This window comes from Silene latifolia, chromosome 4 (assembly GCF_048544455.1).
Source record: "Silene latifolia isolate original U9 population chromosome 4, ASM4854445v1, whole genome shotgun sequence".
Taxonomy (NCBI): Eukaryota; Viridiplantae; Streptophyta; class Magnoliopsida; order Caryophyllales; family Caryophyllaceae; genus Silene; species Silene latifolia.
This window is the reverse complement of record NC_133529.1, coordinates 57,394,950-57,467,038: the sequence shown is the minus strand read 5'-3', so window position 1 is coordinate 57,467,038 and position 72,089 is coordinate 57,394,950. Positions and strand designations below refer to the sequence as shown.

At 40.1% G+C, this 72,089-nt stretch overlaps 2 non-coding genes across 2 annotated transcripts; one reads left to right on the top strand and one right to left on the bottom strand.

Moving 5' to 3' along the window:
* The first annotated feature begins 3,945 nt into the window (after nt 1-3,945).
* On the top strand, nt 3,946-4,052 carry LOC141654225 (small nucleolar RNA R71). Its single transcript, XR_012547789.1, has one exon. It is a non-coding gene; the product is annotated as a small nucleolar RNA R71 (small nucleolar RNA).
* A 29,596-nt stretch (nt 4,053-33,648) lies between these two features.
* Nucleotides 33,649-33,755, bottom strand: LOC141654188 (small nucleolar RNA R71). Its single transcript, XR_012547752.1, has one exon. It is a non-coding gene; the product is annotated as a small nucleolar RNA R71 (small nucleolar RNA).
* Between the last annotated feature and the right edge of the window lie 38,334 nt (nt 33,756-72,089).

The window sequence follows — 72,089 nt, the reverse complement described above, 5'->3', positions numbered from 1 at the left end:
TCTATCCACCAAAAGCCTTAGAGAGTTGAAAGGCTTGGTGAATTCCCTTCCAATGTTCAAAGCCGACTCAAGAAGAACAAAATCGAGTTTGGTGAAATGGTTGGTGTCTTTTATTGCAATGATGGTGTTCCCTATGACCTTGTGCCACACTCTAATGCCCGGATGGTGGACTAATAGAGCGCGACTAGCATGATAGTTCTCAAATTTCCTTCCGGAAATCGCCTCGTAAAGAGGGTCCGGGTCATACTTGCCAACATTCTTAAAATAACTCGGTGAATCGCTAAGACCCAAAGCTTTACCCATTTCCTCAAAGGAGATGCGCCTACTCACATTAGCTAGGCGAAACTCGATGCTTTCCATAGTCTCAACCTTGTTACCTTTCAAAGAACTCAAAAATTCTAAGGTAAGGGAGGGGTATGTCAATTCTTTTGTTGTAAACAATTTTTCCAACCCCATGGCTTTAAAGAAGGCTCTAGTTTGCTCAAGGACACCCAACTTATCTAAGGCATATTCACAAATAAACTTGGTGGATAGAAATGATTTTCTAGCAAACTTGGCAAAAGTGTCCTTATGGGATTTGGAAATGAAAATTACCTCCAGATAATTCGAAAGTTGAGCAATTTCCGGAGTAGTAGATGTTGTTGCTTCCATGGGAGGTTATTGTTGTTGCACTTCCAAGTTTGGGCTAGCTACCACCATAGCCAAAGCTTTCTTTGCTTGAAGACTCTTTTGTCTTGATGAGAGTGCCTTTGCCTTTGGTGCCTTTGCCTTTGGTGCTTTTGTTGCTCCCTTTGTCCTTGCCATTGATGAATAAACCAAGAAAAGAGTGAAAATCTTCAATTTTCAAGTACATACCCAAATCGATTTAAAGATGAAAGGCTTTGCCTTTATAAATTCAAAAATTGACTCAAAGGTTGAAGATTTTGTGCTTGGTTTTGATTTTTGTTGAAAGAGGAGTGATTAATTTGTTGTTAAAAGGATGTTTTGATTTGATTTTGGTGAATGTTGTTGAGGAATCTTGTTTTTGTAATGGAGAGGATGAGGGTTTTGGAGTTATGGGGTTTATGGGTAGTGTTATGAATGAAGGAATGAAGAAATGAATGTGGGAGGGGGTTTATAATGAACCCGAAAAATTTGAAATGCAGGGGGAAGACGGGCGGCTTTTCTTCGGGACGCCCGGATTCTGCCTTTTCTGGGTTTCAGAATTCTCGCCTAAAGACGGGCGGATTTGAACAAAGACGGGCGGATTTGAAAATGCGGGACGGGCGTCTTTCAGAGGACACGGGCGAATTCCTTTACAGGGATTTTTCTTGTTTTCCTCAGCTAAAAAGACGGGCGTCTTCTCTTGCAGGACGGGCGTCTTTCTAAAGACGGGCGGATTCTATTGCAGGACGCCCGGATTCGTTAACCGTCACAAAATTTCAAAAATTCAGCTCAGAAGGACGGGCGTCTTCTGCCCAATATGCCCGGATTGCTTGAAGACGAGCGGATTCTCCTGAAACCGCTCGGATTCTACCCCTTTTACCCGGATTCAGTTCCATCCGTGTACTTTGCATATCCCTCGTCATTTACATTATGGGGGCACTACTAAGGTATGGATAGCCTAGGCAATTGCTATCCCCACACTAAGCTAAAGCACTACACATCAATTGAAATCATTAGTCACTCCCTCACTTCTCTCAAACATGATAATTATCTTGATCAAAGCATAAAAATCCAAAAATAACAAGAATGCAATACAAGAATTGAAATGCGAGTTAGGGAGTTAGAAATATTTACAAATGGTGGTTTAGGGAGGACTCCACCAAACTCTCATTCTTGATGAGATGTCAAGGGGGCATGTCCAATGTGTTGTTGATGTTGCTCAACACCTTGAAAAAGTAATCAAAAGCTTGTTCATTATCATGATAGAGGTCTTCGATAGACCTTTGCCCTTGTTTTCGGTCTTGATCGATAGCATTACCAATGTAGGGATTGAAAATCCCTTCAAATTCGTCATCCCAAAGACCACAAACTTCATCCACTTGATCACTAAAGATCTCTTGATTTGATGGAGACAACTCTCCCATTTCCTTCTCTTGGCCAATGAGGCCATCTTCTTCATTGCTTGACTTTGGTGAGCTTTGCAAGCTCTCTTTGTTACAATTCACTTGCTCTTTGAATGGAGCATCTTCAATTTTCTTCTTCCATTGGAGTTCCGACTTCTTCCTATCATCCTTCCGGCTATAATGATCGATCATAAAACATGGTTCATGCAAACAGGGAGCTCTCGTAGTCTTGTCAAGATTAAAAGTTATACTCTCATCTCCCACTTCTAGAGTGAGCGCTCCATGTTTTACATCAATCACCGCACCTGCGGTGTGTAAGAAAGGTCTTCCTAGGATGATTGGAATGTTGGAATCTTCTTCCATATCAACAATGACAAAGTCCATCGGGATGAAAAATTTCCCAATTCTTACGGGAACATCTTCCCATATCCCTAATGGTGTCTTCGTCGATCTATCGGCCATTTGGAGTGTAATATTGGTGCATTTAAGCTCTCCCATCCCCAACCTTTTACTCACCGAGTACGACATAACACTCACACTAGCCCCTAGATCACATAAGGCTTTGTTGATCGTGGTGTCGCCAATGGTACACGGTATTGAGAAGCTTCCCGGATCCTTGAGTTTTGGAGGTGAACAACCTTGAAGTATTGCACTACTTACCTTAGTGAAGGCGATAGTCTCAAGCTTCCGGATCGACTTCTTCTTTGTGAGGATGTATTTCATGTATTTCGCATAGGCCGGTACGTGATTGATTAATTCCGGGAAAGGAATTGAGACTTCCAAATTCTTCACTCTTTTCATAAATTTTCCAAGTTGGTCATCAAATTTGGGCTTGGCTTGACGACTTGGAAAAGGAAGTCTAATCACAATGGGCTCCTTCTCCTTGACCTTGTCTTCATTTTTCTTTGAAATTTCTTCTTTTGATGGTTCTCTATCCTTGGAGTTTTGCACAATTTCTTCCTTATCACTAGCTTCCACAACTTCATCCTCAACTTGCTTCTTCGGTGCTTCATACCTTGTACCACTTCTCAAGTGAATGGCACTAACCGTTTCATGTCTTGGGGGATTACTTTGAGGTGGTAATTGCCCCTGTTGTCTTTGTGAGCTTGAAGATGCTAGTTGAGTCAATTGGGTTTCCAACATTTTGGTGTGAGCTAGAATGTTGTTGATGGTGGTTTCCTTTGCTTGACTATCTTTTCGCATTTGAGTGAAAAATTCTTGTTGATTCTTTTGCATTTGGAGGACCGCTTTTTGAACATCAAAACCTTGGTCATTTTGTTGATTGTATGGATTTTGATTTTGGTAACCTTGGTTTTGGTTGTAAAAGGGTCTTTGATTTTGGTTTCTCATGGGAGGTGGGGTGTATGTTGTTTGAGGGTTTTGAACATTTTGGCTTTTGTATGAGAGATTTGGATGGAATTTGGTGTTTTCATTGTAATAGTTGGAATAAGGGGTACCACTTTTGTATGCTTGGAAAGCATTCACTTGTTCATTTGTTCCCCTACATTCACTTTGGTCATGTCCCAAAGTTCCACAATTCTCACATATCCCACTTGGGATTGATGAAGATGCCGTCATGGCATTAACATGATGTTTTGGTGATTTTGAGGCTTCTTCAAGTCTAGCCATAGCCTTTTCAAACTTCAAATTGATTGTATCAATGTGAGCACTAAGTTGAGCACCCAATTGAGTAACGGAGTCCACTTCATGCTTTCCTCCTCTAGTAGCCTTGCGAGGTCTACTATATTGTGAGTTATGGACCGCCATTTCCTCAATTTTGTTCCAAGTTTGATTGTCATCAACTTCGGTGAACATTCCATTTGATCCCATGTTGAGAATGTTCCTTGAATCTTCATATAGACCGTTCCAAAATTGTTATACCAAGAACCACTCGCTAAGTCCATGATGAGGACATGAGCGACAAATTTCTTTGAACCGCTCCCAAGCTTCATACAAAGATTCTTCATCCCTTTGCATAAAACCCGTAATTTGAGCTCTTAGCATGTTAGTCTTTTCCGGTGGGCAGAATTTTTTGTAGAAAGCTAGAGCCAACTTTTTCCAAGAATAAATTCCGAGAGTGGCCTTATCAAGGCCCTTCAACCATTGTTCCGCGGTGCCAATTAGAGAAAAAGGAAATATGACCCATCGAATTTGATCTTGAGTTACACCGGTTTGAGAAATTGCATCACAATAGTCACAAAAGGTTTCCATATGAGAATGAGGGTCTTCACTAGGCATCCCCCCAAATTGGCTTCTTTCGACTAATTGGATAAATGCGGATTTAGCAATGAAATTTCCGGTCAAATGTTGTGGTGTGGGAGTACTATTGGGTAGGTTCTCCTCGGTGGGTACGGAATGTGATGAAAACTTAGGCATTGTGGGTTGATTTTGTGTTGTATTTTGTGTTGAGTTCTCCTCACTTTCTCTTGCAAAAAGGGTTGATGAACTCAATAGTTGGTTGAATATCTACAACCTCACTAATACCTCTCAAATTTCTCCTAGCAAGTCTTCTATTGGTTGTCAAAGTTCTTTCAATTTCACGATCAAAAGGGAACAAATCACCTTGTGACCACCTAGACATGCAAAATATCAAACAACTCGAAAATAATTAGAACAAACCTTGAGGAGTTTTACTTCCTCAAGACAAAGAAAGACACAACTAATAACAATATAAGAAAATCTAAATCAAGTTAACACCGTCCCCGGCAACGGCGCCATTTTTGGGCGGACTAAATCTTTTCGGTAACTTGTCGTTCGGAGCACCTAGACCAAAACACAATTTATAGCTTCACAAACAACTCTACAATTAGTAAAGAGGCAAGTAAAGGTCGGATCCCAAGGGACGGGAATTGAGATGAGATTTCTATTGAGACTAGTGGTGTCTTAGGGGTGTCACAATTTTGTTTGATGTAGAAGGTCACTAAACTAAATAGCAATGAAAGTAAACAAGCAAGATGAATTAAAAAGGGTTGTAAACAATTGATAAAAAGCACTAGGGTGTCATGGGGTCATAGGGGATTCATGGGAATTGATCATACAAACATGTTCTCAAATTATAAGCAAGCAATTATTGTTATGATGGATTGAGTTGGGTTATATCTTACAATCCTATGAAAGTTTGGGTCCCGGAGCCGAATCGATTAGATTGTACAACACCTACAAGTCGACTTAGTCTTTCCTACTCAACAACATGCATGCTCTAATGAGACTCGAGTTGGTTTATGTCTTACAAGTCTCATTGAAAAGATAGGTGATGGGTAAAAAAATGTAAGGATTCATAGGCTCGCATTTCATCAAACATAACATGTGCATGAGTTGAGATCAAAACAAGCAAGCAAATAAACCATGAAAGCATATTAATTTAAGCATGAATCATTCCCCATGTTGGTTTCCCCTAATTACCCATTAACCCTAGCTAGGTGACTACTCACTCATTATCATGTTGAACATGCTAGCAAGGTTGTCAATCATACCAACAAAGTAAAACATGATGAATAAATGAAAGTAATTAACAATAATTAAAAAGGGATTAAGAGAATTATACCTACTAATGATTCCAATAATAAAGCAAAGAATAAAAGAAGTACTTGATGCTTGATTGAGAGATTGTCAATCTCTCAATAATAACCCAAATAATCTTCAATTACCCAAAATAAAGGATGAACAAGAGGGAGATTAAGGAAATAAAACTTGTATTAAAACTTGATTAATTGTTGATTACAAAACTAAAGAGAGATTTGATTGATATTAACTACTCTAAGAATTGATAAGAAGAACATGCTGTTCCAATTAGACTAATGGGGTATTTATAGTGGAAATTAGGTGGATGCATTAGGGTTAACTAAGGGCTTAAATGACGATTAAGTCCCTACTTAAGGAAACGCCGGTATTTTCTGAAGGATGGACATCTTTCTTGAAGCTTGAAGAAACGAATTTGCGCTGTCTTGGAATCCGTGCGTCTTAGTCACGAGACGGCCGGATTCCTGTGTCTCTGCCCGGGCGTCTTTGGGAGAAGACGGGCGTCTTATGGTGGCTGCTGCCCGGGCGTCTTTGGTAGAAGACGCACGGATTGTCAAGGTGGAGGACGGGCGTCTTCTTGGCAATCCGCACGGATTGCTGCTCAGTCTTGTTTCTTCTTCTTTTCTTCCCTTTTCTTCATAAAATCCTTGGGGATTTCCTTGGGGATGCAAGGATCTTTTCTTATCATTGCCCAACTACTATAGTATGTATAAAGGCCTTCTAATCTTGTCTCTCCTTGATGCTTGGTCATTGAATTAAATCAATTTAGCCTCATTTTGCCATAAAAATGCAAGGTTTGCACTCCTTTCCTACCAAGGACACAAAACCTCAAAGAATATGCAAAACAAAGAACTAAAGACAATAAATGACCCAAATATGCACTAAAAAGCATGGGAACAAGGCTAATTCGGGGACTAAATATGCGCTAATTATGGTCACATCATTCCCGCTACCAACTCTTTCCGGGAAAGTTGAACTATAGATGGATGGGTCCCTATGTGATAACCGAAGTTGGAAAATATGGGGATTTTGAAATCAAGGCGGAAGATGGAAGCAAGTTCAAGGTCAATGGTCCGAGATTGAAGCCATACTATGAGGGGGCATTTATTGGAGAGGTCGAGGTCACCTAACTCGGGCCTCCTCATCCTTGAAAGAATCATGAAAAGGGAGAGTTTGGTGGAGTCCTCCCTAAACCACCACTTGTAAATATACTAACCCTCTAACTTGTATTTATAATTTTGTTGCATTCCTTTAATTATAAACATAAATTCTTTCCATGAGAGTAAGTGAGGGAGGGTCACTAACGAATTTTGAATGAAGGAAGGAACCAATCTTCATGTGTGGGGAAGCATTTATCGAAGTCAAGGAAATCAAAGGAAAATCCGCAGCAAGGAACCCGAGCGTCTTCCCTGGAATCCGCCCGTCCTGCTGGAATCCGAGCGTCTTTGGCAGAATCCGTCCGTCCACTTAAGCTGTAAAATTGAAATTTTGGGACTGTTGAAGAATCCGAGCATCCTGGCAGAGAAGACGCTCGTCCTGAAGAACCCGCTCGTCTTTCCAGAAAGACGCCCGTCTTTTTGCAAGTACATTTCAAGAAAGGTTCCTGTCACAGAATCCGCCCGTCTTTGGGAAAAGACGCCCGTCTCCTTTCAGAAAATCCGAGCGTCTTGGGCTCGAGACGCTCGTCTTGGCTGCGTCAAATTTTTGGAAAATTAACTGTAACAGAATCCGGGAGTCTTCCCTTAAATCCGCTCGTCCCGAAATGCTGGAATCCGAGCGTCTTGTGCTCGAATCCGCTCGTCTTCCTGCGTTAATCAACCCCGATTTTTCCTAATTTTAATACATCCCACCACACAATTTGTGACACATCACCCTTCCTTCCATTTGTATTATAAAAACCCACCTCCTTATGACTCCAAAGCATATCCCAAACACTTTTTTACCCCACAAAATAAAAAAGCCCCAAATTTCTAGGGTTTCAAAGGCAACATTCAATCCACAAGGAGCATCTTTATACTTTAACAAATCAAAAAAATTCCAGCTCAATAATCAAAGAATGGCACCAAAGGGATCTTCCTTTAGGGATAGGAGAAGACCAAGGGTAAGAGGAAGCTCTTCTACCTCCCATATCAACACATTAAGAAGGGAGCATGAAAAAATTGTGGATCTTACAAGACTTGATGATTTCTCAAATGTTGAATTCGTCAATGATGTGCAAAGACTCGTTTTCCACCGGCTTCTTCGTAAGAACATTCTTCCTACTAAGTTTTTATGTCATAGTACTTTAAAGAAACATGTGATCTATCACCAAATGGAAGCTCTTTTTGAAGTATTTGGTCTCTCTACCTTTTTCCACATGCACGAGCAAACTTACCGATCCCTTGTGCTTGAATTTTTGAGCTTCTTGAAAATTACAACCTTGAATAGAACAATATGCATAGAATTTAGGTTGGAAAGTGTTTCAAGAATGATGACTCTAGTGGAATTTGCTCATGTGCTTGGTCTCGATGTCTCGCCTACCCGGACATCAAAACCGAAGAGATATAGTGTTGCACCCCTATGGAGGGCCATGACCGGCCGAGATTTCATGTACATCAAAAAGTGTCTAGCTTTCCACATTCAAAATCCTATTTTGATACTTACTTACCGGTTCCTTTTCGGCACTCTACTTGCTCGCCGAGATCCGGCAATAGTGAACGAACTTGACCTTGTGTTCATGGAGTCTTATCTCAATATCCAAGGAAGGGGTGGGTACCATTTTAATGCGCCTCTTGTGCTACTCAAAAATGGCCAAAGTTTAGGAACGGTGATGATGATGGGATGAAACACATTGTTAATGGAGGGCTCATTATGAAAATTGCAAAGCATTTCAATCCAAAATTCAATGAGAATAATTTGTATGCTCCTCTTTCCGGAAATACAAGGATAAATGAAGACCTTCTTCTTATTCATCATCATTGGATAACCCTTGAAGGGGTTGATAAAAGGATCAAGTGGATAACGAAAGGAAGTGATCCATTCTACCTACCAATGACCGGACTACCAAGAATCTCACCAAGAAGGGGACCTTTATCACCAATGCGATCCTACCTCATCCCTCCAAACCCAACCCAAGCAAGGCAAGCACCACCACCTCCAAATCCCCAACAACAACAATAACAACAAGAGCAACAACCTCAAGATGAGAAAATCAAAGTGCCTTCCTACCCATTTCCTTATCAACCGTACAACCATCCCAACCCCTTTATCCTTCCCCGTGTTGACTTTGTAACGGGAATTCTACAAGATTTTCACTTCCGACAATACGAAGCTACCGTGGACAATTATAATGCACTTTACCCTCAATACCACGATATGATTCAAAGGGGAAAGATTAGTGAGGAGGGAGCATTTCCCTCTTGGGCACAAATGGATTTACTCTTCCCCAATTCGGAGAGGGTAAATGAAGAGGCAAACGGGCGACAAGAGGAAGGGAGCAACAATTCTTGCAGAGGGGACACGGTGGAGCTTGGAAGTGAAGAGGACGAGTTCATGGACCCAAATACAAGTGATGCATCCAAGGAAATATGGGATAGTGATCTAGAGGGAGATGACGGCGATCTCTAGAGGATCTCTTCATAGCTAGATGGAGCGGGTGTGAGGCACCCATCTCAAGCTTAAGTGAAGTTTCCTCATCTCTTCTCTCTATCTTCAATTTTCATGAAAGAAGTTTATGTTTTATTAACTTGTACAATATTTGACTTTGTCTACGGTTGGAGAGTCCTAGAAACATAGAGGACTAACACCTCGGCCCCATTGAGGTGTTCTTATTTCATTGTTCCCACTTTCGAAAATCCAAAAAGGCAATTTAGTTTCATGCATTGCATCTTGTGTGCATGAACTCACCCAACTTTAGGACATTAGAAATAATGTCTATCTCGGTTTGGGGAAGTACATGCATACGCAACGGGAGGTAATCTAAATTACGCTCTCCGTCATAAACAAAAACCCATGCATCATGTAGTGTAGATTAGTATAGCTTGCATTTAGTGTAGAATTCATGCATCATGTTTGCATAATTTCCCATCATTTTGGTCATTGAGGACAATGCTCATATTATTGTGGGGATAGGGAATTCTAACTTAACGTTTATTCAAAAATTCAAAAAAAATCAAAAAAAATTTCGACAAACCATAAAAACTTGAAAATTTGAAAAACCAAAAACAAGTTCATTTCCTTTGTAGTGTAGTCTTGTATATTGTTTTGTATATATTGTGTTTGTTCATCGTTGTTCACATTGATCGACTACGCCACATCCGAGACATGAGGATATTGAAGACCGCATGGTATGATCTTTTCAATCTCCTTTTTCCTCTTTATGTTAATGACTATGTAGCTTTATTTTGATTGATGCGGTATAAACAATGTGAATTTAGAATTGCATTTAGATTATTTGGAATATTAGTTGGTAAAAGCACATGCATTAGGATGTATAAATACTAGTTGCATCATGGCATATAGTTTGCATGTTAGAAAAATTTTGCGAAACCGTCTACTTGGGAAGCTTGACAAGTGTATATAGGCCCTAGTAGATGCTTTTTCTTCTTAAGACATTGCTTGTTAGAATACTTGTAAAACACCCTAGGATGTGTCATGCTAGTATCCTTTGACCCATGGATTAAGGCCTAGTCAAGAGTACCTTGTGGTGTGATAACTCCTTGGCTACCGTTTATTCCAAGGTGACCCTTGAAACCATGCAACCATCATTCATCCATGTTCTACCACATTTTTGTCATCAAAGAGAATGGCCACAAAAAGAAATCAATTTGAGTTCAATGAAATGAAAAGTGAAAGAAAGTTTGCAAAAATGCATCAAAAGAAAAGAGGAGCAAAAAAATAGACTCCTAAAGCTTCAAATACAAGGCACCGTCACTACATATGGGGTGACTTTGAAAATGTTCAAAAAGAAATGCAAAGAAAAGTTGAAAGTTGTCAAGTATTGAATTGCCAAAAATCAAAAGAAATGGCAAGAAAGTGTTCTCAAATGTTATATGCCACAAGAAACTGGGGGGAAAACAAAAACAAAGCAAATTCCCAAATGAAACTCAAATATCCATGGATCCCTTTATCCATCGTATCCATTTTTGTGCATGGTAGAGAGGGGACGACCCTTCTTCTTGTCTAGGCAAGAGGGGGAATTCCGCGATCCTCCAGTGTTTATAACACCCTAAGGCGTCTATTCTTGACAAAAGCATTTAACTATTGAGGACAAAAGTACCCTAGCTTGACACAACTTGGAGGTGATTTATTGGTATCCTTCTAGGCTTAGTAGTTTGAAGAAATTGTATCTATGAAGGAGTGTGTACCCTTGAATTGCTTCCCTTATAGATAATTTCCGCCACTTAGATGAGAAAAATGGCTATTCTTTTGTAGATGCATCCATTACTTGATTTTATGTGCTTAATGTTTGGATGTGTCGCCATTTTGGCAAGACCCACCTTGCCTTGCAAGAAGGCATCCTACCTCATGGTTGTCTTGTTGTGAGTTGAAGGGGCAGAGTGAGACCCGCTAATTGTCTCATATCGGCTATGTTATTAGGTTAGTTTAAATAATGGTCCTAGTCTTTGTCACCTCTTTACTCGGGACGAGCAAAGGTTCGGTTTGGGGATATTTGATGTGACCATAATTAGAGCATATTTAGTCCCCGAATTAGCCTTGTTCCCATGCTTTTTTGTGCATATTTGGGTCATTTATTGTCTCTAGTCCTTTGTTTTGCATATTCTTTGAGGTTTTGTGTCCTTGGTAGGAAAGGAGTGCAAACCTTGTATTTTTATGGCAAAATGAGGCTAAATTGATTGAATTCAATGACCAAGCATCAAGAAGGGACAAGATTAGAAGGCCTTTGTACATACTATAGTAGATGGGCAATGATGAGAAAAGATCCTTGCATCCATGAAGACGCCCGTCCAAGACCCTACAAACCGAGCGTCTTCCTCAGCTGGACGCCCGGGCAAAACCTCCACAAGACGCCCGTCTTCCCCCTCTGGACGCCCGTCCAGAAGCACCCAAATCCGCCCGTCCCGTGCTAAAGACGCCCGGATTCCCAGACAGTTTATTTCGTCTTCTACAAGCTTCAAGGAAGGATGCGCATCTTTTTCTAAGACCGGCGAAAATGAGACCGGAGTCTCCCTAGAGACCGGCGATTCCTCAAGGACTTAATCGTCATTTAAGTCCTTAGTAAACCCTAATTTATGTACCTAATCCCCACTATAAATACCCCATTAGTCTAATTAGAAGATCATGTTCTTCTTAGCAATCTTTAGTGTAGTTAATATCAATCAAATCTCTCTTTAATCTTGTAATCAACATTTAATCAAGTTTTAATACAAGTTTTATTTCCTTAATCTCTCTCTTATTCATCCTTTATTTTGGGTAATTGAAGATTATTTGGGTTATTATTGGGAGATTGACAACCTTCCAATCAAGCATCAAGTACTTATTTTATTCTTTGCTTTATTATTGGAATCATTAGTAGGTATAATTCTCTTAATTCCTTTTTAATTATTGTTAATCACTTTCATTTATTCATCATGTTTCACTTTGTTGGTATGATTGACAATCTTGCTAGCATGTTCAACATGATAATGAGTGAGTAGTTTCCTTAGCTAGGGTTAATGGGCAATTAGGGGAAACCAACATGGGGAATTATTCATGCTTAAATTAATATGCTTTCATAGTTTATTTGCTTGCTTGTTGTGATCTCAACTTATGCACATGTTATGTTTGATGAAATGCGAGCCTATGAATCCTTGCATTTTTTACCCATCACCTATCTTTTCAATGAGACTTGTAAGACATAAACCAACTCGAGTCTCATTAGACCATGCATATAGTTGAGTAGGGAAGATTAAGTCGACTTGTAGGTGTTGTACAATCTAATCGATTCGGCTCCGGGACCCAAACTTTCCTAGGATTGTAAGACATAAACCAACTCGATCCAGCACAACAATAATTGCTTGCTTATAATTTGAGAATATGTTTGTATGATCAATTCCCATGAATCCCTATGACCCCATGACACCCTAGTGCTTTTTACCAATTGTTTACATTCTTTTTAATTCATCTTGCTTTTTTACTTTCATTGCTATTTAGTTTAGTGATCTTCTACTTCAAACCCCAATTGTGACACCCTTAGACACCACTAGTTGCAATAGAAAATCTCATCTCAATTCCCGTCCCTTGGGATCCGACCTTTACTTGCCTCTTTACTAATTGTAGAGTTGTTTGTGAAGTTATAAATTGTGTTTTGGTCTAGGTGCTCCTAACGACAAGTACTTAAAACTAAACCCCTCATAAGGGATCACGACAAAAATGGCGCCGTTGCCGGGGACGGTTGATGCGTGTCAATTATATGATGTTTTACACCCTATTTTGCACGCATTTAAGAGCTCATTTATGTGGTTTAGGGCTACTATTTGCCCCATTTCGTCTACTTTCTTATTTTTATGTAATATTGCAGATTTATGCGGAAATGAGTAGATATTGAGCCAAATCCGTCCCCGAGTATCTTGCATTTCATTTTACGTGAAGTATTTGCTCAAGGAACGAGCTTGGTGCGTATTTCGAGGCCCGAAAGACAAATCCACGAGAAGTTAGAAGTCAAATATCAGCTACTTCAGTCGATCGACCGCTGCCCATAGTCGATCGACCAACCCACGAGTTCCAGTAGCCACTGTTCAGCGAAGAGCAGTCGATCGACTTCCTTGCTTGGTCGATCGACCAAGACGCTCTTTCAGACGTGAATTAAAAGTGAAGAGTCTATTGATCCAAAATACTCAAGAGGGGGGGGGGGGGTGAATTGAGGATTTAAAACTTTTTGAAAGCTTTTTCGATTATGTTAATGTAATTGATTATTTAAATTTTATTGATTAAACTTTAACTAATCAACTAATGAAGATGAACGTAATGAACGAAACAAACGAAAGAAGAAGAGACGCACGGATTTTTGAAGTGGTTCAGTTTCACAAGTCGAAACCTACGTCCACTATTCTCGATTAATAAATTTAGTACCTTTCTACGGATTACAAATTTACTAACCCAACTCGTACAACTAACTCTAGCTGTAACTCAATGAGTACCGTTAAATACTCGAGTGACTAACTTACGCTAGTAAGAAAGCACTAATGATTCTAACAGAGGTTCACGTTAATGAACAAGTTAAGAATTCAACTAAGCACTATTATCTTATAACGATAAATGAAGAACGAGTATGCGAGTTTTATGACACACGACCTTTCAAAATAGCAAATCGGTTTTTCTGTTTAAAACACACTGTTTGCTTTGTAAAAATTAAAATCAATTTTTATGCTTAAGGTCTCTACTTTAGATGTCGTAAATAGCAAAGTATTTATAGGAGCAGAAAGAGTAAGCTACACGGTTTTGTCAAACCCCAATAGCCGAAATATTAAGATATAAAGACAAATTATATCTTCTTATTATCTCTTTCCTAAAAGCTATAAAAGATAATAAAGAATATTCTAAAAGATAGAATATAATCTTTCCAAATATTATCTTTACTATAAATTCTAAGATTATGATAAGATTTCCTAAAACAAGAATATCTTTAATCATAAATAAATATATTATATAAGATATGTAAAGATATTATTATAGAATAAAATCTTTACCTAATATCTCCTAGGCAACACGAGATATCACGGCCCATAAGCTCGTGAATCGTGAAAACCCTAGTCTTAACATATAATTAGAATTTAGGTTTTAAGAGAGGCTATATAGAAACCCTAATTAGTAGTAAAGTCCAACTCATAAGTTGATCCATCACAACTACCAATTAACGTTTACTATAAAACCGGACTCCTCACTAAACCGGGCTTTATTATATAAATACTTTCATTAAAACATTTAAAACAAACTTTAAACAATTATAAAACAATTTTTCGAAACATTTAAGTCGTGTATAAAAACTCAGCATTTCAATGTTATAGTAGAAGAGCTATAACATTGAGCTCTTTTACTAGAAATGTTATAGCTGCAAAGCTATAACTTTACTAAATCAAGAAACTCATTCTTGATTACCATTACGAGATAATCACCTATACTATTCTAATCTTCAAGGAGATCTTCGAGTATAGGCTACGTCATCATCCAAGCTTGATTAATCTTTAGACGAACTTCGTCTTCACATAGTTCTTGAATGAATCTTGAATTGTTTGATCTTGAACGAAGGCTTGAACTTCTCACGCAATTGTCACAATCTTCTTTGTTGCTCGTAATAGGTTAGTTCTAAAATACTTAACAAACGATTACACGCAACAAGTATATAGAATGTAAAACACCTTGACATCATCAAAACATAAATATATAAACTATATGGTTCAACAAATTCCCCCTTTTTGATGATGGCAAGTCTCCTAAATTCGTGACTAAGTGAAAAGTTCCCCCTCAATATAATACCGTTATCTTGATAATAAAGATTAACGCAAGATCAAGACAATTTTTCAAAAACCGAAACTTTAAGGACTTTAAGAGACAATTGGTCTTGACAAGGAGCAAGCTTAGGTAGATGCTTACTATAGACGTTCTTTCCCCCTCTTGACATCATCGAAAAGCTAAGAACAAATAAAAAATTACTAGAATAATATAAGACGAGACTAGAGATAAAACATCATAGGAAATATTAATAACACGCAAAAACTATAAGCATCCAAAAGATAATTAGCATACAAACTAAGAATTAAATATGTTTAAAGCCAAAGTGGGCCGAATGAACACATGTCTAATGAAACACTTGGGCCATAACCACAAGTGCATTGCCAAAATGGGCCGAATAAGAAGTTTGTTTAACACACCAAGAAAAGAAATAAAAAGAAAGCTAATTAAGGTAAGGCTAGATAGGGTAGGACGAGAGGAAATCAAATGTTACGGGTCTTATACGGGTTCACGTAGTCGGGTCTAGTGCGGTGCTCCAAAGCATCCAGACGGTCAAACGAGCTCCGAACCAGCTACGAAAGAGTACCAATGCTCCTTTCAAAATTAAGCACTTTCAAAGAAAGAGCCTTTGTGGCCTCCAACGTGAGAGCTTGATCACCCGCATTGCTTTCCCGTGCATCACCAAAGCTCCACCCTGACTCGTAAGGAAAGTGAGACGATCACCGTGTGGGAAAACTTCCCCACGAATTGTCTTCAACTCCCTCTCAAAACTCGCTAACCTCTTGTCCACTTCCTCCATCCAAGAGTACACCCGAGTAGCATCCAAGCCCGATTCTAAAGACCGAGATGGTCCAACCCGTGACAACACCGTAGCCAAATTATTCGAATGCTCCTCGAATTTCTCCATTAAACCACTCATAAACCCCTCCAACTTTGACTCGACAGCTCCCAAACCCGAATCCACCGGGGCTTTCTCATCATCTTTTGCAAGAAGCAACTCGAGTCCATCAACAACAAGACCCATTAGCTTGATCAACTTGTCACACATACAATCCCGAGCACTAACACCGTAACTGTCAGGCCCCACCACTCGTTTTATTTCCAACAAACGAGATATCCACATACCATATGGCAAATCGATTGTGGTGCTCAACATCTCCTTAGTTACCGTAAGACTCGTCTGAATTATACGGTGCAAAACAACACTACCCAAATTCACCTTCTGACCTTCCAACCAAGAATAAACCATTATAGCTTCATAACTCGACAACTTATCACGGCATCCTCTCCTCGGCACCACTGTGTTCCACAAAAAGTTCAAGAGGAACTTAATTTTTGCCGAGAGAGGACGAACCACGATATTACCTCCCTCCGTCATCTCCTCAAAATACCTCTTGACTAACAACTCCTTTTCACTCACAACATTAGACCACTCAAGACTCGGATTTAATTTGATTCCTTCATCGGGAACCGAAAAAGCAGAGCAAAAATCCGAAACAGAGACCGTCACATCCACGCCATTAACAACCTCATGCAAGACTCCTTTCTTAATTGAGACACTGGCAAAGAATTGAACCACCTCAACTGGGTAAACAGGACCCGAAAACTGACTAATGTGACTCCACCCTTGAAAATCAAGAAAATTAACAAAGAAAGCAAGAGCGGGAACACTAACCAACCAAGATTTCGGATAGTACCTACCACCATGAATGGAATACCTCAAAACTCGATTAACTAGGATGCTTTCATCATGAGTAAGCCGGACACGATTTAACCCTTCCTTGGTCGCGGCTTTTGAAGCATCCCTAAGCAAGGTACGAGCAACACCATTCCGAACTATTACTTCGGGTTCCTCCACAGCTTTACTATCACCAACAACTACTTTATTTTTACCCTTGAAAAGACGACGTCTTTTGCCTTCGGACACCGATTCGTCCCGACTACGAAACAGGGGCGAGTTTTGGTTTGGTTGTGGTGAAGGACAATTAATGGAATGAGGATCATGTGGCGGTAGAGGTGATGTTTGGTTAGGAAAGGGGCGGTTTTGGTGGTGACGGGTTGAGGATCGGGTATTTTTTGCATGAGATGGATTCATGATGATGGTGATTGTTGAAAAAGGAGGTGATGGTGATGGTTTGAGCAAAGGAGATGAATTGTGATGATGGTAAAAATATGTAAGAAAGAAAGGTATGCAAGTGGGGTTTGGGTGGACGGTTAACACGCAAGGGGTAGATATAGGTGTAGGCTAGGGTTAACAAGTGGAGGTCAATTATGAAAAGTGTCTTTAATTAGGAATAGGTATTGTGATAAGTATAGGAATTTATGGTGATAAGACTAGAATTAGGAAATTGATTTTATGTAGGAAGTATGAGCCGTGTATATGAGAGCTATTTGGAAGATTTTTATGATTTGGAAAGATAAAAATATGGTGTGTTTTGTTTATTGTGATAAAGAATAAGTTTGTATATCAATTAAATTCTAAATAGCAAATAGAATCTTATGATAAAAATATTTCTATAAACGAAATTATTCATGCAACGCAATATACGGACACAGTCATACAACTTTAACTTAACTAGTCAGTCATAAGAAGGTTGAACAAATATAGAAGCTTAGGTACCACTAATTAAACCAATTTCCAACCGTAAAGTCTCAAATCGTTCTCTAGCTAATGATTTTGTCAAAATGTCTGCCTATTGTTTTTCAGTACTACAAAATTCAAGTTTTATATTCCCCTTCTCAACATGGTCTCGTATAAAATGGTGTCTTATTTCAATATGTTTGGTGCGTGAATGTTGTGCGGGGTTTTTGGAAATTATTATCGCACTAGTATTATCACATAAAATAAAAATGCATCCTACGTCAACACCATAATCACGTAATTGTTGCTTAAGCCATAAAAGAGGAGTAAATACCAGTCCTGCGGCAATATATTCGGCTTCAGCAGTTGAGAGAGCAACCGAATTTTGTTTCTTCGAACCCCACGTGATGATACACAGTCCGACAAAAGTGGCGACACCCGACGTGCTTTTTCTGTCTAGAGAACATCCTGCGTAGTCGGCATCAGAATAACCGACAAGATCAAAATTGCACTCCATTGTGTACCATAGGTATAAGTTGGCCGTTCCAATCAAGTAACGTAAAATTCGTTTTACGGCCGTCATATGCGATTCTTTGGGAGATGATTGATATCTCCCACAAACGCATACACTAAACATAATATCGGGTCTACTTGGGGTCAAATATAACAGTGACCCAATCATCCCACGGTAAGTAGTTTCATCAACTGATTTACCGTTTTCATCCAATGTCAATTTCTTGTTCTCGACCATTGGAGTAGCCATAGCATGCGAATTTTCCATTCCAAATTTCCGAATCAACTCTTTGATATATTTCTGTTGATAGATCTTAATGCCTTCATCGGTTTGTTGTATTTGCAGTCCTAAAATGAATTTTAATTCTCCCATCATACTCATCTCGAACTCGGAAGTCATCAACTCAGAAAAGTATTTGCACAAGCTTCGGTTGGTCGATCCAAAGATGATATCATCGACGTATATTTGAACAACCAAAAGGTCAGAATCCTTAGTTTTTAGAAATAGGGTTTTGTCGACGGATCCTCTACTGAATCCACTGTCAAGTAGAAACTTAGATAGTCGATCGTACCAAGCCCTAGGTGCTTGTTTTAATCCATATAGGGCTTTATCCAATTTGAACACGTGATCCTCAAATTTGATGTTCTTAAAACCAGGGGGTTGTTCAACGAAGACTTCCTCTTGTAAATAACCATTCAAGAATGCTGTCTTGACATCCATCTGGAAGAGCTTCATTCCCTTGTGTGCGGTGAATGCTATCAGAAGTCTAATAGCTTCAAGACAAGCAACAGGTGCGAAAGTCTCGTCATAATCTATTCCTTCTTGTTGATTATATCCTTGGACCACCAATCTTGCTTTGTTTCTGACAATGACTCCGGCATCATCTAATTTGTTCCTGAAGACCCACCGAGTTCCAATGACTGAACAATCTTTAGGTCTAGGAACTAAATGCCAAACCTTGTTTCTTTCGAACTGTTATAGCTCTTCTTGCATAGCTACAATCCAATCAGATTCAGCAAGAGCTTCATTGATATTCTTTGGTTCGATCACGGATACAAAGGAGTAGAAAGAGCAGAAGTTGTTTAAGGAATGTCTTGTCTGAACACCCTTCTTAATATTCCCAAGAATATTGTCCATGGGGTGTGAGTTCTTGTATTTCCACTTCGTTGAAGTGATTGGTTCTTCATCGTTATTTGAGCTTATCCCGACTTCATTTGGTTCTGAATTAGAGGAAGTTCCCCCTAAATCCAATCCAGGTGTTGTATTTGAGCCGATTATAACCTCGGACTCTACACCTTGATTTGGATTCAATGTTACAGTAACATTATCTATAACATTGGTTTGGGAGTTCTTATCTTGAGTCAATGTTATAGTATCATCAACTATAACTTTGTTTTTCTCCTTTTTATCCTTTGAGGAACGATCAAGTTCATCGTTTATTCCCTCAATCTCATTATCCTCTAATTCCAAATCCGGGGGATCATCTCTTGAGAGACGAAAGTCAGGTTCATCCAAGTCTTCTTCCTCATCCTGTAAGGGCTTATCAAACACGTTATCTTCATCAAAAATAACGTGGATACTATCTTCAATACAAAGAGTTCTTTTATTGAAGACTTTATAAGCCTTGCTATGATCTGAATATCCTATGAAAATCGCCTCATCACTCCTAGGGTCGAATTTACTTATCCGGTTTTTACCGTTGTTGTGTACAAAACATTTACTCCCAAAACAGCGAAGATGGGAGATATTAGGTTTTCGACCTCTGAGGAGTTCGTAGGGGGTTTTCTTGAGAATAGGTCGGATCGTAGCACGATTATGGATGTAGCAAGAAGTACTAATGGCTTCAGCCCAAAAGTTACGAGGTAAACCACTACACAAGAGCATTGTACGTGCCATATCTTCTAAAGTTCTATTCATACGTTCAACGACACCGTTTTGTTGAGGAGTTCTTGGTGCAGAAAAGTTGTGCCCTACACCATTAACTCTACAGAATTCTATAAAGGTTTGATTATCAAATTCGGTGCAATGATCCGTACGAATAGATACTAGATTAGTCTTATATTTATTTTGAACACGTTTCATAAGACAATCAAATTCATCAAACGTTTCGTCTTTTGAATGAAGGAAGATAGGCCATACATACCTTGAGTAGTCGTCTAAAAGAACAAAGACGTACCTGGATCCTCCTCTACTCCTTACCTTCATAGGTCCACATAAATCCATGTGTACCAGTTCCAAGGCTTGATTTGTGCTTACTACTCTTTTAGGTTTGAACGATGATCTTACTTGTTTGCACCTTGCACACGTGTCACACATCTTTTCTTGGTCGAACTTAATCTTAGGTAACCCATCAACCAAGTCCCACTTCTTGAGCTTGTTCAGGGTTAGTGAGCTAATGTGACCAAAACATTAATGCCATAAACAAGGATCATCTAGTGTAACTTTCATGCACGAAAAAGAGTTAGTAGGCACAGCATTTAAATCCACCATATACACGTTCCTTTTTCTGTGGCCTTCAAGAATAACATTGATAGTTCCTTCAATAATGATGCGACAACTATCAGTATGAAAAACTACTTTGTTACCTTTGTCGCATAATTGAGATATGCTTAGCAAGTTGTGTTTTAGGCCATCCACGAGATAAACATCACTTATTGCGTGAGATTTAGAGATTCCGATTTTGCCAACGCCAATGACTTTTCCCTTTTTGTTGTCCCCGAACGTCACTTTTCCTCCGTTGAAAGGCTTGAGTGAAAGAAATAGATTCTTATCTCCGGTCACGTGTCTTGAACATCCACTATCAAGATACTATTGATTGTTTTCTTTCACTACTTCCTGCAAAAAGGATTAGATACAGTTTTTAGGTACCCAAGCTAAGTTGGGTCCCTTATGATTAGTTACTCTAAATACTAAATCCTTTCGAACCCAAACACGTCTAATGACCGTTTTTCTAACTTTATGTTTGTTTGGCTTGGGAGGAGTTCTAGGGTTAGGGTTTTCTCTAGGTCTAGGAGTTTCTCTAGGTCTCTCTTGACTATTTGCCTTGTGGATAGGTTTACTGGGTTGAGATCTACAAGGGCTTTGTGAAGTGCTAGGTTTCTTAGAGTAGTCAAAGGCCATGTCATAGAACCAACGAAATTTATTGTTCCTTTCTTCGTTAGGTTTGTTAGTGGGGGTTTCCTTATCCTCGACAACTGTGTCAACAGTTTTAGCATGTTCGGCATTTTTTCGTATATCATGAGCCTTTTTGACACAATTGATTTGGATGTGACCCGTATGACCACAGTAATTGCAAATCAGGTACTCAGGAAGATCAGCATACTTCCTTTTTCTGAAATCAAAATCCGAAGGTGTTTATTTGCATTTATAGTGATATCTACGGCTGTAGCACTCATGTCCTAACCCTATCTTCATATTATTGTCAGATTGTTCGGTTAGGAAGTTTAGGACTTTTGTGCTACCTTCCCACTTGTCATGGACTTTTCTAGCCTGTAGAAGTAGGTCTTTTAGGGTTTTAATTTCCTCTTGACATTTCGTGTGATCTACATCATTGTCCTTTTTAAAGTTGTCAAGAAAGTCTTGGAATCGTTTGTTAAGAATAAACACAACATCGGTGTGTTGTTTCTTAACATTGATCATATCAGTCTTAGATTCCTTCAATTGCTTTAAAAGAGCATTTACCTCTTTCTTTTGATCTAAGATCACTTCTTCATGAGATGTGACCTTAGTTTCCAAGAGTTCTTTGACTTTTCTAAGTTCTAAGGTTATAGCTTCATTAGCTATAACTTTGGCTTGAAGGTGCTTGATGTTGAGCTTTAGGTCGGAAGTTATAGCTTCATTAGCTATAACTTTGGACTCTAATTCCTTCTTTTCGGCCATATTAGAATCTAATGTTGTAGCTTTCTCAGCTATAACTTTAGATTTCAACTTCTTAGCTTTAGTCTTGAGAGTATGATTCTCTTCCGCGATTTCGAGAATCTGTTCCTTTAGATCTTTCAATTCCAAATCCTGTTCATGACACTTATCAAGAGATTGTTCAAAGAATTCAATTAAAGCACTTTTAGACAATTTCCTAACACGTTTCTTAAGCTCAAGATAACTTAACTCCTCATCGTCGTCTTCGTCTGATTCTCCGAGAAAGAAATAGTTTGAGTGAGAATTTGTGCTTTCATCGTCGCTGTCGGAGATTAGGTCAAGACTAACACTGCTAAGACAAAGGTTTGCTACTTCGTCGTCTTCAGATTCCTCGTCATCTTCTGAGTCAAGGTCTCCCCAACACGAAGCCATCATAACTTGCTTGAATTCTCTCTTTGTCTTCTCACGTTTCGTCTTGTCCTTTATCTTCTCCCATGTTGGACAATCTTTGATCATATGACCAGATTCTCCACACTTGAAGCAACCTATATTTGCGAAAGACGACTTTGAGTCATTAACCTTTTTGTTGAATGACTTGTTGTTATTGTTGTTATAAGATGATTTTGTTTGTTTATTTCGAAAAATCTTATTTTTAAAACGTCGTGCAAACAAGACAGTTTCATCCTCTAGGTCAGAGTCCACTTCTTCGCTCTTTAAGGCCATACTCTTATTGCGACTTGGTTCAGCGTCGTCTTTGTTAAGAGTAATTTCATGGGCCATGAGAGCACCAATGAGTTCTTGATAGGAAAGGGTTTCAAGATCTCGTGATTCCTCCATTGCAGTGACCTTAGCACGCCACTTCTTAGTAAGGCTCCTAAGAACCTTTCTAGCAATGTCCTCGGTACAGAATTTTCTACCTAGGTTTTTTAATTTATTTATTATACTTGAAAACCTTGCTGACATACTATCTAAGGACTCATTAGGCTTCATGATGAATAGCTCATATTTTTGCATAAGCAAATCAATTCGGTGCTTCCTAACAATGGAAGTACCTTCATAAGATAATTCAAGCCCATCCCATATCTCCTTGGCCGTGGAACATGAAGAGAACCGATCAAACTCTGTAGAAGTTATTCCGTTTTGCAGAAGACTTATTGCTCTGGAGTTCTTTTCGGCCTTTTTGTAGTCGGCCTCGACATAGTCCTCTTCTTTCTTCTCATAGGTAGTGCCTTCCTCGGATGCCACAAGAATTTTGTGTGGTCCGTTTTGAATAATCCTCCAGCACTCCCAATCGTGTCCTTTCACATAGAGAGTCATCATGTTTTTCCACAATCCATAATTCTTCCCATCAAAGACGGGACACTTGAGATATTTGGAATCCATTTATCACGCGATAGGCAGCGAAATATAAAACAATACGATAAATGAAAAACAAGATAGATCAGCCTCTTTGCAGTTAGGCAATCAAGAGCACGAGGCTCTGATACCAATTGAAGAGTCTATTGATCCAAAATACTCAAGAGGGGGGGGGTGAATTGAGGATTTAAAACTTTTTGAAAGCTTTTTCGATTATGCTAATGTAATTGATTATTTAAAGTTTATTGATTAAACTTTAACTAATCAACTAATGAAGATGAACGTAATGAACGAAACAAACGAAAGAAGAAGAGACGCACGGATTTTTGAAGTGGTTCAGTTTCACAAGTCGAAACCTACGTCCACTATTCTCGATTAATAAATTTAGTACCTTTCTACGGATTACAAATTTACTAACCCAACTCGTACAACTAACTCTAGCTGTAACTCAATGAGTACCGTTAAATACTCGAGTGACTAACTTACGCTAATAAGAAAGCACTAATGATTCTAACAAAGGTTCACGTTAATGAACAAGTTAAGAATTCAACTAAGCACTATTATCTTATAACGATAAATGAAGAACGAGTATGCGAGTTTTATGACACACGACCTTTCAAAATAGCAAATCGGTTTTTCTTTTTAAAACACACGGTTTGCTTTGTAAAAATTAAAATCAATTTTTATGCTTAAGGTCTCTACTTTAGATGTCGTAAATAGCAAAGTATTTATAGGAGGAGAAAGAGTAAGCTACACGGTTTTGTCAAACCCTAATAGCCGAAATATTAAGATATAAAGACAAATTATATCTTCTTATTATCTCTTTCCTAAAAGCTATAAAAGATAATAAAGAATATTCTAAAAGATAGAATATAATCTTTCCAAATATTATCTTTACTATAAATTCTAAGATTATGATAAGTTTTCCTAAAACAAGAATATCTTTAATCATAAATAAATATATTTTATAAGATATGTAAAGATATTATTATAGAATAAAATCTTTACCTAATATCTCCAAGGCAACACGAGATATCACGGCCCATAAGCTCGTGAATCGTGCAAACCCTAGTCTTAACATATAATTAGAATTTAGGTTTTAAGAGAGGCTATATAGAAACTCTAATTAGTAGTAAAGTCCAACTCATAAGTTGATCCATCACAACTACCAATTAACGTCTACTATAAAACCAGACTCCTCACTAAACCGGGCTTTATTATATAAATACTTTCATTAAAACATATAAATATTTTCATTAAAACATTTAAAACAAACATTTAAGTCGTGTATAAAAACTCAGCATTTCAATGTTATAGTAGAAGAGCTATAACATTGAGCTTTTTTACTAGTAATGTTATAGCTGCAAAGCTATAACTTTACTAAATCAAGAAACTCATTCTTGATTACCATTACGAGATAATCACCTATACTATTCTAATCTTCAAGGAGATCTTCGAGTATAGGCTACGTCATTATCCAAGCTTGATTAATCTTTAGACGAACTTCGTCTTCACATAGTTCTTGAATGAATCTTGAATTGTTTGATCTTGAACGAAGGCTTGAACTTCTCACGCAATTGTCACAATCTTCTTTGTTGCTCGTAATAGGTTAGTTCTAAAATACTTAACAAACGATTACACGCAACAAGTATATAGAATGTAAAACACCTTGACATCATCAAAACATAAACATATAAACTATATGGCTCAACAAAAAGATCGAGAAGTTTGAAGCCCATTGTATTAGGTTTTAGGAAATAAGAACTACGTTGTATTCCGATATAACATAGCTTTAGTTTCAACATAAGGGAGTTGCCTTTTATCGAGTTTTCCTTCTGTTTTATTAAGGTATTAGAATATCAAATAATTAGGGTTTGGAATATTGTTTATTATTCAATACAATTCACTTTCGCGTTCGGCTTTGTTCTTTTCCTTCGCAATTCCACACGGTACTCTCCTGATTTTTTTCAATTGTCTCGCTTTCTCTCATAGATTTAGAATTGCTAGATCAGTTTCCCAAAAGCCGAATTATCATCTTATGTTAATCGTTTATTTAGCCGTTTTAATCATGAATTCAGTAGTTTTATTAGTCAATTTTATTGTTGTTATTATTCCCAGTATGAGTAGCTAAATAGCTTGTGCTAGGATGTAGAGGAACTGTAGATTAGTCGGCATTAGAATAGGGAACCATGAATCGCACCACGGTCGATCGACCGCCTACCTTGGTAGATCGACTGGTCTCGGGAGATATGCTTCATTTTAATTAATTTAAATTTCTATATTTGACGAATCGAGTGCACGCGACTAGTTGAATGTTTAGGATTTGACCGACCCAATAAAGATCGAAAGATAGGGAAGGGAGATAGCCTACCTAATTAAGACGACTAGATTAGCGAGATCGAAAGATATGCTAGTTTAGCCTTTTGAGTCACTTTTCAGGACGAAAGTTAGTATTAGTGATATTAGGAACCTGTAGCGAGATTGAAAGATGCTACTTGTGAGAGTGGACCGAGAGGACCTCTTATTTTCCCGTCTCACGTGTTTGATTTAGACCTACCTAGTATGCTGCCGCCGAAACTATAGTGAACCGACCATCTTAGCACCCTTTTAATTCTTGATTTCATCTACTGTTTAGTTTATTTTACTTTTATTGCCTTAGCTATAGATCACTCAAATCAATCAACCCCCACATACTGTTGCCTTAAGACTAGAAATAGACTGTTTAGTTGTTTTATTTTAGTCTGTTTCTTAGTTTAAGGGACATTCGTTCCTTAAACTATTCTCATATTCTTTTTGTAGTTTCCTCTTATGCGCAGGCCACAGGGTGGTGAATTAGTACCGTTCAATCCTGAGATTGAGAAGACTTTGCGCGAGTTGAGACGATCATCTTGGATATTGCCGATAGAGGAAGAGCTGAGTACTCTGTTTAGTTACTATGAGAACGAGCTGTTCGAAGAAGATCCACCTTCATCTCCTGTTTCCACTTCTTCAGTCGAGACCGTCACTTCTCCAGATTTTCCAGTCATGGCTGAAGAAGCGAGTATAGCAAGTCACTCTGAGCTGACGGCTGCAAATCTATATAAGGGGTTCGAATTACGGAGCGATAGAAAATTCGAACCGAAGCCTTCTTATATCAACTTGGTTGAGAGAAACCAATTCGGGGGTGCTGCAAATGAAGATGCAGCCAAGCATATGGAGATATTTATCGATTATTACTGCTCTATACCCCCACCGACCGGTGTGACCCATGATCAGGTGAAGGAGACAATGTTTATATTCTCACTCCGCGATGCTGCAAGGTAGTGGTACAGAGACCTGGATCGAGCTGCTAATGGGATCACCGATTGGAATTCTTTGGCCTTGGCATTCTACTAGAAATATTTCTCTGCCTCGAAGACGAATGCTATTAGAGCTCAAATCGCGAGCTTTAAACAGGGGCCTGATGAGAACTTTCATGAGGCATGGGTCCGTTTCAAGAAGCTGGTGCGAACCATTCCGCATCATGGGTTTGAGAAGTGGAGCCTATGCAATCAGTTCTACAATGGGCTCTATGACGATCAGAGAGCTATCCTGGATGCGGCAGCCAGTGGCAGATTCCAGGAGAATATGGGAGAGACTAAGGGGTGGAAGATCATTGACGACTTGGCCACCCACAATGCTGAGTATGGGAATTCCCGGGGAAATCAAAGGAGAGCTGCTGAATCTCCTTCTGTAGCTGCACTAGAGGCTCTCACGGCGAGATTTGATAAGTACGAATTGGGAGGAGCTTCAAAAAGAAGGATTTACCATGTAAATGTTGTTTCAGACGGTCCTTTCGTCTGTAAAAGATGTGGAGCTGAGGGACATGTTTCAGACAATTGTCCTAGTTCCTTTGTGTCTTGTGCTGCCTTTCAATATTATAGGCAGACAAACACTTACTATGAGCCGAATGTCCATCCAAACTTGAGGTGGAGCAGCCAAAATGTCTTGAATCCGACTCAACCTCCACAGCAGCAACACCAGCAGCAGAATTATGTGCCCCCTCATAAGCAGCAGCAGTTTCAAAAGCCTCCATATGTGCCGCAGCAGCAACAATCCCAAGGTTCTGATCTTGCCGAGTTGAAGAATTTGTTGTTGAAAGAGTCCCAAGCTAGAGAGGCCGGGATGAAGATGTTGGTAAGCCAAATTGCCCAATTGGCTAGAAAGAATACAACTCGAGCTCCGGGACATTTACCGACTCAGACGGACCAAAAGGAGACCCTTAATGCCATTACTTTGAGGAGTGGGTCTACCCTTGAGGGGCCTGCTATGGTCGAGGATGTCGCTGAAAAAGATGAGGCGGAATCGAGTCAGAAGAAAGCTGGAACGAATAATAACAAGAAAAAGACGATCAGCAGGTATGTCAGTCAATCGACTGACATACCTAGTCGATCGACCGGTCCGCGACAAACAGTAGCCTCTGGTCCTGTAGATTCCAGTCGATCGACTGCACTACTCAGTCGATCGACTAACAGCGTTGCTGAAGGTGATTCTTTTCGTCCTCCAATGCCCGATAACTTGAGGGATCACTTGTTTCGGGGTACGACTGCCCCGAAAATATTGAGGCAAGATCCAAATGCTGATGGGTCAGTTCCGGTTCCGAAGTACGACCCTTTGTCGATTAATGGTTCACATTTGAGACGGTCTGAAGAAGGGTCAAGCTACAACAAGGAGAAGGTTGTGGACTTTCATCCTAAGTCCACCGATGCCGGCATGAGAGATTTAGAAGAGAGGGCTAAGTTACTTCTTACAGCCCCTTATCCAGAGAGATTAGTGCCGACAAAGGAACAGGTATCATTTAATAAATTTGAAAATGTTATCCGTAGCTTAAATGTGCAAGTTCCTTTTCTTGAGTTAGTCAATCAAGTGCCTTCTTATATGAAATTCATGAAACAACTTTTATCTAAAAAGAAGTCACTTGAAACTGTGCATACTGTCTCACTCACTGAGGAGTCATGCTCTTATTTGACCCACACTGCACCCCTTAAGCTAGAAGACCCGGGTAGTTTTTTCAGTCTCATGTAATATTGGCACCTTTCCTATTGAGAAAGCCTTGTGTGACCTAGGAGCCAGTATTAGTGTAATGCCCTTGAGTCTTACTATGAAGCTCAAATTGACTAGGTTTGCAGTGACCAACATGACACTACAGATGGCTGACCGATCTGCGGTCCAGCCAATAGGAGTCTTAGAGGACATTCCCGTGCAAATAGGGAAGTTCTTCTTCCCTGTTGACTTCGTGGTACTAGATATGCCCGAAGATACCCACATTCCTATTATTCTATGTAGACCATTCCTGCACACTGCTGGTGTAGTTATTGATGTTGGTTCAGGTACTTTGACCTTTAAGGTAGGGAAGCACTCCATTGTCTTTGCCCAGACAGCTAGGAAGAAAGACCCCATGTGGCCCGTCACTTGCAATACGGTTTCTGAAAAGAAATCTTATTTTATACTTCCTGATATGCCTATCTCTACCCCTACTCCTGTTGTGACACCTCCGCCCCAGACTGGGAGCAAAGTGGAGGAAGATTCTTCTGTTTTAGATATTGCAGGAGCTGGTTTTGGGAAGGAAAAGCTACATGTTGCTCCAGCTGTGAAGGAGGCAATAGTTCGAAGAGGCGGTCTAGGATACCTTAGCTATGGCACGGATGAGGAGCCCGAAGATGAGCCAGTCAAAGCAACGGAGTCTGATCTGGATTCCGACGAGTCCGAAGAGGTCATTGAGTGGGAAGATGTCCGACATGTTGATCCGTGGAGTTCTGCGGATGCTGGAGCTGAGTAGAGTGCAGCTGAGAAGATGAGCACTATTGAGGCTACCTCTAGTAGCCAGAAGCCGGACAAGTGGGCCATTCCGTGGCCGTTCATGATCAACTATTAGTTGATCAAATGCTCTCTTAAAACATTGTTTTTATTGCTTTTTGTTAGACTTTCTATTTTATTGCTTTTGTGTGCGCGAGACTTCGCTCTTTTAAGTTTGTTTGGGATTTTTAAACACTTTAGACTTTACATTTGAGTTTTGTGTAATTTTGGGCACGTTATTATGTGTGTATGCAGGTTTGTAGACCATATTAGCTCAAGTTAGTGGGATAATTCGAAGAAATCAGAAAGTTACAACAAGTTTTCCAGTCGATCGACTGCCTCCTATGGTCGATCGACTGGGCTGCGAATTTCAGAAGCTCCTGTTACTGTTCACCTTGGTCGATCGACTAGGTGATGTGGTCGATCGACCACCCAGAGCTGCTGTGCCTGTTTTCGACCTTTCCCCTGCTGTGTTTGGTCGTTTTTGCGGAATTGAGGGAGTCTTTCCTCCTCTTTATTTTCCGACATAATTTTGTTTTCTTCAATTTCTTCATCTTATGCACGTAATTACCGCTCCCACATTGCTTTCTCGGTTTTATGCGTGGTATTTGTTGTCTTTTCAGGTACTTATTGGTAGCACTGCTAGCTACTGAAACCTCCTAGCTCACGCTGATTTGGGGAGGTTTCCTTTTGCTGCGCTTAAAGTCTTGTGAGTTCCTGTCTTGTTTACTTAATTTTCTCGCAAATTCCCGTTTTCCTTTACTTCATTACATGATTTTGCACAATGGGGACATTGTGCGATTTGGTTTAGGGAAGGGTTTTGCGTTGCATTTCATATGTTCTTGCATTCACGTTTTCATTTTGTCTTGCATTGTTGTTTAATTTCTCCATATATACACAAAAATTCAAAAAATTGAAAAATTTCAAAAAAATTTCAAATAAATTCACGTTTATTTTAGCATATAGGTCGAGTCGAAACGGTAGTATTTCAATGATGACATTGCATTTGCATCTGTTTTGGCTAAGCCGTGCTAATTTGACATGTTATTAGTAGAATGGCGTATGCATATCTACGAGTTTTCGTTAAATTATTTGCTGAGCTTGGAACTTGACTTAGATTTTTGGCAAGCTACATCATTTTCTGAGGTTTAGAGCCTATAACTGGTGTCATTCATGACCAGTTTATCTAGGATTGTGAGTAGTTCTCCTTATGAGACATGTTACATAAATATGCATAAATATGAATTTGATCTGCTTAATACCTGTGTGCATTCGGTTTGTGGTTTGTTGACACATGAGGTAGAGGTCCCCTTTTTCTCATTTTATCCATAAGCTCCACACTGCCAAAAACAGCCTTTTTGTCCCGTTACTACATCCTACATTTAGCTTGCCCTTGTCAAGCTAGTAGTTTATGTTATTGGGATTGTTACTTCGTTTTTGGTGGCATATGCTCGTCTTGAGACGATGATTGAGAAGATGAAAAAGGAAGGAAGGAAAGAAGGAAAAAGAAATAGAAAAGAAAAAATAAAGTTGAAAGAAAAAAAAAAATGATTCGAAAAAAAAAAGAGAGTGCTGCACTGTTTAATGCAGTCGATCGACTGCTTTACTTGGTCGATCGACCGATGCCCGAGAAGAAAAGAAATCAATTCGCATGTTTCAAGTCTTTATTCACATGGCGATTTTTGCTCCCATGTTTCATTTGTATCTTATGGGGAGTTGATTGATCATTATGGAGATTGTGAGATTTGTGCTTCTAATTAGCACCGGGTTTTATTGTTGATTATGAGTAAGGAAGTGGATGTTGTCAAATGGTTTTGTTGGGTACTAGCTTGATCACCTGTACCTCCACATTCCCATAATTATCTTTGCCTCTTCTTACCCATTACCTCACATATCCATATATACCTCGGCATGTGTCATGGTCATTTGTTTGGTTGGAATGCATATGTACGGTTGTAGAGGTTATTTTCAAATTATATTGCAGGCATGTTCTTATAGGTCGTAGTTAGGTGAGTGTCACTAACAAAATGAATTCTTTCTATCTTTCACATATATTCACCTGTATTTATTGAGTGATTTGAGCGACCCGCGAGAGTCCATATTGATGAGTCACTATAGTTGACGGTTCAGCAGTTTTTGACGACTACATAACTCGTTTGCATGATTCACATTTCTAATTGATTGTTGGTTGCTGCATTAAATCGGTTTAGGCTTTACATGTGCATTTCGCTCTGAGATTGAACTCGTTCCATTAGGTTTTAGGATCGAGTCTAGTTCTTGCTTGGGGACAAGCAAGGGTTTGGTTTGGGGAAGTTTGATGCGTGTCAATTATATGATGTTTTACACCCTATTTTGCACGCATTTCAGAGCTCATTTATGTGGTTTAGGGCTACTATTTGCCCCATTTCGTCTACTTTCGTATTTTTATGTAATATTGCAGATTTATGCGGAAATGAGTAGATATTGAGCCAAATCCGTCCCCGAGTATCTTTCATTTCATTTGACGTGAAGTATTTGCTCAAGGAACGAGCTTGGTGCGCATTTCGAGGCCCGAAAGACAAATCCACGAGAAGTTAGAAGTCAAATATCAGCTACTTCAGTCGATCGACCGCTGCCCATAGTCGATCGACCAACCCACGAGTTCCAGTAGCCACTGTTCAGCGAAGAGCAGTCGATCGACTGCCTTGCTTGGTCGATCGACCAAGACGCTCTTTCAGACGTGAATTAAAAGATCGAGAAGTTTGAAGCCCATTGTATTAGGTTTTAGGAAATAAGAACTACGTTGTATTCCTATATAACGTAGCTTTAGTTTCACCATAAGGGGGTTCCCTTTTATCGAGTTTTTCTTTTGTTTTATTAAGGTATTAGAATATCAAATAATTAGGGTTTGGAATATTGTTTCGTATTCAATACAATTCACTTTCGTGTTCGGCTTTGTTCTTTTCCTTCGCAATTCCACACGGTACTCTCCTGATTTTATTGAATTATCTCGCTTTCATTCATAGATTTAGAATTGCTAGATCAGTTTCCCAAAAGCCGAATTATCATCTTATGTTAATCGTTTATTTAGCCGTTTTAATCATGAATTCAGTAGTTTTATTAGTCAATTTTATTATTGTTATTATTCTCAGTATGAGTAGCTAAATAGCTTGTGCTAGGATGTAGGGGAACTGTAGATTAGGCGGCATTAGAATAGGGAACCCTGAATCGCGCCACGGTCGATCGACCGCCTACCTTGGTCGATCGACTGGTCTTGTGAGATATGTTTCGTTTTAATTAATTTAAATTTATATATTTGATGAATCGAGTGCATGCGACTAGTTGAATGTTTAGGATTTGACCGACCCAATAAAGATCGAAAGATAGGGAAGGGAGATAGCCTACCTAATTAAGACGACTAGATTAGCGAGATCGAAAGATATGCTAGTTTAGCCTTTTGAGTCACTTTTCTGGACGAAAGTTAGTATTAGTGATATTAGGGACCTGTAGCGAGATCGAAAGATGCTACTTGTGAGAGTGGACCGAGAGGACCTCTTATTTTCCCGTCTCACGTGTTTGATTTAGACCTACCTACTGTTACCTTAAGACTAGAACCGACCATCTTAGCACCGTTTTAATTCTTGATTTCATCTACTGTTTAGTTTATTTTACTTTTATTGCCTTAGCTATAGATCACTCAAATCAATCAACCCCCACATACTGTTACCTTAAGACTAGAAATAGACAATTATTAATTACATTCGCCTCGCTGTGTTTCGACCCCGCTACCACTGTCTATAGTTGTAGTTGGATTATAAATTTTATTTTTGGTACTCACAACGACGGGTATCAACGGTGTTAACTTGATTTAGATTTTCTTGTATTGTTATTAGTTGTGTCTTTCTTTGCCTTGGGGAAGTAAAACTCCTCAAGGTTTGTTCTAATTATTTTTGAGTTGTTTGATATTTTGCATGTCTAGAAGGTCACAAGGTGACTTGTTACCCTTTGATCACGAAATGAAAGGACTTTGAAAACCAATAGAAGACTTGCTAGGAGAACTTTGAGAGGTATCGGTGAGGTTGTAGATATTCAACCAAATACTATTGAATTCATCAACCCTTTTGCAAGAGAAGGTGAGGAGAACCCAACACAAAATCCAACACAAAATCAATCCACAATGCCTAAGTTTTCATCACATTCCGTACCCACCGAGAAGATCCTACCCAATGGTACTCCCACACCACAACACTTAACCGGAAATTTTATTTCCAAATCCGCATTTATCCAATTAGTCGAAAGAAGCCAATTCGGGGGGATGCCTAGTGAAGACCCTCATTCTCATATGGAGACTTTTTGTGACTATTGTGATGCGATTTCTGAAACCGGTGTAACTCAAGACCAAATTCGATGGGTCTTATTTCTTTTTTCTCTAATTGGCACCACGAAACAATGGTTTAAAGGCCTTGATAAGGCTACTCTCGGAATTGATTCTTGGAAGAAGTTGACTCTAGCTAGCTTTCTACAAAAAGTTCTATCCTCCGGAAAAGACTAACATGCTAAGAGCTCAAATTACGGGCTTTAAGCAAAGAGATGAAGAATCTTTGTATGAAGCTTGGGAGCGATTCAAGGGAATTTGTCGCTCATGTCCTCATCATGGACTTAGCGAGTGGTTCTTGGTACAACAATTTTGGAACAGTCATTATGAAGATTCAAGGAACATTCTCAACATGGGATCAAATGGAATGTTCACCGAAGTTGATGACAATCAAACTTGGAACAAAATTGAGGAAATGGCGGTCCATAACTCACAATATAGTAGGCCTCGCAAGGTTACTAGAGGAGGAAAGCATGAAGTGGACTCCATTACTCAATTGGGTGCTCAACTTAGTGCTCACATTGATACCATCAATTTGAAGTTTGAAAAAGCTATGGCTAGACTTTAAGAAGCCTCAAAATCACCAAAGCATCATGTTAATGCCATGACGGCATCTTCATCAATCCGAAGTGGGATATGTGAGAATTGTGAAACTTTGGGACATGACCAAAGTGAATGTAGGGGAACAAATGAACAAGTGAATGCTTTTCAAGAATACAAGAGTAGTACCTCTTATTCCAACTATTACATTGAAAACACCAAATTCCATCCAAATCTCTCATACAAAAGCCAAAATGTTCAAAACCCTCAACCAACATACACCCCACCTCCCATGAGAAACCAAAATCAAAGACCCTTTTACAACCAAAACCAAGGCTACCAAAATCAAACTCCATACAATCAACAAAACTACCAAGGTTTTGATGTTCAAAAAACGGTCCTCCAAATGCAAAAGAATCAACAAGAGTTTTTCACTCAAATGCAAAAAGATAGTCAAGCAAAGGAAATCACCATCAACAACATCCTAGCTCACACCAAAATGTTGGAAACCCAATTGACTCAACTAGCATCTTCAAGCTCACAAAGACAAAAAGGGCAATTACCACCTCAAAGTAATCCCCCAAGACATGAAACGGTTAGTGCCATTCACTTGAGAAGTGGTACAAGGTATGAAGCACCGAAGAAGCAAGTTGAGGATGAAGTTGTGGAAGCTAGTGACAAAGAAGAAATTGTGCAAAACTCCAAGGATGGAGAACCATCAAAAGAAGAAATTTCAAAGAAAAATGAAGACAAGGTCAAGGAGAAGGAGCCCATTGTGATTAGACTTCCTTTTCCAAGTCGTCAAGCCAAGCCCAAATTTGATGACCAACTTGGAAAATTTATGGAAATTGTGAAGAATTTAGAAGTCTCAATTCCTTTCGCGGAATTAATCAATCACGTGCCGGCCTATGCAAAATACATGAAAGACATTCTCACAAAGAAGAAGTCAATCCGGAAGCTTGAGACTATTGCCTTCACTAAGGTGAGTAGTGCAATACTTCAAGGGAGTTCACCTCCAAAACTCAAAGATCCAGGAAGCTTCTCAATACCGTGTACCATTGGCGACACCACGATCAACAAAGCCTTATGTGATCTAGGGGCTAGTGTGAGTGTTATGCCGTACTCGGTGAGTAAAAGGTTAGGGATGGGAGAGCTTAAATGCACCAATATCACACTTCAAATGGCCGATAGATCGACGAAGACACCATTAGGGATATGGGAAGATGTCCCCGTAAGAGTTGGGAAATTTTTCATCCCGGTGGACTTTGTCATTGTTGACATGGAAGAAGACTCCAACATTCCAATTATTCTAAGAAGACCTTTCTTACACACCGCGGGTGCGGTGATTGATGTGAAGCATGGAGAGCTCACTCTAGAAGTGGGAGATGAGAGCATAACTTTCAATCTTGACAAGACCATGAGAGCTCCCCGTTTGCATGAACCATGTTTTATGGTTGATCATTATAGCCGGAAGGATGATAGGAAGAAGTCGGAATTCCAATGGAAGAAGAAAATCGATGATGCTCCATAAAAAGAGCAAGTGAATTGTAACAAAGAGAGCTTGAAAAGCTCACCAAAGTCAAGCAATGAAGAGGATGACCTCATTGGCCAAGACAAGAAAGTGGGAGAGTTGTCTCTATCAACTCAAGAGATCTTTAGTGACCAAGTAGATAAAGTTTGTGGTCTTTGGGACGATGAGTTTGAAGGGATTTTCAATCCCTATATTGGTAATGCTATCGATCAAGACCGACATGAAGGACAACAAGGGCAAAGGTCTATTGAATATCTTTATCATGATAATGAACAAGCTTTTGACTACTTTTTCAAGGTATTGAGCAACATCAACAACACCTTGGACATGCCCCCATGACATCTCACTAAGGATGAGAGTTTGGTGGAGTCCTCCCTAAACCACCATTTGTAAATATTTCTAACTCCCTAACTTGCATTTTAATTCTTACATTGCATTTTGTTCATTTTTGGATTTTTATGCTTTGATCAAGGTAATTATCATTTTTGAGAGAAGTGAGGGAGGGACTAATGATTTAATTGATGTGTAGTGCTTTAGCTTAGTGTGGGAATAGCAATTGCTTAGGCTATTCATGCCTTAGTAGTGCCCCTACAATGAAGAACACGGGATTTGAAGAATGAAAAATGACACGGGATATGCAAGTGCACGGATGGAACTGAATCCGGGTAAACCAGGGACAATCCGAGCATCTTCAGGGAGAATCCGCTCGTCTCCAGAAAATCCGGGCGTCTTTGGCAAAATCAGCACGTCCATTTTAACTGAAAATTTGAAATTTTGGGACTGTCGAAGAATCCGAGCGTCCTGGTAGAGAAGACGCTCGTCTTCAGAAATCCGCCCATCTTTGCAGGAAGATGCCCGTGTTTTTGCCCGTGTAAAACAAGAAAGCTCGCTGTCTCAGAATCCGCCCGTCTTCAGCAGAATCCGCTCGTCCTGCAGTCGAAAAATCCGAGCGTCTTTGCTGAAAGACGCCAGTCTTTAGGCGAGAATCCTGAACCCAAAATAGGCAGAATCCGAGCGTCCCGAAGGAAAGACGCCCGTCTTCCCCTGCAGTCTCAAAATTTTCGGGTATTTTAAATACCCCTCCCACATTCATTTCTTCATTCATTCATTCAAAACACTACCCAAAAACCCCAAAAACTCAAAACTCTCATCCTCTCCATCACCAAAACAAGATTTCCTCAACCAAATTCAACAAAATCAAATCCAAACTTCCTTTTAACAACAATTAATCACTCCTCTTCCAACAAAAATCAAACCAAGCACCAAAATCTTCAACCTTTGAGTCGATTTTTGAAATTACAAAGGCAAAGCCTTTCATCTTAAAATCGATTTGGGTATACTTGGAAATTGAAGATTTTCACTCTTTTCTTGGTATTTTCATCAATGGCAAGAACAAAAGGATCAACAAAGGCACCTAAGGCAAAGGCACTCTCAACAAGGCAAAAATGTCTTCAAGCAAAGAAAGCCTCATTGGCTAAGGTGGTTGCTAGTGCAAACTTGGAAGTTCAATAACAACAAATTCCTCCCTTGGAAGCAACAACATCAACAACTCCGGAAATTGCTCAATTATCAAACTATCCGGAGGTAATTTTCATTTCTAACTCCCATAGGGATACATTTGCCAAGTATGCTAGAAAATCCTTTATACCCACCAAATTCATATGTTAAGATGCATTAAACAAATTGGGTGTCCTTGAACAAACAAAAGCCTTCTTTGAAGCCATGGGGTTGGGAAAATTGTTTGCTACAAAAGAATTAACATACCCCTCCCTTACCTTAGAATTCTTGAGTTCTTTGAAAGTAACTAACGTAGAGACTAGATCGAGTTCCGCCTTGCCAATGTGAGTAGGCGCATCACCTTTGATGAATTGGGTAAAGCATTAGGTCTTAGTGATTCACCTAGTTATTACAAGAAGCCCAAAAAATATGACCTCGCTCCTCTTTGGGAAGCGATTTCCGGGAGGAAATTTGAGAACTATCATGCTAGTCGCGCTCTATTAGTCCACCATCTGGGCATTAGAGTATGGCACAAGGTCATCGGGAATACTATCATTGCAAGAAAAGACACTAACCACTTTACCAAGCTCGATTTTGTTCTACTTGAGTCGGCCTTAAATATTGGAAGGGAATTCACCAAGCCTTACAATTCTCTAAGGCTTTTGGTGGAAAGATGGCTCAATGTTGATTGTGGAAAGCAAGGCACCGCTTTTATTGTAAATGGAGGTCTAGTTACTCTTTTGGCTAAGTACTTTGATCCGAACTTCAACAAGGATAGCAAGTATATGGCGAAAAAAGGGGATCATCTCATTGACATGGATGCCATGATTAACAAGTACAAGTGGTTTACCCATAATCCTCTTGACACCAAATATGGGTGGCTTACCAATGATGCTAGATCTTTTACTTTGCCTTCCAAGATTTACCGTTTGAGTGTCCATCGGACCAACTACCTCCTTCCCCTCTCAAAAGAAGCCGAATACATCATCAACAAAGGGGTGAAATTGAAATGCCCTCCTCCTCCATTGTCACACCACCCTATCCATTCAAGTATCAAGAGTTCAAACCCGAAGGTGTTGAAGCAAGCAAAGACTACATAACTCTACTTATGCAAGAGATGCACAAACAAGCTTATAAGGATCGGGAAGATGCTTACTTAGCCCAATATCCACCCCTCCTTCATTTAGCTAGGCAAGGACTACTTGATCCTTTATGACCTTTGCCTAGTTGGGCGGATAGGGAAGTCTTCTTTCCAGGTTCATCTAGGAGTGAGATACCGGGTGACGATGAGGTTGTTGATGAAGAGGTAAATGATGAAGAAAAGGCTAATGAAGAAGAAGAAGAGGATGATGAAGGAAGTTAACAAGGAAGTGAAGAGGGAAGTGGTAATGAGTCCACTTCTATTGAGGAAGATGATGACAATGATGATATGGTGGAAGACTAGCAAGCTTTGGAGGCTCCTACCCTCTTGAGGTTTGTCTACTTCTTTCTTTGTTTTATTTATTTTATCTTGATCATGGTTGGAGAGTCCTAGCAACATAGAGGACTAACACGTCGGCCCCATTGAGGTGTTCTTATTTCATTGTTCCCATTTTTGAAAATCCAAAATGACAATTTAGTTTCATGCATTACATCTTGTGTGCATGAACTACCCCAACTTTAGGACATTAGAAATAATGTCTATCTCGGTTTGGTGAAGTACATGCATACGCAACGGGAGGTAATCTAAATTACGCTCTCCGTCATAAACAAAAACCCATTTATCATGTAGTGTAGAATAGTATAGCTTGCATTTAGTGTAGAATTCATGCATCATGTTTGCATGATTTCCCATCATTTTGGCCATTGAGGACAATGCCCATATTAGTGTGGGAATGGGGAATTCTAACTTAACCTTTATTCAAAAATCCAAAAAAAAAAAAAAAAAATTCAAAAAAATCTGGAAAACCATAAAAATTTGAAAAATTGAAAAACCAAAAATAAGTTCATTTCCTTTGTAGTGTAGTCTTGTATATATTATTGTATATATTGTTTTTGTTCTATCCTTGTTCACATTGATTGACTACGTCACATCCGAGACATGAGGATATTGAAGACCGCATGGTATGATCTTTCCAATCTCCTTTTTCCTCTTTATGTTAATGACTCTGTGGCTTTATTTTGATTGATGCGGTATAACAATGTGAACTTAGGACTTGCATTTAGTTTATATGTCATATTAGTTGGTAGAATCATTTGCATTAGGATGTTTATATGCTAGTTGCATCATGGCATGTAGTTTGCATATTAGAAAAATTTTGCGAAACCGTCTACTTGGGAAGCTTGACAAGTGTATATAGGCCCTAGTAGATACTTTTTCTTCTTAAGACTTTGCTTGTTAGAATACTTGTAAAACACCCTAGGATGTGTCATGCTAGTATCCTTTGACCCATGGATTAAGGCCTAGTCAAGAGTACCTTGTGGTGTGATAACTCCTTGGCTACCGTTTATTCCAAGGTGACCCTTGAAACCATACATCCATCATTCATCCATGTTCTACCATATTTTTGTCATCAAAGGAAATGGGCACAAAAAGAAATCAATTTGAGTTCAATGAAATGAAAAGTGAAAGGAAGTTTGCAAAATGCAAAGTGGAGTAAAAATAGACTCCTAAAGCTTCAAATATAAGGCACCCTCACTACATATGGGGTGACTTTGAAAATGTTCAAAAAGAAATGCAAAGAAAAGTTGAAAAGTTGTCAAGTATTGAAAAGCCAAAAATCAAAGAAATGGCAAGAAAGTGTTCTCAAATGTTATAAGCCACAAGAAGTTGGGGGGAAAAACATCAACAAAAGCAAACTCCCAAACTGAAACTCAAATATCTATTGATCCCTTTATCCATCGTATATATTTTTGTGCATGGTAGAAAGGGGACGACCCTTCTTCTTGTCTAAGCAAGAGGGGGAATTCCGCGATCCTCCAGTGTTTCTATCACCATAGGGAGTCTACTCTTGATAAAAGCATTTAACGATTGAGGACAAAGGTACCCTAGCTTGATACAACTTGGAGGTTATTTATCGGTATCCTTCTAGCCTTAGTAGTTTGAAGAAATTGCATCTATGAAGGAGTGTGTACCCTTGAATTGCTTCTCTTGTAGATAATTTCCGCCACTTAGATGAGGAAAGTGGCTATTCTTTTGTAGATGTATCCATTACTTGATCTTATGTGCTTAATGTTTGGATGTGTCGCCATTTTGGCAAGACCCGCCTTGCCTTGCAAGAAGGCATCCTACCTCATGGTTGTCTTGTTGTGAGTTGAAGGGGCGGAGTGAGACCCGCTAATTGTCTCATATCGGCTATGTTATTAGGTTAGTTTAAATAATGGTCCTAGTCTTTGTCACCTCCTTCTCGGGACGAGCAAAGGTTCGGTTTGGGGATATTTGATGTGACCATAATTTAAGCACATTTAGTCCCCGAATTAGCCTTGTTCCCATGCTTTTTAGTGCATATTTGGGTCATTTATTGTCTTTAGTTCTTTTTTTGCATATTCTTTGAGGTTTTGTGTCCTTGGTAGGAAAGGAGTGCAAACCTTGCATTTTCATGGCAAAATGAGGCTAAATTGATTGAATTCAATGACCAAGCATCAAGGAGAGAAAAGATTAGAAGGCCTTTGTACATACTATAGTAGATGGGCAATGATGAGAAAAGATCCTTGCATCCCCGAGGAAATCCTCAAGGATTTTATGACGAAAAAGGAAGAAAAGAAGAAGAAACGAATCTGTTTGACAATCTGTGCGGAATGCCCTAAAGACGCCCGTCCAAGACCTACAATCCGAATGTCTTTCTCAGCTGGACGCCTAATGCGTGTCATTTATATGATGTTTTACATCTCTTTTTACACGCATTTCAGAGCTCATTTGTTTAGTTTATGCTACATTTCTCCCTATTTCCGTCTACTTCCGTATTTTGTACTTTATTGTAGAAATGTGAAGAATTCGACGGGAAATCAAGCCAAATCTGTCCCCGAGTAATCTGCATTGCGAATGACGTGAAGGAATTGCTTAAGGAACGAGCTTGGTGCGCGATCCAAGGCCCAAAAGACAAGTCCACGAGAATAAAGAAGTCAAGTAGCAGCTCAAGCAGTCGATCGACTAGTCCCATCAGTCGATCGACCAATGCTCGGGATCCGAAGCTCTTTATTCTTTGAGGAGCGATCGATCGACCGGCCTAAGTAGTCGATCGACCAGATTTCGATTCCAGACGGGAATTAAAAGATTGAGAAACTCAAGGCCCGTGAAGTTTAGGTTTAGGAAATAGTTGTTGCGCTTATTTGCTATATAACGTAACACAACTTTCAGTTTTAGCATCAAGTCTTTTAGGGATAATTTTACATCAAGTTTTAGAATTAAGTTTTCATTCAAAGTTCTTTATCGAATAATTAGGGTTTGGAATTATCGTGAGCATCGAAATTCGGTTCTTATTAATCAAATCTTACCCCTGCGATTCGGTATTTCTCCTGTTTACTTTCAGTTTACGTATTTTGCTAATAGATTAGAATTGATAGTTAGTGTTCCCAAGCCAATTATCGTTCCATCATCATTGTTATTTATTTTAAGCATGAATTCCGTAATTGTCATGAGCTTTATTGTTGTTTTTACCTTCACCATGAGTAGCTAAATAGTTAGTGCTAGGATGTAGGCGATTTATGGCTAGGCGGCATTAGATTAAACACGGATCGAACCAGCGTGTCGATCGATCGATCGACATAGTTGGTCGATCGATTGACCTTGTAAGGTTATCCTTCGTTTTAATTGAATTTAAACTTGTATTTAACAAATCGAATGCATGCGACCAGTTAGATACCTATTTTGTGACCGACCCATTAGACCGAAAGGTAGGGTAGGTTGTTTGACCGTCAATTAATTCGACTAAACTGTGCTAAGATCGAAAGATAGCTATAGTTTAGACCATTAGTCACTTTTCAGGACGAAAGTTAGTATTAGTGACATTAGGGACCTATAGCGAGATCGAGAGATGCTATTTGTTAGGAGTGGACCGAGAGGACCTCTTATTTCCCGCCTTACCTGTGTTTAATTCAGACCGACTTAGTTTGCTGCCGCCGAAGCTGTAATGACCCGACCATCCTAGTACCTTTCTTTTATCTGTTTAAATCATATCTTTAGTTTATTTTCCTTTTATTGTTATTAGCTATAGAACAATTCATATCAACCCCCATATTAGTTACCTCAGACTGAACATTAATCAACTAAAGTTTACAACGCCTCCTCTCATGATCGACCACCTGTTACCACTAGCCTAGGTTAGTCTTAATAGGAGATTATAAATTTTATCTTTGGTACTCACAGCGACGGGTATCAACGCCCGGGCAAAACCTCCACAAGACGCCTGTCTTCCCCCTCTGGACGCCCGTCCAGAAGCACCCAAATCTGCCCGTCCCGTGCTAAAGACGCCTGGATTCCCATACAGTTTATTTCGTCTTCTACAAGCTTCAAGGAAGGATGCGCATCTTTTTCTAAGACCGGCGAAAAAGAGACCGGAGTCTCCCTAGAGACCGGCTATTCTTCAAGGACTTAATCGTCATTTAAGCCCTTAGTAAACCCTAATTTATGTACCTAATCCCCACTATAAATACCCCATTAGTCTAATTAGAAGAGCATGTTCTTCTTAGCAATCTTTAGTATAGTTAATATCAATCAAATCTCTCTTTAATCTTGCAATCAACATTTAATCAAGTTTTAATACAAGTTTATTTCCTTAATCTCTCTCTTATTCATCCTTTATTTTGGGTAATTGAAGATTATTTGGGTTATTATTGGGAGATTGACAACCTTCCAATCAAGCATCAAGTACTTCTTTTATTCTTTACTTTATTATTGGAATCATTAGCAGGTATAATTCTCTTAATCCCTTTTTAATTATTGTTAATCACTTTCGTTTATTCATCATGTTTCACTTTGTTGGTATGATTGACAACCTTGCTAGCATGTTCAACATGATAATGAGTGAGTAGTTTCCTTAGCTAGGGTTAATGGGTAATTAGGGGAAACCAACATGGGGAATGATTCATGCTTAATTTAATATGTTTTCATAATTTATTTGCTTGCTTGTTGTGATCTCAACTTATGCACACGTTATGTTTGATGAAATGTGAGCCTATGAATCCTTGCATTTTTTACCCATCACCAATCTTTTCAATGAGACTTGTAAGACATAAACCAACTCGAGTCTCATTAGACCATGCATATTGTTGAGTAGGGAAGATTAAGTCGACTTGTAGGTGTTGTACAATCTAATCGATTCGGCTCCGGGACCCAAACTTTCTTAGGATTGTAAGATATAAACCAACTCGATCCATCACAACAATAATTGCTTGCTTATAATTTGAGAATATGTTTGTATGATCAATTCCCATGAATCCCCTATGACCCCATGACACCCTAGTGCTTTTTATCAATTGTTTACATCCCTTTTAATTCATCTTACTTGTTTACTTTCTTTGCTATTTAGTTTAGTGATCTTCTACTTCAAACCCCAAATTATGACACCCTTAGACACCACTAGTTGCAATAGAAAATCTCATCTCAATTCCCGTCCCTTGGGATCCGACCTTTACTTGCCTCTTTACTAATTGTAGAGTTGTTTGTGAAGTTATAAATTGTGTTTTAGTCTAGGTGCTCCTAACAACAAGTACTGAAAACTAAACCCCTCATAAGGGATCACGACCACGCATGAGGGCCTGGTGAGTCGTGTCACTTGATTGAACTTTCGTCATTTCTGACACTTCAGACCTGAATAAGTGTTCTGACATTGTTTGTTTTTGATTTCAGGAGATTGGTACCATGAGGACTTTCTCAGGCTTCTCCACTTGTCTGGGTTTCTACAACCTTCTCCGAGCCGATACGAGGGCGTTGATAGAGAGGTCGGCCTTGGGGCCGTTGGTGGCTGCTTGGCGTGATATTCACAGGTCTTCGATTAGGTGAAATATGTGTCTGATCCGTTCCATGTTGGATCGGTACTGGGATACGACGTCGTTGTTCCATTTGGAGTTTGGGGAGGTCGGTGTGAGCTAAGAGGACTTTGCCATGATCTTGGGCCTCCCCTGCGGTGAGACGCCTATTGAGTTCACGGAGACACCGTAGATTGTGTCTTCTCCTGCGGTTACCCGTCATATCGGCAATGCTTTGCCCGAGCCTTCCGACATCACTCCTTACTTGATCGGGAGCTCATACATGAGGGATCACTTAAGGGGGAGAGCGGTGGGCTATGCTCCGGTGCCGTTGGCGAGTCTGGAGGCTGAGGCCAGAGCTAACGTGCATGAGGCGCGGTTGTGGTTGTGGTAGTTCTTGGGTACCACGTACTTTGGTGACAAGGGTGAGCGCTTGGCGACCAAGGTGCTTCCTCTTCTTGCTGACCTTGACACTTTGGGTCAGTTTGACTGGGTTACGCTGGCTATGGCGAGTTTTACTCGGTATTTACACGCAGCAGTGTGCCCGGAGGCGGTGGGAGATGGTAGTGCTCCTGCTTTGGTTGGTCTCGGCCTCATCTTGGAGGTACGAGCGTTTTTGTAGTTTTGAGTTTGATTTTGATTTTGATTTTGATTTTGATTTTGGAAATTTTTGAAAAAGACTGGCTGATTTTTGTTTGCTGTGTTTGGTTACAGGCTTGGTTGTATGCTTACTTCATCCCCCTGCGTCCGGGGACTATCGGTGGTATCCCTTCGACCTACCCTTTTGTGAGGGCCTGGAGGGTTGCTCGGAAGAAGTCGACTAAGTCGACTTACGAGGACTGCAGGCGTCGGGTGAACGCCCTTCGAGTTTTTGACGTAAGTTGTTGTCCCTTACTCCTCTTGTCTTGTAGAGACAGATAGAGATAGGATGACTAAGTAGCCTAGGAAGCCCCAGTTAGCTGATTAGTTTTGTATTGAGTGCAGTTCATCGGGTGGCCTTGGGAGCACTACATAGAGGTGTCGGCCGTTGTCAGGGAGCGTTTGCGGACTCGCAGCTCCCAGCGTTTATACTTGGAGACGGCGATCGAGCCGGTCTGGTACCTGGGCGAGCGCTTATCTCGTCAGTGCTTCACTGAGACTTTTGTGGTACCGGTCGATCCGCCTAGGGTGTTGTTCCAGGAGTCGACCCCCGACGAGGATGAGGAGCACCTTCACGGTCTGGGAGGTGAGGAGTTGTTGCGGCGGGAGGTCGACTACGACACCTTCCGGTTGTCGGGGCTTGCCTGGTACCTGATCGAGGTATGTTTTCGTCTGTTATTTTGTCTTCATTGCCTCTTTTGATAGGAGGGTTTGTTACCTTCTATGTGGACCCGAATTGCAGGGGGTCGATGCGTTGATGAGGACTCAGCCCCCAGTTTTCCCGGCGGAGACCACCTTTTAGGGGCCGGGCGGTGAGGAGCTACAGCTGCACCTGCCAGAGCCTGCGGTCACTGAGGTCACCGAAGTTGGCATGGAGTGGAGGTTGAGCGTTCTAAGGGTGAGTTCCTGATCTGAGCATTCTTCCTCATTTATGTTTTGCCCTGCATTGTATTGAAGGACCTTCTTGGTTGTAAGTGACGACCGCTAGTCATCAGGCTTTGTGGCGGATTGCTAACCGGTGGAGGGCACTTGCTGGTGACCTGGCTGCGAGGGAGGCTCGGCTTGCTCAGGTACTTTTTGTATGTTGTTTTTTTTTGTGTATTTTTATGTTGTATTTCACGTTTTTAAATCTTAATGATCTGTATTGTGTTTTGCAGGGTACTGCGGATCCGGTGGAGCTCGCTCGGGTCCGTGCTGAGTGGGATGCAGCTAGGTCGATGATTGAGGCCCAGGGGTTGGGGATCACCAGTCGAGACCAGGAGTTGAGGCGTCGTGAGGACGCGTTGCGGAGATTGCCTCTCTCAGGACTCAGTTGGTTGCGGTGGATGAGCTTCGCGTCACGATGGAGTACGAGACGTTGGAGAGTTCTCCGGAGAGGGAGCCTGAGCAGATGGTGGTGTCTGCCTTAGCCGCGACTCCTCGTGAAACCGAGACTAGTCCGACGGGAGGTGCTGAGTAGTTGTAGTTGTTTGTCCGTGTCTTGGACTCTTGTGTGTACATATTTACATTTTGCGTGAGGCGGTTTGTATATATGTGTTTTTGGATTGTGGTTTATTTTGTGATTTCGACTTTTTTTTATGTTGTGTTTCGGAGAAGCGCTGTTGGCTGTCAGTTTCCTTCTTGCTTCGCACTAGTTCCTGCATCATTAGTGTAGAAAACAGGCAACAGGTAGCACGTATACATAAACGTAAACACGTAAAAAGCATTAGATTGAAAACGAAAATTAACCACGGTGACTCGAAGTTAAAAATTGAAATTTGAAATTTGAAATGATATTTTGAAAATTCCGCGACAAGTCGTCACGTTTGGACTTCTCAAAAGGAATTGATTTGAAAATTGAGCAATTAACTCGTGTCTTGAATTAAATTACATCGAAATTGTTGAAATTGATTTGTAACTCGAAAAATTCAAACTCAAACCATCGGGGGTGAATTTTAGAATAGATTTTTGCGAATGTATTTGATTTGATTTTTGTGAGATCAAGACTCGGATTTGTGAGTGCTTGAAGTTTTGAGGAAAACTGATATCATGTTATCAATTTTCGATTTTTATTTTTTGCTGGGAAAAGAACGAAAAAGCGAAAATTTTTCGGAATTTCGGCTAACATGGAAACGATCCGTCGCGGATCGGGGCGACTAGCCTTTCCCCCTTAAAAAAATAAAGAAAAAACCGTATGTTTAAAGCTGCGTCATGGAAACCGTGTCGGATTTCGTAAAACGCGAAAACAAGGAAATGTGAGTGTGAGAAAACACAAAACGTCCTGAACCGTCCCGAAGAGGTGCGAGCATTCCGGCGGGAGGTTTGAGGTGTCAGGAGGAAACACAACTTGAAAGGGACAATTTATGGTGGGAATCCTGAGAACAGGCCTAAAGAGGCGCGAGCAGCTTGGCGATAGAAGTCAGCCTTCCCTTTTTTCGGAAAAAAGGCGCTGATTGTTTTGTATGAATAGGGATGTTTGTGCTTCATTGTTTCATCATCCGAAACACAAAAAAAACATCTCTAAAAAAACTTCTTCTTCTTCCATAAAAAAAGAAATTCATGGGTGCCTTTGAGAATGCGTTGCGATAATGGTGCCGGGATTTGTCGCCTCCCGAAAAGTATCAACTCGTTTGCATGGGAGTTGGTCAAAGGTTGGTGTTTCGTCAAGTCAAGGTGCAACCCTCATTTCTTGAAGCATGCTCTCGGTTTTGGGATTCGAAACATCATGTTTTCACTTTCCCGAAAGGCGAAACTTGTCCTCTTGCCGAAGAAGTCGGTGCCATTGGTGGGTGGCCGGGTTGTGTTCCGGTGCTTCCTCCGACTCGGTTGTGTTACATGGAGAAATTTCATTCAATGTTGGGCTTGTCAACAAGCCAAGTCAATTTCCTCCTTGCTTCTCATGGTGTGGATATGTTGGCTCTTATTAACATCTTTTCAAACCGATTGGATGCCAATGTTTCGAAGGTGGCTAGGAGAAGGGCTCTTGCCTTTTGCCTTGTCCATGTATACCTCTTTGTTGATGCTTTGAAGAAGGAGGGGTCAAAATGCTATGGTAGCATGACCCTCGTGCATGTTGTTGAGCAAATGGAGCATGGTAGAGATCCATCATGGTTGGTGCTTGGAGAGATCATCCAAGCTTTGGACAAGAAGGTTTCTTGTGGAGAAGCTCCCTCGTTTGGATCTCCAAGGATCCTCCAAGTGTGGCTATTGGAGAGGCTAAGGTATGTAGAGCCTCCGGTTGATTCTTCCTCTTATTCTTTCCGTCACCTTACCATGAGGAAAAAGTTGTACTCGGATAGTTTTGCTTCCACCCAGGCCTATTGGGCCGCGAGATTAGCGGAGGAGGGTGGTCCTCATATCCGCTGGGTGGTGCCATGGTGGCACTTGAGGTCCTTCACGGGGTTGCCCGCTTCGGGTCCTAGTCCTCATTCTTTGATGGGTGGGTTTGAAGGTTGTTTCCTTCATTTATCCCGAAAGGTTCATGAGGCAAATGGGGAGTCAACAAAAGGTGCCCGCTCAAGATACCCTTGTCCAAGAGAATGTTTTCCGAAACTCCGAGCTTGTGGACGTCTTCGAAAGATGGTGGGCCACTCGGCCGCTTTGGGAGGTGCCTGACAAGCTAGTCGTGTGCCTACTAAAAATAAGCAACTGGCACTAACTAATATAGCTAGGGAAGTCGGGTCGTTCTCCACAGGGAGGCAAGATATCTGTTAAAAGTCCGTCTATTTGGTTACAAATGGGGGTTTTGATTTTGGTTATCTAAACTAATAAAAGGTTTAAAGGGAAGAGGAGTAAAGAAAGAGCAATAAAAGGTAGAAAATGTAAATAAGATAATCAGATAAGAGAAAGTATGCCAGGATTTCGGTTCACCATGGTAGTCTATCGACTCAGCTGCAAATAGCCTAGACAATCTACTGTAAGACGGATACAGGAAAGGTCCTTCCGGTCCACTTTCTATCCTAGATTTCCACTAACTTAACTTCGGTCCTCATTAGGGTAGTCTACTGTTCATAGCAGGTCTATTTAGTCCAATCTTCCGATCCAGGAGTAAATTTAACCAGGTTAAAGGTAACTTAGAAGCGTGCACTCAACTAAGTCGGTATTATAGTTATATTGCCATGGGTACAGATTCTCACAAGTAAAACATCTAGCCTATTCGCTACATCGTCACAATCCTACCATGGATCCCCTAATCCCAACATGGAAGGATTTACCTACTCATATTACTAATGTTGTCAATAATAATAATGTTGAATAAACTAATTGAAGGCATGATGAAATAACAGTAATAATGCATAAACTAAATTAGGGCAGAAATTAATCAGGAGAGAAACAAGGAATTAAAGCAATAAATAACAAGATTAATAAAGGAAGAGAGATTACAATCACAAGCGATCCGGCGTAAAGAACAAACCAAAATCCAAGCAAGAGATTGAAGAGCAAAGTTACAGTGAAGAGAGTATTAGAGAGAAATTAAGATAGTAAAATGGCGTTCTAAAGATGAGTAAAACATAATTAAAAACGTAATTATGAATGCTTAAATAGACAAAAACAAAGTCCATCATGAAATAACATAACACGGGTTAATTAAGCCCGTCTAAAATCCAAAACCTCTCGATCGAGTGATATAAAACCACTCGATCGAGATCTTCAGCAGCTAATCCCCTCGATCGAGGAAACCTACCAAACAGCATTTCGATCGAGTATGCTAAAGCACTCGATCGAACTCTTCTGCTCACAAAACAACTCGATCGATGCAAAAGACCTCTCGATCGAGTGTTCTTCCTCAAAGTCAGATTCAAACTCGTCATTGACTGCTTCATTGACCACCCTTTCACGCACTTCAAGGCATAATCTCGCTCTAACATTCCCGTCTCCTCAAAATGCATGCAAAATAGGACGAAAAGAGTACGGTTTCACCACTTTCAGGTTCATTTCTGCAAAACAGACAAAACAAACCAAAGTAGCCTATTCGGGGCATATTGCAATACATAACGGTACAAAAGTACATAGAAATACGTGTAAAATAAGACTAAAAAGGCTATATAAAATACACTTATCAGTACCAAACCCCGTTGCCACGACATGGGTGACTCCCGCTTATGTCAAGTGGTCAAGAGCTCAATCCTTGGCGGAAAGCTCCAAATCTTGTAAGGACGAGGTTGTTGACTTGAAGTATCGAGAGGTTAGTAAGGCTAACCGTGCCTTCCTTGAGGATTATGTTGATGGAGCTAGCCCGGATGTGATGAGGCCGCCAAAGAGGAGAAGCTCGGAACCTAAAGATGTAGTGGGCCGTGTATGGGCTCGTTTTGGATCGAGCATGGGGTCTTGCAAGAGACCGGAGGCCGTCGCCGTTATAGATCTGTTTCGAAGGGGAAGTTCATGCTAGGTGGGCCAACAAGAAGAACAAGGGGAAGATGTACCCCGAAGGAAAAGGCAAGGGTAGAAGGGGAGTATGAAGACCTCCATTACCCACTTTATTATTATGTTGTATTAGTGTTGTGAGTTTTTATGATTTTGTATTAGCTATGCATTGTGTGTTTTGTGCTAGTTTTACTATGTGAGGTCTTCTAGTCGACACCTTAGCTTTGAGAAGTTGTAGACTTGCCGAGATTTATTCGTTGTTGAATTTGTAATTCCTCCCATTATTAATTAAATAAGAGGATTGCTTGTGTCAAAAGAAAATTGTAAACGCTTGTTTCTTCCATCCATTTTGTAAAGGCAATTCGGTTTGAATCTTCCTAAACATTTGTACTTAGGAAGTGGGATTTTGTAGGAAGGGAGAAAAGATTCTTTTTTTGTATTTTTTTGTGGGAAAGAGAATGTTTTTTTCTTTTCTCTTTTTTGAAAGTTGATATGGGTGATTTTTGTATGTGGGTAAACATAAAGAAATTTTTTTTGATGGGGATGTATTTTTTTCGATTAAGGGTATGGTTGTAACCTTCTTGTGTAAGAAAGGACTGCCTACATATCCACCTGAAGAGGTGAAATCAAACCATGAACGTAGTTTGGGGGGTTTCTTGTAAATTTTGACTGGATTTTGTGGTTGTATCCCTCATGTATAAGAAGGACTGCCTACGTATCCACCTGAAGAGGTGAAATCAAACCATGCTCGTAGTTCAGGGGTTTTTTTGTTTTAGTGCAAATGGATGTTGCCTTTGACAGATCAAAGGGCATTCAAAATGGGCAAGGTGCCGCAACTTAGACTTGATAAAACATGCAATTTCAAATCAGAACACGTTGAGGAACTTGACATGAAAGGGTTAAGGTGGTCGCTAGTTGTAGAACTAGGGTGAGGTCGTTGGCTACTACGGTTCAAGGGTAGTATTTTTTGAATTGGTCTAGGTTGGTCGGGTTTGTAAAATCCTCCCCGTCTAGGTCACTCAGTCTCACTCCGCTTCCCGAAAGTATTTTCTTGATCAGGTATGGCCCGGCCCAATTGGGTTTGAATTTCCCCCTCGGATCGACGGGTAATGGTGCTCGAACCGACTTGAGGACCAAGTCGACTTCCTTGATGTCCCTGGGTTTAACCTTTTTGTTGAATGCCCGTTTTATACGTCGTTAGTATAGCTGGACGTTGTGGAAGGCGTTGAGCTGACGCTCGTCTAGAAGTGTGAGTTGTTCATACCTTCGACGGGTCCATTCCTCCTCAGGAACATGACTTTCTAGTAGGATGCGTAGAGATGGGACCTCTAACTCTATTGACTGAACCGCCTCCATACCGTATGCTAGGTAGAAGGGTGTGGCGCCTGTCGGTGTTCGAATGGCGGTTCGGTATTCCCAAATTGCGAATAGGAGTTTTCTCGGCCAATCGCGGTAGTTGTCTTGCACTTTATTGATAATGGTGGCAAGAGTTTTGTTTGCTGCCTCCACCGCTCCAATGGTTTGGGTACGGTAGGGGGATGATCGATGTCGTTTGATCTTGTATTTGTCCAGCAAGGCTTGTGTTTCCGCCCGGAAGTGAGAGCCCTAATCGTTGATGATTTCATGGGGTACCCCATATCTGCAGATGATGTTGTTTTGGATGAACTTGGCCACTTGTTTGGCGGTCAAGACTACATATGACTGCGCTTCTACCCATTTGGTGAAGTAGTCGTTGGCGACGAGGACGAAGCAATGCCCCTTGGTGCCTATCGGGTTGACTTTGCCGATGATGTCGATGCCCCACGTTGAGTAAGGCCATGGTGATGTCATGGTGTATAAAAGGGATGGTGGTATGTGTTGTATGTTGGCGAAGATTTGGCAATTGTGGCAATGTTTGACGTAGTTACAGCAATCGGCTTCTATGGTGGTCCAGTAGTAGCCTAACCGCATGATTTTTCGGGTCAGCATCATTGTGCTCATGTGAGGGCCACATTCTCCGTCATGAACCTCTCCCATGACTTTTTTGGCTTTGTGATGGTCAATGCAAAGGAGGAGAATTCCTTGGGGTATTCTTTTGTATAATTGGCCTTGGTTTATCACGAATTGTGATGCAAGTAAACGGATGGCTTGGTACCAGGGTCCATCATGGTTTTCCTCATCGTTGTTGATGGCACAAATGTGAGCTGGCTCTCTCCTTCTCTCGACACATAGGGGCATTGATGTCATGTTGTTAGGTATGTTGACGAGGGCGGCAAGTTTTGCCAGGGCATCAGCGAATTGATTTTCCTCTCGTGGCAAGTGGAAGTAGTCGACTTGGTCGAAGAACTCGGCCTCTTGATTGATTTTTGCTCGGTAGGGAGCTAAACTGTCGCTTCGGATTTTCCATGATCCGGACACCTGATTGATGATGAGTGAGGAAACGCCGTGGACCCTTAGTCTCTTGATGCCAAGTGTTATGGCTGCTTGTAGGCCGATGAGGCATGCTTCATATTCGGCGGCATTGTTGGTGACGGCAAAGTCTAGCTTGACTGAGATCGGAACATGTTCCCCCTCTGGCGATATTTGAAGGATTCCTACCCCGAAGCCTCTCAGATTAGATGCACCATTGAAGTAAAGGCCTCATGTGTCGGAGTCGGCACAAAGGATGTCTTCGTCAGGAAGTGACCAAACCAGGGCAAGGCATGTCTTTTTCAGTTGGGTGTATATTGTTTCATATTCGATGAACTTTTTGTTGATGTAGTAGATGGCTTGTTCTTCACCATCGACCGTTTGTGCTAGCATTGCTCCAATGGCCGTGTCGGTGACGGTTAGGTATAGGGATAAGGGAATTCCCTGTTGAGATGGCATGAGGACAGAAGGTTTGGATATGATTTCCTTTATCCTGTCGAAGGCTTTTTGGCAATCATCTTCCCAATCGGTGTGATCAGTGGCGCGGAGCTTCTTTGTTGGACCATATAGATATATGATTAAGTTTTGATAATGACAAGTGTATGTCTTATTTTATATACTCTTGCTCGTAATTGTTTGTTCAAGTCTTTGATAGATTAACTTAGGATTACAAGTTTAGCAAGTAATGTTATAGCTCTCTTAGCTATAACATTGAAGATTTGTGAAGCATCATTCAAGTCATGGTATAGCAGCTTGAGCTATAACATTAGAAGTTCTTAAAGCATCATAAGCAACTGTAACAAGTTTCAAGTATGATGATCATTCAAGCAAAAGGCTAGATCAAGTCTTTAACAAAGCTCAAGATGAAGAGCTTTTGGTCAAGATAAAGAGAAGATCCTTTACTGAAGATCTCCAGGAAGATTAGTTAGTATAGGTCTTCATCTAATGACGGTATCTTAAGATAAGAATATTGGGAAGTAAAGTTATAGCTATTTCACCTATAACTTTACTAACCAAACTTAAAGTTATAGCTGTTTCTACTATAACTTTAGGTAGCATTTTAAAGGCACGATTTTAATAGTTTTAAAATCATTTTTCAAAGAGTAAAATTCTCTTAAACTATTTCGAAATCTTTTGTATATAGTAGAGTTGAATTATGGGTTATTATAACTGGTGACTTGCATATTCCTATTGGTTAGTAAAACGACTTATGGGTCGTCATGCTACCTAGGGTTTGCTAGTCTATCTAGTCTAACCCTAATCCAAGGAGATAGGTTTTATCCAAGATGGACACGGGCCTAGGGTTTTTTAGTGAGCTGCAAAACCATTGGGGCGTGTGAGGTTGTTAAGATTAAGTAAACTATCTAATCAAATCTAGCTTATATTTATATAAGATACTTTCCTATCTTTATAATATATGATTTGATTTGTTTACTTATCCTAACATCTTAAAGATATAGTTTTACTTGTTAAATAAGATTTACTTTTATCTTATTTACTTAAAAGTAAATTATCTTGGATTAAATTTAGGGAAGAGATAAAAATTTATCTCTTATACCCTTGCCGCCTATCCCACGGCGTTCTAGGGTTTCGTGCAAACCCTAGTACCCACTTCTACTATAAATACAATTGATCATTCTTCATTTATCCAAGCTTTTCGAAATACAAGAAACTTTGCAAAACATATTTGAGTTTAATTCTTAATTGTCTTATTGTTTTGTTTTAGAAAATATTTACGAAAAGTCGTGCTCTTCAAATTGCTTATCTTTCCTTAAGATTACGTCATAAGATAATAGTACTTCACATTGTTTCTTACTCGTTCAGTTGTGTGAACACTTAGAAGAACAATCAAGTGCTTTCTTAGTAACTTAAGATAGTCAAATCGAATATCTAGTGATATTCAAATCGAGTTATAGTTAGAGTTAACTATACGAGTTGGGTTGATAATTTTGTAATCCGGAGTAAGGTACTAAAATTATTAATCGAGAATAGTGGACGTAGGCTTCGACGTGTGAAGCTGAACCACTTCAAATATCGTGTGTCTTTGCATCTTTCGTTTCAGTCATTTCATTCGTTCATAATCAATTAGTTAATTAGTTAAAGTTTAATCAATAAACTTTAAGTAATTAATTACCTTGATATAAAATAAAAAGTAGGCATAATTTTTAAATACTCAATTCACCCCCCCCTCTCGAGTATTTCGGGTGTGATAGACTCTTCAATTGGTATTAGAGCCTCGTGCTCTTGATTGCCTAACCGCAAAGAGGTTAGATCCGTCTATCTTTTTATCTTTTTATTTTATTTTTATTCCGCTGCCTTACACGTGTGAAATGGATTCCAAGTATCTTAAGTGTCCCGTCTTTGATGGGAAGAATTATGGACTTTGGAAAAACATGATGACACACTACATAAAAGGACATGATTGGGAGTCTTTGGACGATTATAAAGAACGGACCACATAAAATCTTGGTCGCATCTTGGAAGGCACTACCTATGAGAAAAAAAAGAAGACTATGTGGAGGCCGATTACAAGAAGGCCGAGAAAAACTCGAAAGCGATAAGCCTGTTACAAAACGGCATGACATCAACTGAATTCGATCGTTTTTCTTCTTGTACTTCGACCAAGGAAATATGGGATGGTCTTGAATTGGCCTATGAAGGAACGTCTACTGTAAGGAAATATCGTATTGACTGCTTTGATTCAAAAATACGAACTCTTTAGAATGGAAAATAATGAATCACTTGATATCATGTCGACGATTTTCTACTATAGTCAATGAGCTCAAAAATCTTGGTAAAACCTTCAACTCCGAGGATATTGCTAGAAAAGTACTTAGGAGTTTAACCAAGAAATGGCGTCCCAAGGTCACGGTTATGGAAGAAGTAAGAGATCTCACTTCTCTCCCTTATGCAGAACTCATTGGTGCTCTTATGGCTCATGAACTCGTCCTTGATGACGATGAGGCCGAGTCCAAAGAATAAGAAGAGCATGGCTCTACAAGCTTCTGCTAAGGAAGAAGAAGATGTAGAAATAGAGGACGAAACGGTCTTGTTTGCTAAACGATTCAACAAACGCATTTTCAGAAATAAGCAAGCAAAATCATTCAATAACAATAATAATAAGTTCTCTAATAAAAAGTTTCGAGTCAAAAAATACGTTTGCTAATAGAGGATGCTTCAAGTGTGGAGAATCCGGTCATATGATTAAGGATTGTCCCACATGGGAGAAAATTAAGGACAAAGCAAAACGTGAGAAGACTAAAAGGGAATTCAAGCAAGTGATGATAGCATCTTGCTGGGGAGATCTAGACCCTGAGGACGACGAAGCATCAGAAGAAGAAGAAGAAGTTGCTAACCTATGCTTAAGCAACGTCGGCCTTGACCTCTTCTCGAGACAATGACAAAGATAGTGTGGACTCCTACCGCTGCTTCCTAGGAGATTCCGATTCAGAAGAAGAAGAAGAGGTAAGCTATCTTGAACTTAAGAACAGTGTCAAGAAACTTTCTAAGAATGCTTTAATAGAATATTTTGAGCAATCTCTTGATAAGTGTCACGAACAAGAGATGGAATTGAAAGATTTGAAAGAACAAATTCTCGATATTGCTGAAGAGAATCAACTCCTTAAGGCAAAGGCCAAAAAGCTCAAATCTAAAGTTACAAATTCTAATATAGCTACAACTTGATTCGACAAATCTTTGAGAAGAAGGTTCTTGAGTCTAAAGTTTTAGCTAATGAAGCTATAACCTCGGACCTAAAACTCAACATTAAGCATCTTCAAGCCAAAGTTATAGCTAGTGAAGCTGTAACATTGGAATTGAGGAAAGTCAAAGAGCTACTTGAGACCAAGGCTACGGCTAGAGAAGCCGTGATCACAGATCAAAAGAAGGAGATTGAATCTCTAACTCAGCAATTAAAGGAATCTAAGACTGTTCTTTTAAATACTAAAAGAACGCATACCGAGATGGTAAGAGTTCTTAATGATAGATTCCAGAACTTTCGTGATAATTATAAAGAGACTCATCCTCACAAAGTTGTAGAGTCAGACCATTCCAAATGCAACAAAGAAATAGAGTCCCTAAAGGAATTACTTTTGCATGCTAGAAAAGTTCATGAGAAATGGGAAGGTAGCACACGTGTTCTAAATTTCCTAACTGAGCAATCAGATAATAACATGAAAATGGGATTAGGACACGAGTGCTACGGTCGTAGAGATCACTCTAAATGCAAATCAACCCCTTCCGAACGAGACTTCAGAAGGAGAAAATATACAAATTTACCTGAATACTTGATTTGCAATTACTGTGGTCATACTGGACATATCCAAGAAAATTGTGTCAAATATGCTCAGGATTTAAGTAAAGGAATTAACTTTGTCAAAGCATCTGACACTATCTTCGAGGAAAGCGTCAATACCCCATCCAACCAAGTACCGAAAAAAACGCAACAATGATCATCGTTGGTTTTACGATATGAGCTTCGACTTCAAGAAGGCTACCAAATCAAAACAAACACCTGAGCCCTTCAAAACCAAAGCTCCCCCCAAACAACCTGAAAGACCACGACATAAGGAACCCATAACTCAACCCAAGACGGTTCCTAAACAAACCCATTCGGCTCCAAAACGTAAAGTCATAAAAAGGGTTTGGGTTAGGAAAGACCTAGTTTTTAGAGTGACTAACGTCCAAGGACCCAACTTAGCTTGGGTACCTAAAAACTGTATCTAATCATTTTTGCAGGTTGTGGTGAAAGAAAATAATCTATGGTACCTTGACAAATGGATGCTCAAGGCACATGACCGGAGATATAAACTTATTTCTTTCACTTGAACCCTTTGATGGAGGTAAGGTCACATTTGGTGATAACAAGAAGGGTAAGATCATCGGTGTAGGTAAAGTTGGAATATCATCTTCTCATGCAATCAGTGATGTTTATCTTGTTAGTGGTCTCAAACACAACTTACTCAGTATCTCTCAATTATGCGACAAAGGAAATAAAGTTGTTTTCCATTCAGATTCCTGTCGAATAATAATTGAAGGAATGAGTAGTGTTGTGCTTGAAGGACACCGTAGAAGGAATGTCTATATGATTGACCTAAATAACATTCCTACTAATTCATTCACATGCATGAAAGTAACGACAGATGATCCGTGCCTTTGGCACAAAAGATTTGCTCACATAAACTCAACAACATTGAATAAGCTAAAGAAATGGGATCTGGTTGAAGGACTTCAATCAATCAAATTCGATCAAGAAACTCTATGTGATTCTTGTGCCCGTTGCAAGCACGTTAGATCATCGTTCAAACCTAAGAGAATAGTAAGTACCAAGGAACCACTAGAACTCGTGCACATGGATCTTTGTGGCCCAATGAAGGTAAGAAGTAGAGGTGGATCCAGGTATGTCTTCGTTCTAGTTGATGATTATTCCAGATTTGTTTGGCCAATCTTTCTAAACTCAAAAGATGAGACTTTCGAGGAGTTTGCAGTTCTAATGAAACTTGCCCAAAATAAGTATAAATTTAAATTAATTTCCATTCGTACGGATCATGGCACCGAATTTGATAATCAAGCCTTCATACAATATTGTAGGGAAAATGGTGTTGGGCATAACTTCTCAAAGACCACGAACCCCACAAAGAAAACGGTGTTGTGGAACGTATGAATAGAACATTGGAGGATATGGCACGCACGATGTTATTGTGTAGTGGCCTACCTCGAAATTTTTGGGCTAAAGCCATTAGTACTGCATGCTATGTTCATAATCGAGCTTTGATTAGACCTATTCTCAAGAAGACTCCTTATGAGCTTCTTAGGGGACGTAAACCTAACATATCACATCTACGTTGCTTCGGGAGTAAATGTTTTGTCCATAATAATGGTAAAAATAGATTAAGCAAATTTGATCCCGTAAGTGACGGCGGTATTTGTCGGTTATTCTAATCATAGTAAAGCATATAAGGTTTTTAATAAAAGAACCTTATGCATCGAAGAAAGTGTTCATGTTGTTTTTGATGAGAATAATATGTTTGACAAAGTTGAACAGGATGAGGAAGAAGATTTGAACGAACCCGATTTCCGGCTATCCAGGGATGAACTTCCGGAAATGGATGAGGAAGATAAAGAAATTGAGGGCACAAATGATGAACAAGGAACCCCTTCGAATGATAAAGGAAAGAGTACTGAGAGTTTAGTTGATGATACTACAATCTCTTCTCAATCCAAGCAATTGGAGGATAAAGTTATAACTGATGAAGATATAACTTCAACTTCAAATCAACGAACTAAGTCCAAAGTTATAACTGATTCTGTTATAACCCCAGACTTGGACTCAGGGGGAACAAGGCTTGGACCCCAATTATTCGAAGAAGGCGAGACAAGTTCAGATGAAGATGTGCCTCATATTTCTAAGAAATGGAAATATAAGGATTCCCATCCAATGGAAACCATCCTAGGAAGTTTGAATGAAGGCGTTCGAACTCGGAGAAGACTCAACAATTTCTGCTCCTTCTACTCATTTTTGTCAACCATTGAGCCAACAAATATCAAAGAAGCACTTGCCGAACCAGATTGGATCGTGGCAATGCAAGAAGAGCTTCAACAGTTCGAACGAAACAAAGTGTGGCATTTGGTTCCAAGACCTAAAGATCGAACGGTCATCGATGCGAGATGGGTGTTTAGAAACAAGTTGGACGATACAGAGTGATTGTTCAAAACAAAGCTAGATTGGTTGTACAAGGGTATAATCAACAAGAAGGAATTGACTACGATGAGACCTTCGCTCCCGTAGCCGACTTGAGGCTATTAGATTATTAATAGCATTTCTTTGCTCATAAAGGAATAAAACTTTTTCAAATGGACGTTAAAAACAAATTTTTCTTAACGGTTATTTGAATGAGGAGGTTTTTGTTGAACAACCACCAGGATTTCTCGATAGCAAGTTTCAAAACCACGTTTTCAAATTGGATAAAGCTTTGTATGGTTTGAAACAAGCTCCGAGATCGTGGTACGACAGATTGTCAAAATATCTTCTAGAAAGTGGTTTTAAAAGAGGATCTGTCGACAAAACCCTATTCCTGAAGACTGAGGTTTCCGATTTATTAGTCGTTCAAATTTACGTTGATGATATTATTTTTGGTTCAACTAATAATCGTCTATGCAAGTATTTTTCAGATTTAATGACCTCAGAATTCGAGATGAGCATGATGGGAGAACTCAAGTTCTTCCTTGGACTCCAAATCCAACAAACTGCTGAAGGGATTATGATACACCAACAAAAATACATCAAAGAGCTAATCAAGAAATTCGGTATGGAAAATTCTAATTCTAAGCCAACTCCTATGGGTACTGAGAAGAAGTTGACCTTAGATGAGAATGGTAAGTCTGTCGATGAAACGACTTATCGAGGTATGATTGGCTCACTTCTTTATTTAACTGCTAGTCGTCCGGATATTATGTTTAGTGTATGTGTTTGTGCTCGATTTCAATCGTGCCCTAAAGAATCGCACATGATGGCAGTTAAGAGAATCTTGAAGTATTTGATCGGTACTTCTAAGTTATATCTGTGGTATCCTCTTGAGTGTAATTTCGATCTCATAGGGTATTCAGATGCAGATTATGCGGGATGTTCACTCGACGAAAAAAGTACTTCCCGGCATAGCCACATTTGTTGGACCATGTATCATCACGTGGGGATCCAAGAAGCAAAATTCCGTTGCATTATCTCTTTGCTGGTTTAATACATTGCTTTCTTTGGACTGGTATGTTCTCAACTTTTATGGCTTAAGCAACAACTATGTGATTATGGTGTTAATGTTGGGTGTATACCTATTCTGTGTGACAACACAAGTGCTATAATTATCTCTAAAAACCCTGCACAGCATTCACGTACTAAGCATATAGACATTAGACACCACTTTCTACGGGATCATGTAGATAAGGGCAACATAAGAATGGAATTTTGTAGTACAGAAAAACAATGGGCTGACATTTTTACCAAAGCATTGGCTAGAGAACGTTTTGAGATTTTACGATTGGAAATTGGTTTAATTGGTGGCAACTAAACTTGTCACAAAATTTTATTCTCTATATGACTGACTAGATTTGACGAGATTGTATGACTGTGTCCGTATTTTTAGTTGCACTTTTATTTATGTCAACTTTATATTATATTATGAGAATATTCCATTTTCTAGTCATATATATTTTAAGTTTATTATGAGCCAAGAGTCGTAACCAACTGCTCGTTTTTCTTGCCAAAACCGAAATTTTCCATAAAATTATCTCTCACCATATCTTACTTTATCCTTATATATCTTACCATATCTTTTACCCTAACCACTTGTCTATCTTTTGGTAAATCCTTTATTAAAAAAAAAAAAAAAAAAAAGGAAATTTACCTAACTCATCTCCACACGCCACCTCCACTATCCTACTTCCCCTAAATCTCTATTACCATAATGAGATTCCAACTCCCATAAATACTCCCTCCTACCGTCACCATCACCATCACAAACACAAAACCCAAAATCACTTTTTAGACTTTTCTACACTCTTAACCTCCAAAAATCCTTTCACCATCATGACTCCTCCCTCAACCCGTTTTCACTCGCCCTCAACTCGGTCCACAACTCGGACCGGGTCATCAAAACCTTCATGCACTAAAACCTATGTCCCTATCAAAACTCCCTCACCTTCTTCAAACCAAAAACCAACTAACCCCGATCATAACCGGGTTGATCCTAACTTAGAAGGGAAAAGACGGAAGTTGAATAAAGGGAAAAAGAAGGACGTGGGGTTTGAAGACTCGGTGGAAGAAACTGAGGTTGTAGCTACTCAAGAAGGTCCTCAAAGGACAATGTTTCGGGAATATATGCCGAATGCAACATCAAAGGGGCTTGATACTCTTCGACTCACCGCGGATGAAAGAACCCGTGTCAACAATGTTATGAGATACGGTATTCATGGTGGTCGTCTCTATTCCGAAAAATGGTATGGAAAAATCGAAGCCTTGCAATTCTTTAAGGATTTCTTGAATTTTCAAGAATGGAAGAAAGTTTGTTCCTTTGTTGGTCCGGTTTATCCTATAGAGGTAATCCAATTTTATTCTTCCGTCTCTGTCAAAAATAATGTGTTGCATGCGGTGGTAAATGATACCGAAGTCAAAATCTCCCTTGCCGATTTTTGTACTCTTTTTTCGGTCCCGATGATGGGATCGAAATAAATCCGAAAAGCGGAATGGGGAGATGTGACGGAGGAAGAGAAGCTTAAAATTAAGAAGTCGTTTGATGTTGATGCTACGGGGTCGAGTAACATGCTTGCGGGATCGTTTACCCCAAAATTGAAATTCTTTCTTAATTTCATTTGGAACACGGTTGTTCCGCGACGGGGTGGTCGTGATAAGTTGTCTAGCTATGAGATGTTGTTGTTGTCTAGGTGGCTCGAGGGAACCAAAGTTAGTCTTCCTCGTCTTGTGTTTCATAAAATCATTCAAACTAGTGTTTGTGTCACTGAAGAAAAATTTTATACAACTTTGGATTTGCCTTATGGCATGTGGGTCTCTCGACTTTTGGAACAAAAAGGAGTGATTGGGATTTCCAGTTATGGTGTAAGGGTGAAAGATGAGATGTGTGACACTCATCTTAAATTGATGAAAGTCGGTGCTATTGGACCCGACTTGGTGTTTTTGTCAAAATGGAGTGTGGTGGAGAAATCGTCTGATGTGGTCTCGGTTATTGAACAAAAATTGGAAGTGTTTATGGCTAGTATTTGTGAGAAGTTGGATGCACAAAATAAGATGGTTGTGGAATTGGTCTCGGGTTTGGGAAAAGACAAGGGTGAGGCTTCGGGTTCGAAGGGTTCGGATCATGGTGAAGTCTTGTCTTATTTACATGGGCTTGAAACACGAGTGGATGCTATGGCTAAGGATGCGGCTAGGGCGGAAAAAGAGTGTGTTCGTCATTCTAGCTCGTTAGCTAATTTGGCTAGTCAAGGTGGAGCCTTGTGGAAGGAAGGGAAGGCTATGCATGAGGATATGCGGGTTGTGTACGAGGCTACTCAAGCCTTGCCAATGAAGGTGCTTAATTTTGAGCGGTGTCTCACGGCTCAAGCTAATCACGTCCGTTCATGCTTCGATCGTCTCGACTCTCTTGAGTTTAGGACCCGTCCCGGTTATGTCAACCCAAAGGTCGTGAAACGTGACATTCCTTAAAACCCGTTCTCTTCTTTTCTTTGCCTTTTCTTTTGTTAGACTTTATATTTTGAATAATTGTCTAATTCGGCCCATTTTGGCTTACTTCTCATTCGGCCCATTTGGCTTAAAACTCTTGTTCTTATTCGGCCCAGTTGGCAATTAGACTAATTTGGTTTGTAGTATGCTTACTTTCTATTTTGGCATGTTAATGTAGATTACTTTCTCGTTTTCTAATATCTCGTTGCATGCTTACATTGTGTCTCGACTAATATTATTCTAGTTGTTTTATGTCTTTTCTCGTCTTTTCGATGATGTCAAGAGGGGGAAGAAATCTTCGTGACTTAAGTATTTGCCTAAGCTTGCTCCTTGTCGGAATCTTTAATCTCTTAAGGTCCTTAGAAGCTATACTTTGTATATAAGTGATTGTTCTTGCGTTCAACTGTCTATGATTTTTTATAGTATTTTGTTGAGGGGGAACTTACACTTAGTCACAAATCTTAAGAGACTTGTCATCATCAAAAAGGGGGAATTTGTTGGACCATATAGATATATGATTAAGTTTTGATAATGACAAGTGTATGTCTTATTTTATATACTCTTGCTCGTAATTGTTTGTTCAAGTCTTTGATAGATTAACTTAGGATTACAAGTTTAGCAAGTAATGTTATAGCTCTCTTAGCTATAACATTGAAGATTTGTGAAGCATCATTCAAGTCATGTTATAGCAGCTTGAGCTATAACATTAGAAGTTCTTAAAGCATCATAAGCAACTGTAACAAGTTTCAAGTATGATGATCATTCAAGCAAAAGGCTAGATCAAGTCTTTAACAAAGCTCAAGATGAAGAGCTTTTGGTCAAGATAAAGAGAAGATCCTTTACTGAAGATCTCCAGGAAGATTAGTTAGTATAGGTCTTCATCTAATGAAGGTATCTTAAGATAAGAATATTGGGAAGTAAAGTTATAGCTATTTCACCTATAACTTTACTAACCAAACTTAAAGTTATAGCTGTTTCTACAATAACTTTAGGTAGCATTTTAAAGGCACGATTTTAATAGTTTTAAAATCATTTTTCAAAGAGTAAAATTCTCTTAAACTATTTCGAAATCTTTTGTATATAGTAGAGTTGAATTATGGGTTATTATAACTGGTGACTTGCATATTCCTATTGGTTAGTAAAACGACTTATGGGTCGTCATGCTACCTAGGGTTTGCTAGTCTATCTAGTCTAACCCTAATCCAAGGAGATAGGTTTTATCCAAGATGGACACGGGCCTAGGGTTTCAGCCGTGAGCTGCAAACCATTGGGGCGTGTGAGGTTGTTAAGATTAAGTAAACTATCTAATCAAATCTAGCTTATATTTATATAAGATACTTTCCTATCTTTATAATATATGATTTGATTTGTTTACTTATCCTAACATCTTAAAGATATAGTTTTACTTGTTAAATAAGATTTACTTTTATCTTATTTACTTAAAACTAAATTATCTTGGATTAAATTTAGGGAAGAGATAAAAATTTATCTCTTATACCCTTGCCGCCTATCCCACGGCATTCTAGGGTTTCGTGCAAACCCTAGTACCCACTTCTACTATAAATACAATTGATCATTCTTCATTTATCCAAGCTTTTCGAAATACAAGAAACTTTGCAAAACATATTTGAGTTTAATTCTTAATTGTCTTATTGTTTTGTTTTAGAAAATATTTACGAAAAGTCGTGCTCTTCAAATTGCTTATCTTTCCTTAAGATTACGTCATAAGATAATAGTACTTCACATTGTTTCTTACTCGTTCAGTTGTGTGAACACTTAGAAGAACAATCAAGTGCTTTCTTAGTAACTTAAGATAGTCAAATCGAATATCTAGTGATATTCAAATCGAGTTATAGTTAGAGTTAACTATACGAGTTGGGTTGATAATTTTGTAATCCGGAGTAAGGTACTAAAATTATTAATCGAGAATAGTGGACGTAGGCTTCGACGTGTGAAGCTGAACCACTTCAAATATCGTGTATCTTTGCATCTTTCGTTTCAGTCATTTCATTCGTTCATAATCAATTAGTTAATTAGTTAAAGTTTAATCAATAAACTTTAAGTAATTAATTACCTTGATATAAAATAAAAAGTAGGCATAATTTTTAAATACTCAATTCACCCCCCCCTCTCGAGTATTTCGGGTGTGATAGACTCTTCATTCTTTAAGATAGGTTCACAGATCATAGTGAGTTAGGCTATGAAGCGGCTGATGTATTGGACTTGACCGAGAAATCCCTGAATCTCCTTCTCGTTCTTAGGCCGAGGCATTTGTTGGAGAGCTTTGATTTTGGTAGGAGCGATTTCGATGCCCCTTTTGATGATGACGTGTCCCAGGAGATTTTCGGAGATGACCCCGAATGCACACTTCTGAGGATTTAGTCTCATGTTGTATTTTCAAAGACGAGCGAATAATTTTTGAATGGCGCTGATCTGATGTGGCCGTCCCGCTCTTTTGATTTGACGATCATGTCGTCGACGTATACCTTGACTTTATTGTGCATCATGTCGTGTAGGAGAGTGGTTGCGGTTCTTTGATAGGGTGGTACGACGTTGATCAGACCAAAGGGCATAACAGTGCAACAATATGTACCCCACTGTGTAGCGAATGCAGTCTTGTGCATGTCTTCCTCAGCCATTTTGATCGGGTTGTACCCAGCATACCCGTCCATGATGATAAAAGGGCGTGCTCGGCGGTGTTGTCCACCAAGATGTCAACATGTGGCAGAGGGATGTCGTCTTTTGGACTTACTTTGTTCAGGTCGCTGAAGTCGATGCAAACCCGAATTATCCCGTCCTTCTTGGGTACGGGAACTATGTTGGCCACCCAGTCAGAGTATTCGGACACTTTGATGAATCCGGATTTGAATTGTTTATCTACCTCTTCCTTGATTTTCAGGGCCCATTCAGGGCGCATATGGCCCAAATTTTGCTTCACGGGTATAGCTCCGGGTTTAATGGGTATCCTGTGCTCAGCAATCCATTTGTTAGTCCCAGACATGTCCTTGTAGGACCATGCGAATACGTCCTTGTATTCATGTAAGAGGTTGACGAATTGCTGTCTTTCCGAGGGGCCAAGGGTGGTCCCTATCCTAAGTTCTTGAGGTGTATTGTCGGTCCCTACGTTGATGGGTTCAGTCTTTCAATTATGGGTGTCCTATCTTCTCGTTTGTCAAGTTCTTTGGCTAGGTGAGGTGGGTAGTCACTCATGTCATATTCCTCATATTCGTTCAGAATTGCATTGCAGTTAAATTGAGGCGAGTCGTAAGCAAACTTAGCGTTCATTAAGCCGACCTGAGCGAAAAGCTCGGATAGGACAGACATCTCGTGGGCCCTGGAACAAGGTCCAGGTTGCTACCTTCTGCGCGAGTGGGGATGACCCTAGTTGACTCAGCCTCTGAGGCGGCAACAAGTTTGTGATAAAACAGTGGAAAGGGAACTTTGACCGGGACATCGGGAGAGCTAGGAGCTAAGACAAACTCAGACTCAGACTCCTTCTTGTCTTCACTTCCCTCTTTGAAAATGGGGCCGTCTCCAGTTGTGATCTTGAGAATGCGGCCTTGACAGTCGGTCCACTTGACAGTTATCCTCCCGCCTTGTGTAGCTTTCTCTGGGTCAGCATCAGAGATTAAGGTAGTGGGATCGAACTGGTTGTCTTTGAGAGCGATGTTGATGATGTCCTCATAGTCGAGGTGCTTGATGTTGTCTTCTCCAAAGAGGAGACTCACGACTTGCCCGTCCAGGCAGGGGGTCAATTTAGATTTGGTTGACCCGGCTTTGGTGTTGTCGGGGATGAAGTAGCAGTCCTGAAAGACCTCTACGCCCGGGTGTTTCACCTTTGCTACGGGGTCGTAGATTGGCTTCGGAAAGCCGATATAGAGCTCGGACTCTCCCTCGGGGATGAAGTATCCATTGAGAGTCAAATGGTAGGGTCGGAGAATGACTCCGTGCTTTTTGCGCTTCCGTACTAAGAGATTCATTTCTTGGATGTCTTCATCGGTCAGCTTATAGCCTATCTCGAAGGGGATGTTGGCGTCCTTGGCCTGTTTCATGGGGGGCAAGGTGCTCTTCAGCAGGTTGTGAGGTAGGCCCGGGAAATAACCCTGGCACATCAAAATGTGGTTGACCGTGAGGTTCGAGAAAGGGTCACAATCAAAGGGTGATGATTCCTCGGTTAGGGCGTTCATCGCTTGGAATCCCCACATTTCAGTGTCGACCTCTTCAATGACCTGAGAGGCTATTCCCTTCTTCATAGTAGTCTTGATCGGGGATGCGGGAATTGTGATTGTTTTCCCGTTAAAAGGGACCCTAATTTTCTGATGAAGGGTTGAGGTGACGGCCTTGGCCGCATGAATGCAGAGGCGCCCTAGAAGCATGTTGAATGAGGCGTAGATATCGACCACTTGGAAACTAGCTTGTCTTTCCAGGGGTCCAGTTGCAATGGTCAAGATGATAAGCCCTGCGACCATACAACGAGTGCCATCTTGAGAGGAATGAGGTTGACCGCAGATCCGTCATCCACTAGGACCATAGGTACATTCTTCTTCATGCATTGTACAGTGATGTACAGGGCCAAGTTATGGTTGGCTTCGAACGGAGGGATATCTTCGTCAGAGAAGATGACCAGGTTCTTCGGGTCAGGGACATCCCTGGTCATGTGTGCTACCACTTCTTCAGGAGAGGAGGTAAAGGGAACTGTCAACTTTCCTAAGACTTGTAGCAAAGCCTGCCGATGTTCGAAGGATGTAGCAACCAGTTGCCAAATTGATTTTTCGGCCTTCACTTTTTGCAGTTGTTTAAGCATCGAGTTCTCGCAAACCCTGGGTTGAATGTCCACATCCGGGATGATTTGGTCATTCGTTGTTGGATTGGTTGTGGAATTGTTCGGATTTTGGTAGGGGCGTCCGGATCAAGTAAGGTGACCGATCTCTTTCGCTCGTTTGTCTTTTCCCGAAATAATGTAGACATCCTCTGCGTCGTCTCTCTAGATATCGTTGATTTCGGGATCGTGAGGGTACCTTGCAGGGGTATTCCTCGGTGGATAGTTTTTGTAAGGGTAGTTTTTGTGGGGTCGATTATGGTGTTTATGATTATTGTGGGGTTGATTATTGCAGGGTGTATGCCAGAATGGTCGCGGGAGCAATCCTTTCTGGAACTGAGAGTTTTAGCTTGGACGTGGTGTTGGTGAGTTGAAAATCAGCCGGTGGTAGGCGTCCTCAACTCGGGTGATCCTTTCTGAGAAACTGACTATGGCTTCTTCAACCTGCTGGAACATGGTGAGCATGGTTGCGGCGCTGAATATGAACATCCCATCTGGGGTGTCCTTTTCCAAGGCATTCACCTCGTGTTCAATAGGCAGGATGAGGTATGAGCAATCCAGGGTTGGCTCGTCATCGGAGATGGCATGGATTCCTAAGAGGTTTGTCTTGTTATTTGGTTTTGTTGGCGGAGGTAAAGGTAATTCCCCTTTCTCAATCATATCTTGAATGACGTGCTTTAGCTTGAAGCAGGCTTCCGTGTCATGACCTTTGCCCTGGTGGTATAGGCAGTAGGCGTTGTGATTCCAGAAACAAGTTTTATTGGCCTCTTTCGGGTCCGGAATGGGCCCAATTGGCTGTAGTTTCCCTGGGTCCATGATTCTTTTTTAGGGCGCTGGCATAGGTTGTCCCTAAGTTTGTGAATACCCTTTGAGGATGCTCAGTTTTCTTCGTGGTTGGTTCGAAGAGGTTGACCTCATCGATTTTGTTTGTCTGACCATATGGGCGATATCCAATTGATGTAGATCCCTGGTAGCCTCTACATGTGGTTTTGGCTAGAACGCCCTTGCGCAGGTCGTCTTCAATGCGGGTTCCAAGGATTTGCAGATCCTGGAAGGTTTTGATATTTTGATCTCTCAGCAGATTGGCATAAACTGGACGAAGGTTGTTGATAAACTTCTCCACCAGAGTTGATTCACTTGGCTTACTGACCAATTGGGTGCTCACCCTCCTCCAACGGGTCAAGAATTCTGTGGACCCTTCCTTGTCATTCTGAGTTAGGACCTCACGAGTGCAGGTGTTGGTTTGGATTTCGACGTTGTCGGCGTATTGTTTGGCAATTCAACGGCCACTTCGTCCCAAGTGGTAATGCTCTTTGGGTCGAGGGAATAGTATCATTGGCGGGGAATTGGCTCCAGGGATGACGGAAAGTTACGGGTGAAAAGTTCATGTTTGACCACCTTGATGGAAATGTAATCCTTAAAATCCCGAATGTGATTCAGCGGGTCCTCCACTCCCTTGAACATGGTTACATCAGTTAAGGTAAAGTTATTGGGCAGCTGATCCCCTAAGGGTTCGAATCTTCGATTGTTCTCAAGGTGGATGTTGTTACCACGGGCTATGAGTTGTTCTTCCAAGAGCTTGAGCCTTTTCTCAGTTTCGGTCAAAGGCGGAGTGTTGTGTTCTCCTGTTTCGTTGTTTTCCAAGGTGTCGATTCGGGTCTCGACACGGTCCAGAGTGACCTTAAGAGTAGTGAGCAGCCTGTCTAGCTGAGCCGTTGTGAGGTCTCTGTTGTCATCGTTGTTGATGGACTAAGCTGAAGATGGGGCCATGGCCATGAGGCAGAATATGGCTCACGTTACTTCCCAATCCGACACGGTTTAACGACTAAACGCGGACAACACAAAAGGCAGAAAGACACTTTTGGACCTAAGGAGAGGAGGGCAAATGTGTGTGGTGCCTCGGTGCTAACTCGATTGATGGTGTGACGGTGTTGACCAGACTTTGACTCGCGTTCAATCGTAAAGGCGTGACGCCGTTGAACGAGTCTCGACGTGAGACGACTCATAAGTAAAGACCCATAAGTACGTTTGCTTTGACTCGAAAGACACGAGGCGGAATTTGAATGGTGGACTGAAATTTTTGAAAATAGAAATTTTCAAAAAGATTCATTTGTCATTTTTATGAACGGCTTCCGAAGAGTAGGGATTTTCAAAAGTCGGCCAGTTGAAAAGTTGTCTTAGGTTTGTTTTCAAAAGACGGTTTGAGTTCGAGTTGCGACGGCTCTGAAAACATTGTGTTGTTTCTGAAGACGTCTTTTGAAATCCAAAATCGTGTGTTTTGAAAATCGAGTTTTGAAAGGTTTGAAAAGGTTGTGGTCTCGGGGACGGTGTATGGTCCTCGGGATTTGAAAAGCCTCAGAAAAGGGTGTGTGTCTTTTTCGGGTTTTGAAAGAGCTATTGTGAGACGTGTTAAAATCCGTGTCTTGACGTGGCGATTATAACGGTGTAAAAAGGTGTTTTTGAAATGGTTATGAAAACCGGGTTTGAAACTCGTTATTACGACGGCCTAAGGAGGCGTTTTTTAAATGGTTGTAAAAAATCGGGTTCGAAAATCATCATTACGACGGCCTAAAAAGGTGCTTTTGAAACGGTTGTAGAAAACCAGGTGCTGCAGGAGCTGGATCAGGGGCTCCCAACCCTGACCAGAACACAGACCATGTCCAGGCAACACCCACAGAACCACCCCAGTTCGACCAATCAGGAGGTTCACCATGTCTAGTTTTCAGCTGCCTATCTGGCCAGCTAGAGCAGGCCTCAACAAAGTCCATCCAAAGTCTCAGAACATCCAAGACCAGCCAAGGAAGTGCAAAGGAAAATCAGCACAGAAAAATAAGCAAGAACAAACAGTCACATGTTGCTAGAAGAGTTGATAAAGCATAAAGCAAACTTTCTATTTTTGGTGAGGCAATTGTGAGGCTAATACAGAAAGGACCACTGCACCATAAGGTTTACACTGCATTTTGGTAATCAGAGCTCAGGTTTAACATAATTCCACCTTTATGTTATTCTTGGGTTGAGAGAAGCTGTTAGATCATTATCCCTACCTACATTAAAAACACAAAAACAACCATGAGTCAAGAGAGACTTGCTGGTATTGAGACCAAAATAGAAACACTTGCAGGAAATGTAGACACACTGCTCAATGCTGTTCATGTGGTGATGGAGAGGTTTCCAAATCATGATCCAAGGAGAGAGCCACCTACCAGAGGTGATAGGCTATCGCACACCTATGCAAAGATAATATTTATACCCTAGCAAACAAATGAATGTAGTACGTAGGGGTCAAACCACAGAGAGACGGGAGTTGTTAATTAGTTGTTATGGATTGAATTTTACCTTGGTGGATTAACGTTTGCTTTGGTTGATTGGTTTGATGTAAAGTAAAAACAACAATAAAAAGAAAATGTCTCGGGAGGTCGGGTCACACATGCTAATTATGTAAATGCTCATGTCAATTTAGGAAGTTGATTACTCGATAAATGTTTAGGCTTAAAGACACCCACCTCTCGATCTTAGCATCAACCATAGACCGGGTCCGAGAGAAACTCTCGTTTATGACTAGGTCGTCCTACTACACATGCTTAGTCTAATGCGATTCCATGCCTCTCGACTTATAAAATGAATTAACAAACTGAATCTACGATTACGGCCAATAACCAAAGATTAAACGTTGTGGCGCAAACATGTGATAGAAACAGTTTATCAATTTAACTTAGCCTCATTTTAACATTTACAATTTACTTAGTCATGCATGGTTTCCCTTACTCCTTAGACAAATGTAACTACTCAAACATGATGATAATGTAAACTACACTAATGATAATTAAAATGATAAACATAATGGAAATGTAAATAGAATTACATTGAAATGGAAATGGAAATGGAATTGAAGAACAATGCAAATATAAATAACTTGATATGTAAATTGTTTATAATTTATATTGAAATTGTTTATAACATAATGGAAATACTAAAAGGAAATCTAATCTATCCTAAACTAAGAACTAAAATCAGAGTATAAAAGTGGTGTAGAAAGTATGTAAGAAGTGTGTTTTAGGTCTCGGATCAACACCCTTTATATAGGACTGAATGGAGTAACGGAAACAAGCTAGAGGAGGCTAACCCCGATCGGGGCCACCCCACCCCGATCGGGGTCGTGAGTTTTCTCAATTTTCTCTTAATTCTGTCTTAACTTTGCACTTAATGTTAATGCGGAATCCGATGCTTATGTTTTAATGCGTCCGTTTAAGGTATCTTAGGCATCCTTTGGCATCCAATGCAAACTCTCATCATGGGCTTTCAATTGGATTTCATTTCTTTACATATCCACCAACTAAGATTGGTTTACTCTTGCTCGGGTTTTCCAATTTCTTCCCAAAATGCCCCTATACTTCCCGGAATTCCTTTCAATGATCAAGACTTGCTCTCATTAGCCTCGTGAACTCTTGTACTTGCTACTTTGATGGGAAAAAGCTACTCAAAGCTTAATTTCCTACAAAACAAAATGAAAAACAAGCAAACACAACTAGAACAGGGAATTAGCTCACAAACACTAACATTAGTGCAAATGATATGTAAAATAGAGTTAAAATAGGGGGTTAAAGTATATGTAAAATGGACTTATCAAACTCCCCCAAGCTAAACTCTTGCTTGTCCTCAAGCAAGCACACAATACAATGTATGATAAGAACA